We start from the raw sequence: 72,089 nt of genomic DNA, 5'->3' as shown, positions 1-72,089 counted from the left end.
TTTAACTGCAAATGTACAGGATTCGTAAAGGGCACTTTAAAGTGTTTTTTTTCTTTTCTTCTAAATTCACATGAGGAATATCTTAACATTATAGTTAATAACAAAGTTTTTGTGACATTTATAGGCAGTTAAGGCAATCGATTCAAACATATTGCACATCTAGAAATGAAAGCATACGTCCCCATCCTCCATGATGCTCAAAGTAATGGCTGCAGAGTGTGATGTCATAAAAAAATGGCGGAATATAGCAGTGTAACTGTGAAACAAAAAAAACTCAGTTCAGTGACTGCATTTCCTATTGTCAAATTAATAAAATATGAAACCTTCATAATTTAAACAATAGGGACTGAAAAAAAAAATATTATAAATAGATATATATCTCATACATAGTACAATTATGTAAAAGGCCGTGATGCATTGAATATCGTTGAACTGATGAAACAAAGAGCACCTTTGTAAGTGATCGGGTCTTGAATAGCATGACAAATTATCACATAATCGACAAAATATTTAAGAATGGGTAAACATTTTGCTGCTATGTATTTATATTGTTCGTTAAAGAAAATCTCATGGGAAAAGTTACAATTTTCTGTTTTCATTTGCTTTTATTTATTTGTCTTATTCCACATGCTGACAAATCCCGACACTCGCCCATTCTCACCTTGATATTCATCAGCTTGTTTAGTGCAGCAAATGTAAAGATTTGATTAATGCCACACAGAAACAATGTTATTTGAAGAACATGGAAAGCATAGATGTCTAATGAAAGAGCAAATGTTTCCACAAGACATTAAAGTGGCACTGTCCCTTGCAAGTTTATTAGACAAAGGCCTATGGAAGATTCTGCAGGAGAACAGGATCAAGTTAGATCTAACAACTGTTAGGAAATGGCTGCATATTGCAGTGAAAGCTTATTGCCACATTTTAGCAATATTCAATATTGTTTAAGTTGACCCCTGGGATTTCTAAAGAGACCATTTTTTTTTTTTTTAAAAGCCATTTTATTCAATGAAAATACTAAATATACCTGCTGTGTTTCTTATGTTTACAAATTCAAAATAATCGTGGAAAAAACAACCAATTCTATAACTAATCAACACCGTTTTAGTCTTTAATCATAAGATTTCTAGTGATTAAGAACTGAAATTTATGAAATGTGTTTGGTTTTTTTCTTTAGTGCGGCTTTACTTTGTGGTTTTCTTTTCAATTTTTTTTTTTATAGTTCTGTGCAGTGTTGATTTCGATTTCTCTTACTATCTTTGTGGAGATTACCATCATGTCATGCTTTCTTCATAGTCTGCTGTATTTTTTCTTTATGCCTCTTTTTTGATCTCGAACCCTAATTCTCTTTGCAATAACCTTTCTGTCACTAATTGTCTTATACCTTGACACTCTCACCTTAGTTCTCCTTAAAAAAAAAAAAAAAAAAAAAAAAAGAACCCATCTAATATTCTTTGTCCTAGCCCTGGACCCTAGACCATAAGAGCTTTAATAGAAAATGCCATTTAAAAATGTACAATTTTGTAGATAACCCCACCAAGAAAACATGAATGTATTGTTTTGCGTGTTTTCATTGGTAACACATGAAATCTGTCGCTTGAAGTAGCTGCAGATCTAGTAATCTCCCCTTGTTCCCTGGCACTGACTATGTCACTGTGCTAGTGAATAACCAATCAGAGAAGCCTTGCAGATCCGCTGAACGTGAGTGCACTTTCCCACAAAGCTGTATTAAATGGGATTACCATCATGGGTGTTTTCAGTTTGTGGTGTTCCCTAAAATGGTTAAAAAATTTTTTTTTATCAATTCTTGAACATTCCCAGTTTAGTAACCAACTACCATACTGTGCTAAAATGCATTAATATTCAAGCCTTTCTGTTCGCTGTCGGCAACTTAGAAGCAGTGTTGCAGAATGTATTGGGGTTCATTCTGAAATTCAGAAGTTCAGATGCATTTCGCAACTGTAAGCTTTCTCAAAGCTACTTTCATACAAAGCATTGTGCCCAGATTTATACATATTTACTTAAAGTGCCAGAGTCTCAGTGTTTCATTAAGGTGCCACGGCCCTAACTATTTTCCATCTGTCAATCAAATTATAGCTTTACTATATGCCCATACAAATGTGCAAATCAATCCAGTATTAAGTCCTAATGGACCTAATATACATAATTTGTATACCTACAACTTTCCTTTTTACATTATTCCCCCTCCTCTTTCCCTCCCCCCCCCCCACCCCCTCGCCCAAATATTTATTTACTCTGACAATTCCTTTCAAACGTAACCCTTTTTGTTTGCACTGTGGTACTGTGCAAAAATTGCAGAAACACTATGTTGCATGAACATATTAATGTTTCTTAAAAGCCCATCTATCGGCTAATAATTTAAATCTACTAGTGAATAAATTGCATTAGTTGTATCGCAAGCGACACTTTCAATGTCATACTTTTTATTTTTTTATTTTTTTTATTTTTTTTTTATACACTATAATGAAATTGCCTATTTTCCTTTCACTATAAATTGTGTTTTGGCAAGCTTGACATTGTCTACAAAAAAAATAACAACCTTCCCCTCCTCACTGTCCCAAAGAGACAAACTCACCATTCTTTCTCTTGCCCTGTGTTAATCTTTATTTTAAGTTGAGAGGGTTCTCTAGATTTAATTTTTGTTTTTCTAGATTTTTATCTTTTAGCAGAATATGACAATGTTTTTTGTTTTTTTTTCATAACCTTTTTTTTTGTTTGGCATTCATCATGAAAATCATATAGTAATATAGAAATATTTGATTCTTATTGCCAGCTGATTTATTTATCTGTTTGTTTTTTTTTTAAGTAGATAGTCATAAAAATATCGTAACTTTTTCCAGCACAAATACTCCCTCGGCTCTGCTCACGTCTCCAACGCCTCCAATGACATCCTCAAAGATGTGTAATTTCCTCCATCATTGGTCCAGTCCAACACTTCCTATGAGCAACAATGTCACGTGACAGTTTTACTTGGTCAGTGCCATAGAAGCACCTCCAGTTGCTGTATGGAAAACAGCCACTACAGGTGTGTTTAATTTACCCTACAGCTCTACAGAACTGCAATGTTTTCTTTTGAAGGGTTAAAATGACAGGACCACTGTAGCCAGACCATTTTACTGAGATAAAGCGCTCTGGGTGACTAGTGGTCCTTTAAAAAAAAAAAAAAAAAGTAGCACATTAAATAAAATGAGCTCAGCCATGTTTGGTAAATATATACAACTCCTCCCAGTGCGCAATGAATAAATTAGCAGAATTGGGCATCACTTGATTCCAAGTTTCCAGTTTTAAAGTGGTGGGATCAATGCTGCCAAAATATAACTATGTTCTTTAGATAAAATGATCTGTAGTTGTTTCAGGCTCATCATATTCTGCCCACTGATATTAAAAATATTGTAGTGCAATTGTCAGAGACACCTTAAAATGTGTCATGCTAAAGCATGTGTTTTCTCTGAAGCAGTGCTCCATACTACAAGTAATCTACTATCAACAGGCCAATGTTTAATACCAAAGCATGTATGCATCAATATTTTTTCAGTTTTAACATGTAAGCCACAGATCGTTTGAAAGAAAAGTAAAAAATATGTATATATTTTTTTTTATGTCGTAGCTATTCTGCATGTAAAACAGTCTCATTAAATTTGCACTTTACTGCTCATGTAAATAGAATGTGGCGTTAACTAGAATGATGTCTTACCTTGTGCCGTTCTATTGCTTTTGATGATGTTCCACTCTTTATTAGGCTAGGTTTTGTCACTTACTAGTTAGAATAAAGACATCGACAGTTGGGTGTACGGTTGGTTGAATTTTGGCAGTGGATCAAAAGTACTGTACTAGCTATTCCTTTTATTTCATAATACACTCCCTGTGATAATACACTCCCTTGGCATTGACAGATACTTATTAGTAAAGATAATTATGGAATTCACTGAACCTCCTCGGTCGTACCAAATACTGAGTTTACGACATGGCATTCTCTGCATTTTGCATCTTAACTGGTTAACTGTGACTTATACCACCATTCATTTTTCCACTACTGGACAATAAGAACATATACTTATGCCCACCCCACACAAAGTCAATGTAGTAAGAATAGAGATAGTATAGTAATTGATTAGAATCATATGTCCGCTCTTCTGCAATGTGAGTGTGTCATCAAGCTAAATATTTAACAGTGCAGCCATGGGCATTAATAGTTGGCAGTGTTTTGGAAAAACACCAAATTAATTTCCCCATCCCAATGTTAATTAAGAGCAGTCTAAATTACTAAGTTGTAAAATTTGGCCTAAATGTTAGATTGCAATATACAAAATCTTGTGATATCTGAATCTGCTATTATGCATATATCCATTCCCATGTTGCCAAAAATGTAAGATATTTAACTCTATACATGTTAATTTCAGTGGGCATGGGGAAGATGTTTACAATTCACGCTTCTTTTCTAATTTGGATTTTCAGATTCTTGTGTTGAGGTCACCAGGGAATGGTCCCTAATTAGGAATACAACAAACTTGTTCCTACTGAGCCGAGTAAACTTTCTGCTCATTGTCTGTTTTAGGTCCAGAGATGCTGTTGCTATGCCGGTGTGTATGCATGCCAGTCTGATAGTCCCCTTTTTAGGGAGGAAGCACCCATTTTTGAATTTATATTTTTGGACAAACCTCCAACATTGGGAGGTATGCACTACAGGAAAGCATCATTTTATGCAGTGATCATCACCCGAGAATATTTACAATAGCAATGTGGACATCCTGTTACATTTTAAGCTGTTTTTTTTAACTACCATATGTAGCCTATTGGAAATTCTTATTTATTATACTGATCGCAATGTCTAATTAACTTTTAAATCTAGACTGTGTGTTCTGCTTAAATATATGGGGAACAAGAAAAGCTCTGGAAAAATGTGATATTTCATGAATATTTAGCAATTAATTTTTTATCTTACTGACAGCTCCTAACAATTATCAGAAACATGTAGGCTACGGGGAAGGGGTAAAGCGCAGGTTATTAAAATACATATTTATTTTTATGTGTGCGCAGGTAACTTTATTCTTTGTTTTTTATATTTATTTTTATGTTGGGATAGAATAAAGTTATGCCAGTTCTTAATATAATGTGTATCTATTTGTGACTATAAGCATATTATCCTTTTGGGTGCTAGGCGCAATACATTGTATTATTCCCATGCACTTAAAGCGGTAAGTTAATGTGCCTTCATATGATACAAGTCTTATTTTAAAGTGCAGAAAAAAAATTATATCCATTTCTGATTATATTTTAATATTTGCCTCCAGAGTGATCTACATTGGCAAGGACTTTATTTCTCTATAAACAAGTGATTATTTTTTGTTAAAAAAAGAAAAATAATTATATAAATTAAATAATTACTTTTTGGTTTTTTTTAGAGCAGTGTACTTTTATATTACAGTACTTTTCTGTGATTTCCGCTTCATGAGCTAGTCCTCCGAGAACTCCGAATGTCCAGGTTTTATCAGGAACAGAATTCCCAATAGTATTATTCACTAAATTGGAATTGAGAATAACTTAAAGCAGCTGTGTTTATGAAATACCCACATTGACTGTGTTGGAATTTCTCTTTAATTCCAATGCCGTCAAAAGATATACTTCGACAAAATAGGAGCTCCTTATGTCTTATGTATATTACCTACTCTATATAAAACTTAACAAAAGGTGGAGCTACTGCCATCAAGTTTCGTCATTTCCCCAATCTGTCACTAGTGATGGCTGTAGGGAAAAAGACATTGTTTATGGATGGTGGTTGGATCCTCCATAGATCTTACTGATATACTCTAGTGTACATCAAGGAGCGGCTGGCAGAGGATGTGCCAGGTGCTGCTAAAGAGGACCAGCCTGTTGAGAATAGTGGGGACCATCAAGGACCGGTTCAGATGAGCAAAACTCCTCTTTCCCTGCACCACATGGCCAACTGCCAAAGCATGCAAAGACCCTAGGTGATGACAGAGCATCTTTAATAGTTTTAGGTCAAAGTAGCTCATTTGTAGACGTAGTTGTGCTGGAAAGCTCTTCCATGTCGAAAATCTTGGCCTAAATTTTGCTTTTATTTCTTACTCTCCCAAATCCCAGGCTTTGTGAATAACCATGTAAATCCTGTTTGCCAAGGTTATTCACGTGAGAAGTCCATAGATCACATTGAATTTAAACTTTTATTCCTAAATAGTAGAACTGACAACATAGGTAACTTTGAGGAACCTTTCAATTCTGTCTAAAATTGGAAATTCACTTTAAGTTCTCAACATTTGACAACTTAGTGAACACTTTCAGTGAGAACCCATGTTCTAAGTAAAGCAAATAAGGGGGTTGATTTGGATTGAAAGATCATATTTAGGTTGGCTATGAAACAATTAGAGAAATAATTAGCCAGGAAATGGAAACATAGTTCATTTGAATAACTTACTTTTGATAAAAATGTGCATTTCCCAGCTAAATTTCTGAGAATTCACAGTTGAATGAATAATTGACTTTTTTTTTAATTTTTTTATTAAATTGGGAATTGACTCCGGGGATTTTACTTTTTTACTTAAAATAACCAAAACTTAATAAATTCTCCAACTTCCGAAATGCCTTGTTTTCCATCAATACCTGGTTTAGTAGTAAATATTTAGATAGTAAAGATTTAGTTATGCTGTAGAACATTCTCCGAATGCTTTATACTTGGGAATGGCAGAGGTATGTTTGCTAAGGAGTTGTGCTATGTTGGCAATATACACTGCATATCTTTTTTTTTTTTACGTCTGTGGCCGTTGAGAAGCAATAATGGCTTTTTGCATTGCTACATTTTTTGTGCGCATCACATACTGACTGCTATAAATACACAAGCATTATATATATAAAGCAATTTTAAATATTTATAACTGCCACTTTTTAATCAATATTAAAAACAGATTTTTCATCATCTGACAGTGCAGCCATTGTGCCAAAGTTTCCGTCATTGATATATAAAAAATATTGTTGCCTTTGTGTCTTTACTTAATATTGTGTGCATTTAAACGTGCACCCTGGTTATGTTTACTTGTGGTTTAATCTTGAAAACAGGGTTTTGTTTGTGTTAACTTGTTGTCTAACTTGCAACCCACTGTGTTGGTAATACGTATGTTTTCTGATTGTTTTGAACTGTACATTTTTGTATTTAAAAGCAATTGTGCTGATAGTACACGAACAAACAAATCTATATATTTTGCAAGAATGCTGTGTATTTTATTTTTCAATGTTTAATTTGCACTGATTTTGGTTGTGTATTTGAGTGTACATGTGGACCTCAGAGTTATATATTCTCTTCCAAGTACAAATATAATAATTTCTCGTTTTTTAATGTGTCATTTAATAGTTTGTTCAGTCACTTCAGTGACTTTAAGACATTGCATGATGTGATAATTACCAGATTGTAAATATGCATGTTAAACAATGCTTTATTAAAATATAATAGGCAGGTTAATGTAATATGCAAATATAACGAACATCAAAAAGGTAAGGATCTCTGAAACAATATATTAAATGGAAGCATTGTCTAACTTACTAAATTACATTACTAAAATGATGCACGTTCCTTATGTTCAACATATTCTACTAGTCTTGCTAAGGAGAAACTGTACAATGGTTTGTACTATATGAAGAATGGGAGGATTGGAAAGGATATTAGTCCGTTGCATCAGTGTATACTTGATCCCCAGGGGCTAACAGTCTTTCAAAGCAAGCCAGTGCACAGGACCAGGGCTGAACTGGGCATACAAAGCAGCCCTGGAAAAAAAAAGTATGCCTATTTAATATATATATTTGGTTATTAATTTGTCTAATTCAAAATATTAATCCTTTCAGTGTAATTAAATTATACAGTAAAGCATACTCACATGCAGACACAGACAATCTCACAGACCTACATAAGCTTATTGACATAAAAACACAAGCTCACTGACGCAAACAAATAGGCTTACTGACAGACAATCTAAATTACACACACAGACAAGCTTACTGGTACGCATGTAAGAAATTATGACCCTCTTACAAGGATATTATTTTAGGGAATGTGTGACAAATAAGACACAAACACAAGTGTATAATAAAATGTATTGTTAATATTTAGGATACTGTTACAGATTTTAGGATTTACACATTATAACCATATCCAGTATATAATCAAAAGATGCATAATAAAAGGGCAATGCTTAGACATTTAAATGCAGATCTTCCCCTTGCGCCTTCATCTTGGGTAGTGCGGGACAGTCTCTCTCAGTTCACCATGGCTCCTGTGCTTGCTGCACTGTCCTCTCTAAAAGAGACAAAAAGACAAAAGAGAGGAGTGGCGCTCAACCTCCTTGGCTGTTGTTCTTTTAAAAGACTGATTCTTGCAGTCATTAACTAAAGTCCCAGAATCCCTTTCACCTCCCAAAAAGTGGTTCATCCTGCTATCTTTTCCCAGAGAGTTCCATCTTTACACAAGTCCTTCTCTTTGATCTTTTCCCCCCAGATATACTATAGCGTTCTGTAAGAAGTGACCAGTTAGCGTCGTTTTTTGGGGTAGGTTGGGAGTAGGCCTGGACTTCTTTTATAGACAGGTTGGCTTGGGAAAACACATACTTCCATGGTTACACCTAGATGTTAATTACTCCAGTCTCCTGATCTCTGTTCTCCTGATAACATGTATGGACAACTGGTTGGCAGGAGAACTGCAGGAGGGATGTAAGCTTTTGTTTTAGCTGGGTGTTGTAAAATGCAACTGAAAGCTTTGATCCTTATCACACTGTTATCAAGTAGATGACCCCAAGTTGTGAAACCAGTCACATACTGTCACAGTGCCACGGGTTTCTGTCGGCATGATCACACTGCAAGGCATTATTTAGCTGAATCATTCAGGCACTCAGTTATTATATTTCACCAATAATTTGAAATCCTTTAGCCATATCCGTAACCTTCCTTTACCCTCACAGACTCGGCATAGGCTCACTGCAACCATTTGATTTCACTCCTATCACGCTCAGTTACCTGTGCCACCAACACTGCTTCCACCACACTGTTCCTTTAATCCTGACCTTGCTTACTTTGAGCTATTAGGCCTCTGACCTCTGCCCACCATTACACCTGGTGTATTTTCACACCAACAGCAGTTCATTTGCTGTTCACTTACATAGTGTATTAAAGAGACCACACAAGGGAGAAACACAGTTTATTGTTTGTAGTGGGGATCTGAGTGGAGGTGTTTGTGTACGTTTATTGGAAGTTGTATAGCTGGAGTGGGGTATTTTTTTGAGCCCTTGAGGATTTTTAATAATTTGTAGTTATACCTTTGGCTTCCAGAAATTAAAATATACTTGGCACAGAAAGTGTGCAGTGTTACATTATGCAAATCACTAGTGGTTTGATTATCATCCTTGTCTCAGCACTACCATGTGGTCATCTAAAACATTGTAAGCACAAATGTGAGCAAAATGTAACCAGTATTAATGTATACTAAGGAATACATTATCATAACAGTATAAAATAATTTACTATAATCTTACTAAAACCATTAATATTCAACCCCTTGTGGATAACCAAATAGAACAAATAGCAAATGCAAAATCATATATTGTCATTCACCCCACCTTGACTCAAGACAATATAAAATTGTCTAATTTGCCTATATTCTATACCCCACCTTGAGACTATAAATTAAAAAAAAAAAACAAAGCATAATCATTATCATTCTATTGTTCACCCCACCTTGATTCAAGGCAATGTAAAATATACAAAATTATATTTTTCTCCTATATTCCCTTTAGACTGTTAAATACAATAAAAAGCATAATAAAACAACAAAGTCAAAGGAAATGGAGAGAGAAAAATATGTATATTAAATGCTATTTACTGTATACAAGGTTTGGCAGCGTGCAATGTAAAAGAAAACTGGCAATAGTTTGTTGCCTTTCAAAGACAAAAATCAAAAGCCAGCTTGAGGCTAATTTTGTTGGTAACCAAATGAAAAAAGGCAAAAAAAAAAAAAATATTTACTGCTGTGAACGAACAGACAGTTACACTATCACATCTCTCCAGTGTGATCAAAATATAAACCTCACATTCGCAACAATTCACCTAATCTATCAATTTATAATTGGTAATCCAGCATCAAAAATTTAAATAAATAAAAACATAGCTGGCAGTGCAGGTGTGCTAAACTAATAACTAACATAATTTGGAATTTGGACCACCTGATTGTAATGAAGGAGTTTAGAGGCTTATCATTAATATGAAAAAAAAATATATAAAAATACATTACAAATTTAAAATAAATAAACATGTTAAATGGTTGATCTTCTCACAATTGGCCTCATCTCCATATTTTTCTAAAAAACAAACTTAAACAGAAAGTTAAAGGGCCACTCTAGGCACCAAGACAACTTCATTTCAATGAAGTTGTCTTGGTGCCAGGTACCTCTAGTTTTTTTTTTTTTTTTTTTTTTGTTTTTTTTTTTCCCTATTCCCACCTACAGTGGCTGTCTCTGAGACAGCCACTAGATGGTGCTTCCGCAATCCTCACTGTTAAAATCACAGTGAGCTGACGTCAGACGTCCTCTTGGACGTCTGTCATTCCCTCTAATGCAGTCAGCTCAGATGTGAGCGCGTCTGCATTAGAGACTATGCTGAGATGTGAACGCGCCGAGCGCGTTCACATCTCAGTTTTATTCCTCGGAGGCCAGTGTGAAGACTGAGTATAGAAGAAGAAGCAGCATCTCCCCTAACGGAATCTGGCTGCACATTGACTGTAAGTAAACTTTTATCCTATTTGTATTTTATTATTAATTTAATGTCTTTGTATTGTTTTTAATTTTAGTTAGTCATTTGTTTAATCTTTACTTTATCTTGTTTTCCTTGACTGGCGCAGGGTGGTGAGAGTTGGTGTGAGAAGGTATCTGAATCTGATAGAAAACCGGGGCTACAGGAATGGGAGGTGGGCTAAGGGAGGGCAGTGGGCGGTGAACTGAGATGTCACTCAGTTCGCCGCTCGTGAACGCGCACACCGCGCACATGCGCGGAACGCATAGAAATTCTTCCCATTGAGATTCATTGTAGTCAATGAATCTCTATGAGAAGATTTTCATTGGCTGAGCGCTGCGCTGGACGCGCATGCGCTTTTCGGCTGCAATGATTTCCTATGAGAGGAAATTCATTGGCGGACAGCGGGGAAAACGGTCAGCAGACCCGACGACCGCGCGGGAGGTGTCGACGATCGGTAACGTAGCGCTACAAAGAAGGTAAGTAAAGGAGTATTTAGAATAGAATTTAAAAGTTAAAAGTGGGGTTCAGAGGGGCACTGAGTAGTCAGGTATAGAATAGGGCTGTTAAATCAGGTAGTTTAGTGGTGCCTAGAGTGGTCCTTTAATATCACACAACTAGAATAGGTCATTCAAAAGAGACTGTATCTGTTGTCAGATTATTCGTTAACCATCTCCTCTAATCGACTTAATTGTGTCTTGAGACAATCCAGTTTTTCAAGGAGCTCATTTCGTTCACATGTTAGAAAGATTTTCTGCATTTAGTTGTCTATTCTGTGTTTTAAGCACATGGTAAGGAACCCAAGGTTCTGTGGTGGGTTTACCGTTATTTTTTCTCTGTGATCCCCACCTAGTATTAATTTGATTATTTTTATCAAATCAGCTATTCCTACTCATAGTTTGAGATTGATGCATTCGCAAAGAGTTACAGTTTCTTGCCATGTGCCCAATCTTACCACAACTATAGCACTTTAATACCTCCTTACACAATAACCAATGTGTGAGCGCTAAAATCCCATGCAGATAATATGGCAGCGTTCAAAAATACAATGCACAAAAAATTGTGAAAAGCAAAACAATAATTACCAAAAAGAACGCGCTAAATTAATCTGTAAATACAAAGAAACAAATAATGGTGCAGACCATCTGATAATAATAATATGGGGAAAAGGAGTTATATGTATAAAAAACTCACATGTCCCAGAGCCCTATCACCCCTGGCTCTGGGTTTGAAATGCTCCTTGGGAGAGGGGATATTCCCACACTGCAGGGTAGTCAGGAGGATATGCTCACTGATGATTCTGTTGTGCTGTGTGTAAAAGGAAGAAGGGCAGGACCCCCAATTGAATAGTATCACAATTAGGTTTATTGTATAAAATAGGTTAAAAACCCTTACTTTGGATGTGGTGGGTATAAACTCGCAGAGTCACCCACGTAAAAGCATAAAACACGTATACTCGAAAACGCTTCCTGGTTGTAGTCCGGTCACGTGATCGCTTCCGGGTCCGCCCTCCAATGACGTCCGTGTGACGCGTTTCGCCCGCCTCCACAGGCTTCTTCCAACAACGTCATGGGGTTCCAGTCTTGTTTTTAAGTTCATAGTGCCGCCCTCCTCTCACCCCATTGGCTGGGGGGCGTGGTTTCGCACGATCTTTTTTTCTCTCAATCATTCAATTACACAATTGTAAACTTCATAGACTTAACCCCTTCCAGCAACTACACTAAATCGATTATATTCAGTGCCACATATTAAAGAGACAGAATCATCAAAGTGATATTAATCACAGTTATTTCAAATACATACATAGATCATATCTAAATTATTCCACATAGTAATTCTACAGGGCTTTATCAAAGAGACATCTGCGAGTTTATACCCACCACATCCAAAGTAAGGGTTTTTAACCTATTTTATACAATAAACCTAATTGTGATACTATTCAATTGGGGGTCCTGCCCTTCTTCCTTTTACACACAGCACAACAGAATCATCAGTGAGCATATCCTCCTGACTACCCTGCAGTGTGGGAATATCCCCTCTCCCAAGGAGCATTTCAAACCCAGAGCCAGGGGTGATAGGGCTCTGGGACATGTGAGTTTTTTATACATATAACTCCTTTTCCCTTTAATACCTCCTGTTTGTTGGTTAAACAATTTGTTTTGTTAATGAATATTTATTGCAGACACTCTCTCTGTATCAGTTTTGCGCTGATTTTTTGTAATCGCCTCAGTTTTCGTTAACATATTTAAAATGTTTGGAAATGGGTTCTGTGTAGACACACATAATCAAACAAGTTCCTGAATAGAAGGCAGTGCTTTGCTCAGTAGAGTCCTTTTATATGCAAAATCATCTCGACTTGTTTGTTGTCCAGTTGGGAGTGTTAACTTGTAAAGCATGAACAACCAATCACTATATTCCTGTACAGACTGTCCATGTCCATTTCTTTGAAAACAGTTTGCAAATGAAGCATGGACATTTGTCTCCTCCATACCTGGGGCTTTTAAGATTTCATTTGAGAGCAGATCTTTGTTTCTGGGCTCTATAAACACTTCAGGGGGTAAACACACGCACACACACAGAAGCTCCCTCACTAGCACACACATAGACACACAGAAGCTCACTCACTAGCAGGTACACACAAGCACACAATCTCACTAGCAGGTACACATACACACAAGCTCACTCACTAGCACGCACAAACATACACAAACTCCCTCACTAGCAGATGCACGCACAAACATACACAAACTCCCTCACTAGCAGATGCGCGCACACATACACAAACTCCCTCACTAGCAGATGTGCGCACACACACACAGAAGCTCACTTACCAGCAGATGCGGGCGCACACGCACGCACGCTCACTCATTAGCAGACACACGCGCGCTCACTCATTAGCAGACACACACACACAAAGCTTACCTGGCACTGAAAGGTGAAGGTGTCATTGGCTGGCCTCTTCATTCCAACGAGGTCAGCAGTTTCCATGTGGAGGCGGGGCTTAAGTGCAGGGATGGGGCATGCAGCCTGATTTGCTGTAAATTGTGCTGGGAGACTGACAGGCAGAGTAATTGCGGGCGCACCAGCCGCCAGCTCCTCCCTCATTACTCTCTCGGACTGACACAGGCTGGCACAGGTTATGGGTGCTGGGTTATAGACATATTTTAAAGAACACTATAACGTTAGGAAGACAAACGTGTTCCTAACACTGTAGTTTTTATTTTACTGTATTAAAGAGACACTATAGTCTCCTAAACAACTTTATCTTAATGAAGCATTTTTTTTGTGTATAGTTTGTGCCCCTCATTGCTATAATACTCTGCCATTTAGGAGGTAAATCACATTTGTTTCTGTTTATGCAGCCTTAGCCACACCTCCCCTTTCTGTGACTGACACAGCCTGCATGAACACAAAATGGTTTCTCTTTCAATCAGATGTAACTTTCTTTGAAGGGACACTATAGCCCTTAGAACAACTACAGCTTATTGTAATTGTTCTGGTGAGTATAATAATTCCCTTCAGACATTTTGTAGTAAACACTGACTTTTCAGAGAAAATGCAATGTTTACATTACAACCTAGAGATACCTCCACTGGCCACTCCTCCAATGGCTAATAGAGGTGCTTCCTGGGGCGTGCAGCACTGACATTTAGTGTCTCCACCCTCTGGATGGAGACACAGAACGTTCCTCCTATAAATGCATTCATTTATAATATAGATGCATTGATTCAATTAATCTCTATGAGGAGATGCTGATATACCAGGGCCGTGTTTGGCTTGTACTGCCTCTGCCCCTGATCTGCCACCTTGACAGTCTTAGCCAATCCCATGCTTTCCTATGTGAAAGTATTGTGATTTGATATTGAGCAACACTTCTGATGATGCCAGACAAACCGACAGAGGGGAGGGGTTTCCTGACTCAACAGTGTTACCTTAAAGTTTTTATCTCCTGCTCTGTAAATAATTACATACAGAAGGCTCCTGCAGGTCTAGCAAGCTATTAACAGAGGAGGAAGTTTATAAAAATGATATTTATGAATGAATGAATTTATTTAAAGTAATTTTGGTTTTCTCATCTAGCTCAAAGAGTTAAAACATCACCATTTTAATTGGGGTGGGTGTCTTACACCTCTCATCCTAAAATTTAGAAATTCAAATATGTTTAGTAATCTACTATAAAGGTATGAAGGTGTGTACTACTATGATAATGCATAGTTGGTTTGTCTTTAAGTATTTCTATAATGGTCTTTTTCGTATAGCACATGTTAGGGGCTACTTTGAAAATGAGAGACTAATTTGTAATAATGAAGAGGAAATACCACTATCCAGACATCTTCTATTGAAAGATATTCCCAGCATAGGTAGCAGAATGTTTAATTACAACTTGCAAAATTTTCAATACGCGATGTGACTGTTGTCTTGGTGCTTCGCTCCACTCACATGAGCTTAGTGGAATGCTGTACTCACTATAACAGCATCTAATTAAAGTTGTTATAGTGCCCTCAGTAGTTCCCCCTTTCTTAGTGGCCCCAAATCACATAATTTTAGTAGTTAGACGTTTGGAGGCATGGCTTCTCTGGATAGGAGAGCCGGGCCCGTTAGTTCCTCGGTTGTCACACCAAGGCTTACCATGATGTTATGCGCACATGCACATGACTGCTGACTCCTTCGATCACCAAATCCGGTTACCCTTCCATTCCCAATAAGTAACGCAACACCATGTTAAGTGGGTAAGGGCAACGGCCACAGCTTTATTTAAAGCAGCATAACCAAATACTGTCAGCTGCTGGTTTTACCCAGCAGACAGGCAGGGCCGGTGCAAGGATTTTTGCCGCCCTAGGCAAAAGTAAAGTTTGCCGCCCCCCCCCGTGACATCACAATGCCCCACCCATATGACCTGTCATGTTAACGCTAGTGCTGCAGTGCCGCCGTGTTTACATTAAAAGGCCTGCAGGGACAGGCTATAGACACCATAACCACTATATCAAGCAGTGGTTCTGGGGACTATAGTGTTTCTTTAATGTGAGGTAAATTCGAGATTAGTGCCACGAATAATATACTAGATTGCCTACTTACAACCAGATGAGGATGATGATGGGCTCTAGCTGCAGTCTGGCTCCACTGGTCTGGTGTAGAACAGGATCTCTGGAGGCTGTTTGTAACTGTGGTCACAAAAATCAATGTTCTGGGAGAACGGGAAGCAGCTCCATTTATTTGGGGCCCTTTACACAGCTCAAGGTCTGGGTCCCAGGGTCCACCTTCATATTCCACCAATGAGTTTGTTCACAGGGGGTGGAGTGTCTAGGGGATGTCCTGATATGTGTGTAAGGAATGCATTGTGTGAATCTGTGTTTGTATGTGTAAGGGCTGCAAGGTGTGTTTCTGTGTATGTAAGGGATGAAGTGTGTGAGTGTGTAAGGGGTGCATTGAGTGTGTGTAAGGAATGCATTGTGTGTTTCTCTGTGTGTAAGGGATGCATTGTGTGTAAGGGTTGCATTGTGTGTGTAATGCATTGTGTGTTTTTCTGTGTGCAAGGGTTCATAGTCTTTGTGTGTAAGGGGTGCATTGTGTGTGTGATGGATGTCACTCTCTTCCCCCCCCCCCTCCCTCCCCTGTCACTCCCCTTCCCTCCCTGTCAATTTCTCTCTCCCCGTCAATTCCCCTCCCTGTCAAAGTCTTCCCCCCTGTCAATTTATTTCTCCCCCCCTGTTAGTTTCTTCCCCCACCTCCCTGTTAGTTTCTTTCTCCCCCCCTCCCCCCTCCCCCTGTCAGTTTCTTTCTCCCCCCTCCCCCCTGTCAGTTTCTTTCTCCCCCCTCCCCCCTGTCAGTTTCTTTCTCCCCCCTCCCCCGTCAGTTTCTTTCTCCCCCCCTCCCCCCTCCCCCTGTCAGTTTCTTTCTCCCCCCTCCCCCCTGTCAGTTTCTTTCTCCCCCCCTCCCCCCTCCCCCCTGTCAGTTTCTTTCTCCCCCCCCTCCCCCGGTCAGTTTCTTTCTCCCCCCCCTCCCCCTGTCAGTTTCTTTCTCCCCCTCCCCCCCTGTCAGTTTCTTTCTCCCCCCTCCCCCCCCTGTCAGTTTCTTTCTCCCCCCTCCCCCTCCCCCCTCCCCCTGTCAGTTTCTTTCTCCCCCTCCCCCTCCCCCCTCCCCCTGTCAGTTTCTTTCTCCCCCCTCCCCCTCCCCCTGTCAGTTTTTCTCCCCCCCTCCCCCTCCCCCTCCTCCTGTCAGTTTCTTTCCCCCCCTCCCCCTGTCAGTTTCTTTCTCCCCCCATCCCCCCTGTCAGTTTCTTTCTCCCCCATCCCCCTGTCAGTTTCTTTCTCCCCCCCTCCCCCCTGTCAGTTTCTTTCTCCCCCTGTCAGTTTCTTTCTCCCCCCTCCCCCTGTCAGTTTCTTCCCCCCCTCTCCCCGTCAGTTTCTTTCTCCCCCCTCTCCCCCTGTCAGTTTCTTCCTCCCCCCTCTCCCCCTGTCAGTTTCTTTCTCCCCTCTCCTTGTCAGTTTCTTTCTCCCCCCCTCCCCCTGTCAGTTTCTTTCTCCCCCCTCTCCCCCTGTCAGTTTCTTTCTCCCCCCCTCTCCCCGTCAGTTTCTTTCTCCCCCCTCTCCCCTGTCAGTTTCTTTCTCCCCCCACTCCCCCTGTCAGTTTCTTTCTCCCCCCTCTCCCCCTGTCAGTTTCTTTCTCCCCCCTCCCCCTGTCAGTTTCTTTCTCCCCCCCCTGTTTTTCTTTACCCTCCCTCCCTGTTTCTTTCTTTCCCCTCCCTCCCTCCCTGTTTCTTTCTTCCCCCTCCCTCCCTCCCTGTTTCTTTCTTCCCCCTCCCTCCCTCCCTGTTTCTTTCTTTCCCCTCCCTCCCTCCCTGTTTCTTTCTTCTCCCTCCCTCCCTCCCTCCCTCCCTGTTTCTTTATTCCCCCTCCCTCCCTCCCTCCCTGTTTCTTTCTTCACCCTCCCTCCCTCCCTCCCTGTTTCTTTCTTCCCCCTCCCTCCCTCCCTGTTTCTTTCTTCCCCCTCCCTCCCTCCCTGTTTCTTTCTTCTCCCTCCCTCCCTCCCTGTTTCTTTCTTCTCCCTCCCTCCCTCCCTCCCTGTTTCTTTCTTCTCCCTCCCTCCCTCCCTCCCTGTTTCTTTCTTCCCCCTCCCTCCCTCCCTCCCTGTTTCTTTCTTCCCCCTCCCTCCCTCCCTGTTTCTTTCTTCTCCCTCCCTCCCTCCCTGTTTCTTTCTTCTCCCTCCCTCCCTCCCTGTTTCTTTCTTCTCCCTCCCTCCCTGTTTCTTTCTTCCCCCTCCCTCCCTCCCTCCCTGTTTCTTTCTTCTCCCTCCCTCCCTCCCTCCCTCCCTGTTTCTTTCTTCTCCCTCCCTCCCTCCCTGTTTCTTTCTTCTCCCTCCCTCCCTCCCTGTTTCTTTCTTCCCCCTCCCTCCCTCCCTGTTTCTTTCTTCCCCCTCCCTCCCTCCGTTTCTTTCTTCCCCCTCCCTCCCTCCTTCCCTCCCTGTTTCTTTCTTCCCCCTCCCTCCCTCCCCTCCTTCCCTCCCTGTTTCTTTCTTCCCCCTCCCTCCCTCCCTCCCTGTTTCTTTCCCAGGTAAGAAGCACCAGCATGGATCTGCAGAACCAGCAGTATAACTAGTTCCGTCACATATCGATGAAGCGATCTCTCCAGATAAAATTGCTGCCAGCGCAACCCCCTGATCCCACACCACCTAACATTGACCTGGTGATGAGTAATCCGAAGATCCTGGTCATACGACCTCTGCTCTACCTGACAAGCTGCCCAATAAATAAAAGAATGCCCAAGGATCCAAACATATAGAGAATATCTAGCAATAAAGAAATCAACCGAACATTAACCATACCCAGGAACCTATAAAAACACCTATTAAAGGCCGAACATACAATCGAAAACCTGCTCATTCCCACTGACCCAGCAGCCAAATGGAAGAGGCTGACAGACCTAACCTGCTTGCCAGCAGAGTCAGACCGATGCAGAATAAATGAGTTGAATAACCACTATCATTTTTTTGGGGGGGGGGGGGGGGGGGAGTCCACTCCTAGCAAGCGCAATACAGTATAATCCACTCCAAACGAGCGCAACACCAATATAGTGAATAGATAATAACCCATATGAATGCACTGGAACGTATCTCCAATTATGGACGCTGCCCTCAATGGCGTCCTCTCCCCAAGGAATGTAATCCTTGGATGCCGACATCGGGTGGGGATTTCACCTCTTAAAACAACGGACGGCTGGGTGAGCCCCACCACAGTGGGAACATTCATGCTTAAACCTACAACTGCTGTGCCCTCTGCAGTGGCTCTCGTTAAAGAGCCAACAGATGCCCTTCTTGTGACCCACCTATGCTCCTCCGGAAGTGCCAGCGGCCGACGGAAAGTAAGAACCTGCTGGACGACAGGGATTAATGAGAAGCAACCATAGGTTTCTGTCTTGCACACGCCTAACCACTGTATTTTTTTTTATTTTTTTTATTTTTTATTTTAACTGCTGGTCGTATTTAAACCAGCATTGCCCCCCTGTACACCTTATAAGCCCCCCAAATCAAGTCCAGATGCAAAAAAAACAGTGATGGGGCCTTTTCCGGAAACCTAGCTGATAGGATGCAACCAATTCCCTAAGGTATGGGGGATCTGCTTACCTTTTCGTCCTCAGCTGCCTCACACCGACGCAGTCTATCCGCCTACTCCTTGTCAAATGGTACCAAGGATAGTAGGTCCACATACACACCCTTAAGTATATTTTCTCTCACCTCCAAAAACACATGTAACCCCAGGGGTGCAATGTCACAGTACTCCCCTCACTTGTACCTGAAGGGGGAGCCCCAAAGGGAAGCGCTGAGCCCTGCGCATGTCCGCTGCCCCAACGTTCCCTGCAGGCACCAACCGGCTAAGCGCAGCAATTACACCAATTCTCCTTGACCCTCTCCCACTAGCCCTGAGTCTACCCCTAACTCCTGCAAGCGCGAGCGCACTCCAACTCATGGTTCAGGAGAAGGGGTCTCTCTATCCCAGGCTCCAATTCCGGTCCTTCTTGTGTGAGGGTTCTGCAGTCTGCCTACCTGCTGTTCCACCAGTGGAGCGGAGGCTCACACCCCAGGGAGTTCCAGTCCGTCCATGCCAGGCATGTGGAGGGGAATCCTGCGTCCCTCCCTGGTGCTCCTTGGCCTCCGGTCCAGAAGCTGGTGAGACCCTCCACCAGCACGTCACCACCTGCTGGCATGCCCCACTTTCCAGGAGCCAGCTGTGCTTCTCCTCCGATTCCCGAGTCCAAGGAGCTCTGGGAATTCCAGATTCCGCGGGGGGCTGTGACATTTGCAGACGTCGCGTATGCGCCCCCCGAGTTCCGGCGAGAGGCGCTCCGCCTCTTCCTGCATGCGGCCACACACGCCGACATCACTTCCACAGCCACCGGAAGAGGAGGGTGAGGACTGTGGGACCTCACCTCGCCTCCGGCGCCATCTTGGGGACCGCCATCTTGCCGCCCAGGCCCAGCCCGGCCACCTTGACTTCCGCAGCACCTGCTGCCATTCCTCCGCCTCGCGCTGCCCGCATCCTGCCGCCTGGAGCAAGCCTCACTCGGCCCCGGACCCTTTTGTGGTACTCCGACCCTGGACCTCCGCACTGGACTAGGGGACAGTCTGGAATGCAGTCTGGAACGGTGGGCCCGATGTCCACTCCTGGTGTACACTTCCTGCACCGGCCCCGCCTAAGCAGCCTGCTCGCCCTGGGCACTGTGGAGCAGCGAGTTGAAGGATTCAGCCCCATGGGTCCTCTGGAAGGCCTGCAATAGGGTAAGCAAGGCCTCTCTAGACACAGCAGGGGTGTGGGCCATCCTGTACTCCCAGTAGAAGGTAAAAGTAATTTCAGTAATTTCTGTCTTTTTTTTTAAGGAGAAACGGCACTGCCAGGTTTCCTCAGGGAGGGAAACTCAATTTAATAAAGTCATTTTTACAGAGACTGCCAGAGGAAAGACACTGCCAGGCTCCCTCAGCATTGTTCACCAGTAGTCTGGTAATTTTTCCCAGAATTCCATGCTTTCAACTGTAAAACCAACTGTATCCTTTTGGTTGCTATGCCAACCCCTCAGGGCAGCAGTCATGCTCCTCCCTCCCTATTCGCTCCGGGGGTTGGCCTGTACCGTCATGGTCTATTGTGGAGAATCATAGCATGCACTATGACAAGAGAATTATTGGCAGATTTTGGCAAGTGACGCGCATGCGCTTTTTGTTCCCAGTGTTCCTCTACGAATTGGATCAGATTGTCATCCTGGAGGCATGTGAGGCGGAATGGGCAGCAGTTCTGAGGGAGGCACTGGAAAAAAGGTAAGTACATTTTTTTAAATGCATTTTATTTTCCAGTGCATGAGGGGGGGCAATAATTACCTAGGAATATTGAGGCTTTAGGGTTCGGAATAAAGTCACGTATTCCTAATGCTACAGTGTCCCTTTACTCATCATCCAGAGTCAGTCTTATAGCCAATTCTGTATAGAGAATACATATAATAGATTGCAATGACTTTCCAGGTGTTGAAAACATGGGGATATAGGTGAGAGCATTTCATGTGTGTGTAGGACGGGCTAGATTAGAAGAGTTCTTCGAATTTTAAGGCTAATGTTCATGGATTAGTTTAGTAAAGAGAACGGAACAATTTTATGTCAGACTTCAGTTTAGAAAAGTTTCCTCATTTGTTGAAAGATTATTTAAAAAAAAAAAAAAAAAGAAATCCACACCTTACTTTAATTGTAAAGTTTATTAGAAAAACTTGGAAAATCACATATTATTGATTGCAATGTCCTGTTTATTTTTTTTTTGACACACATAAAATTAGAGTGCTAAAATTGTAAACCTTTGATTTATGTGTTTTTAACAAAATAAACCTTTTTAGTTGGAGATAAATCAAACCACGAATCTCACACAAACCCATAAAAGTTGATAACGTTTAGGTCCAAGCACTATTATAAAATAAACACCACATTTAACAGTTGTAAATTTTTACTCTTATTAAGACAGTCATTTGGCATGTGATGAAGTGAGGGTATATACGTTGTATACTACTGGTTTTAGGACAGTAAGACTTTTAAGTGAGGGAAAACTGAATCAGACATATGTTTAACTCTCATCTTATAGCAACATGAAAGTCCAAGACAACTGAACAAAAACTTTTTTTTTTTTCTTGGAAAAAAGTTTTTGTAACAAAACATACAAATTTTAAATTGAGAAAGAAGAAAATAAAAATATATTAAAAGACAAGGAAATAAAATAAACATTTTAGAATGTTTAAAGTATTTGTCAGCACAGAATCAAACAAAATAAGGGAGATGTTGTATTAAGTGACATAATCAACATGTCACCCTGAAGGCACTAGAATGTACACCATACAAAAATACAATCAACAACAAAGACATAAAGTAAACATTTAAGAATCTCACATTGAAAGTGTTTGTCAGTACAGAATCAAACAAAATGAGGTTGTATTAATTGACAATATCTTGCATATGAGATATTAGAATGTACATCAGAACATGAATTTGCATACAATAACAGAATCAAAAACTGGGGTTTAAAGGTCAGAGGGCAGACACTATAAACCGTATGGAGGTGGGTTACAGTGGAAGAGCACGTCTTTAGATAAAGAGAAAAGGTGCCAGGGCCATCACTGAACTCTCTGGGGATCACCTCCCTAAGTTGTGCGTTTTGTGCATATACTCCAAACAGGGCAGCCACATAAGGCGCATTACTCCACTGCCCGGGAAAGCCAGATACGCAATCTCTAGCATTAACTGCACCTATCTAGAGAGAGAATCAAAAGGAGCAGGGAGAGAAGAAATCCCTGCAGAGTACCATTCCCGATTATAACCAGTCTAGAGAGAACTCCATTGACTCGTACACAGGCCACTACTGAATACCTACCAACAAAGAAGTGAAACCCTTGACCCTGCCACAACAGAAAATGATACGTACATAAACAAAAGTATTAATATGCTGAGCAACTGCTGGTAGATGAGGAAATAGGGAAGATATGAAATAATCATTTAGGTGTAGAAACCTCAAATTTGGGGCTTCTCTTATTTAGTCCCTTTAGAGTTTAAGCCTCTATCTGAAATAATTAAATACATAACCAGGTAAATCATTTTTTTATACGTATTTAAAGCTGGTTTAGCTGCCTATTAATAATAATTATTACACAAGTGCAAATTTACTCAAGGTACAGCATTGTGTACAATTTTAAAAATATATATTATCTAAGATGATTTTTAGCTACTCACGTGATCTTTGTACTTCTCAAACAACATTACTGCATTGGGATGAGACGTACAACGATATAAATGCTCCCAGGAAACCAGGAGTCTATAAGGACTTTATTACAATCTTGTTTCTACAGGGTGGGCGAAAATTTAGGGTAAGGTTGAAGAGTCAATAATTGTTTTATTTATTTTTATTAATTAACCAAGTTCAATGATATTGCATACAATGAATGCTTAATGTATAGAGATTTGTTTGACTATGTACAGAAGATGACATCTTTTAAATGAGCTCCATTTTTGCTGCATAGCAAAGTCAGGCTCTTTCAATTGCATTGTTCATAACCTTAGTTAATGTTTGCTGCTCTAGTGCTCGAATTTCTGCTGGTAACTTCCTGCAAGGCCACTCACCTCCAGAAGGTGCATTTGAAAGGGTGCAATTGGTGCTGATGAAATATCCGTGCATTTTCTGTACCCGAGAAAAGACAGTTTTGCTTATTGACGAAGCCATTTAAATGAAAGCTTGAACTTCGCAACTGGTTTCCGACCATGTTACTTCCGATTACCAGCTACTGCTACCAGCCTCTTCACTAGTGCAAAAAAGGTAACAAAAGCTAACTCCTTATACATGTTATGGGGAACATACATGTATGGAATTACTCAAGGAGGCATGAAGAGTGTTTTTGGGTGTTAGAAAAATGCATATTTGCTGTGTAGCCAGAAATCCTTGCAGACTGGTTAGAAATAAAGGTCTAGATAATAATTGCACATATGCCTAATGTAAATGATTTAAAAAATATATTACACATCATCCCATAATATGACACTTTGTAACTGGCCTAGTAAAAAGCAGTATTGCATAAAAACATGACTCTATAAACAGACATTAAGAACTTGCTACACCAGGGATTTCTTCATTATCCGTAGACTTTCCTTCCAATTGTAATCGTTTGTAGTCCGTATGAAAGAAGATGACAAAGACACAAGATCCCAAGCTGCCCAAGCCAGCCATAACCAATGTGGAAACTGTTGGAAAATACACAAAAACAGCATTCTTTAGATTAACTGGTAACTTTCTCAGAATCCTATTCTATAAATATATTGTAACAAGCTCATAGCCTCTTTCTCACTAAATAAGGTAATTCTGGAATATGATTAGGCCCTGTTTGCATAGAACTTGTTAGACCCACCTTGTCTTGCTTTTTGTGGGGTTCATATTTAAAGTGGCACTGGCATGCTGCACTTACCTTTCCCCAATCGATTCCTCTTCTCTCCCTCTGTCAGGATCTGTTCTTCATTTCTATCTGCTCTAGTTTTCTTTAAAACATAAGACAACGTTCTTTGGAGGTTTCCTAAGCCTGACCAGCTATGACCAGCTGAAGAGCAAAGTGTGCTTCATTTCTGGTGGTCAGAGCAATTTTCCCCACAATTCTCATCTTTGATCCGTGATCTTGCGATGCTTCCTGTCAGTATTTCCGAACGTCCTGTCATTTAGACAGAACGCCGGCCAAACTACCGAATTTCGATCTAACAGAATGAGAACAGTTTGTTCATTCATGCTAGGATGCATTTCGGGACTTTGTTTGGATCGGAATTTCATTTGAATGTCCTCTCGCCGGCCCCCACCCCTAAGCGGTGAGTGGGGCCCTAAATGAAAATGGGGGGGACCTTTTGTCTCCCCCGGCCTCCACCCATGAGAGGCGGGGGGGGGGCCCTTAATGAAAATTTCCCCAAGCCCCTAGTAACCCCCGCACCCAAAAAAAAATTAATAAACCCCTACCTACCCCCCTCACCCTAAATATAGTTAGGAGGGGGAACAATAAAACTAAATCCCTATAAATAAAAAATAACTTGCCATTTGATGTCTTTTTTCTAAAATCTTATTTTTTCAATGCTAAAAAAGGCCAAATAAAAGTCCATAATGCCCGTCGGACTTTGAAAATAAAATTAAAAACACGAGCAAAAAAAAAAAAAAAAAATACAACTAAAAGAAAAAAAAGGTAACAGGTAAATGAAGAGACTGACAGGTAAGTCTCTAAATTTACCTGTCACAGCACTCTGATTGGTTGGCTTGAAATCCAACCAGAGTGCTCTGTGTCATTTTACACAGCGTGGGAAAGTACTTTGGAATTTCCCCATGCTGTGTAATTTGACTCATAACTCTCTGGTTGTTTGGGGAAAGGTAAGTTTGGCATGACAGTGCCTCTTTAAGGTTTTATGTATTAAAATCTTAGTAGTACCAAGCTTATGACCTAGTTGGGAAAAAAAAGGGAAAGATATATATGGGTATTTTCTTTTTCAGTGTTAGCAATTTTGTACCCTAATTTTTCAACTCCTTTGCCAACTCAACATAACTCATTATGCAGGAATTATATACCTAAATCATATAGTCTGCATACAGTAAAATACTAAATAAAAAACGTCTAATAACATTATTATAAAGCAGTACCACCATGTTTGGTTTGCCCTTGTTATAGTTACATAGGTTAGGCTGAAAAGAGACATGCATCCATCAAGATGTTGTGATTGTTAATATTTCCTATTATACAAATGTCTATCTTTCTGTATTTACATCGACAATAAAAAAGCAGGCCCTGCTACACCTTGCCTTATTTTATTACAGCAACTAAAACCTCCCATGGGGAATCACAAGTACTTGTATAAAAAATGCTCTGAGACATATGCCCACCTCTTTCAGGGCCCTGTTCGTTATATTCTGAGATGTGTTAATACGTATATGCTTTCATGTTTATAGCTCCAATCATAAAACATTAATGGAGCTATAGGTACCCTTGGCTAGGTCAGTTTGGTTTACTATCTGCTTGGGCAGCGGAGTGTCCATTTAAATTTCAATAGTCAATAGTTAAATAACCAGCACTGAAATGAGTACCACTTGCAATTCAATGAATAGACCCCAAAGTAGAATGAAATCTAAACTTGTATTAAACATGTATGTATAATCGTTCTGTAGAATAAACACATACATGTTCCGAAGTGGATGTTAATAACTTACCTGACCAGTCAGATATCTCAATCTGGCCCTCACCACATGAAGATAATGAAGAGGCAGCAACTGTTCTGGTGAGACTTTGTAAGAGCAGCATGTAGATCAAGCTCTGGATCTGACTAGTTTGGGAATAAAACACATTTCAGTCACTCCACATTGCCGCACTATGCTTGTTTAACCACTAGCTTTACATATATGAGACAACAGAATGTTTATGGACTAGTGATGTGGTTTATCTGCCTGATACAAGGTACCCAACATTCTGCATATGTTATGACTGTAACTGCAGATGAAACACATGGGTCTGATCACCAAACGCAACCTGTATTAATAAATGCTGTCTGGGTCTGTCCTTTGCCTTCCCCATCATTATGATTTGGGGAGTGCTTATGAAAAGTGCACAAATCACCAAAACATTTTTATTTTTAACTGGATCACAGTCTTTTTTTGTTGGTTGTCTTTTTTTTTGTTTGTTTATTTATTGTACAAGTGTTACGAGTGGTGGTGTTTTTTTTTTTTAAGTTTCTATGAAATATTGTTATTTATAATTGTGTTTGGATGATAGTGGTGATGTTTTGGTTTGTTAGAGTAAAGTAGAAAAAAAATCATACTGTTAAAAAGATTTAGTTTAGATAGTCCCTTCAATTCTGTAGTTTTCACTTGTGTGGATACTCAGGCAGTAAGTAAGTTTATTTATTGTGGCCGAGGAGACATATTATTACAGTTATTGCAACTATACAAAGAGTGCAAAAATTGAATTTAAACTTAAGAAAAAAACTACAGAAAGTGCATGGCTGTGGTGGTATTGCTGCATATATAACACAGATTGTGCAGTTAATTAAGTGTTCTTGCATAGCAAGACCACTTACTGTTATCTCACATATATATTATTAAGTGTTCTTGCATAGCAAGACCACTTAATGTTATCTCACATATATATTATTATTAAGTGTTCTTGCATAGCAAGACCACTTAATGTTATCTCAAATATATATTATTAAGTGTTCTTGCATAGCAAGACCACTTAATGTTATCTCACATATATATTATTATTAAGTGTTCTTGCAAAGCAAGACCACTTAATGTTATCTCACATATATATTATTATTCTTATTATTCTTATTATAGCCAAATTTGCCACCCTAACTCCTCCCACAGTTTTTACACTACATAGACAAAAATATACCAAAACATGCAGATTGTTCCCGATCGGATTGCTATTACTTTGTGGAACGTTTCGCCGAATGGTTCACGGAATATCGTCGTTCTTGTGGCGAAATTTGTCCCATAGGAATGAATGGCAAAGCTAGAGTGGGAGCTGGCAAAAGCTGAAAAATCAGGACATGATTTCTAAACTGCCACCACTCCCTCATTTTCAGGCCCACCTACACAAATCTTATATCAAAACGTTCAGCTATCCCTGCTGCCACTAGAAATGTCCACAGCTAAGCCATAATCCTGATAGTTTTCACAATATAACCATTTGTTTGCAACTCACGCCTTCCATTGACATTCATTGAAACTCCACTCTGCAAAGCTCACATTTGAAGGGCAATTTCTAAACTGCGACTGTGCCTTCATTGTTAATATCTCAGAGACATACTATACATCAAAATGTAGGTCTGGGTCTTGTGATTCTCACAATATAAAGCTCTTCACTGTAGGAATTATAGTTTTTAAAATACGACCGTTTGAAGATGGCAACCGCCAAAATACTCTGACCTGTGCAAGGCTGCAGCAGCAAGTGATGTCATAGACAAAGCCTTTTACACCTGCTAATTTTTTATAACTGTATGTTTTAATGTAACTGTGAAGCACTTTGGGCAACAACATTGCAATTAAATGTGCTATATAAATAAATACTAACAGTTACTCCGCCCACTCTAGTTGTAGACTACTGATGGAGGCAAGAACACTTCACACAATTTCCCCAGAAATTGTAGCTTTTCTAGTTATTATTATTCTTATTATAGCCAAATTTGCCACCCTAACTCCTCCCACAGTTTTTACACTACATAGACAAAAATATACCAAAACGTGCAGATTGTTCCCGATCGGATTGCTATTACTTTGTGGAACGTTTCGCCGAATGGTTCTCGGAATATCGTCGTTCTTGTGGCAACATTTTTCCCATAGGAATGAATGGCAAAGCTAGAGTGGGAGCTGGCAAAAGCTGAAAAATCAGGACATGATTTCTAAACTGCCACCACTCCCTCATTTTCAGGCCCACCTACACAAATCTTATATCAAAACGTTCAGCTATCCCTGCTGCCACTAGAAATGTCCACGGCTAAGCCATAGTCCTGATAGTTTTCACAATATGACCATTTGTTTGCAACTCACGCCTTCCATTGACATTCATTGAAACTCTACTCTGCAAAGCTCACATTTGAAGGGCATTTTCTAAACTGCGACTGTGCCTTCATTGTTAATATCTCAGAGACATACTATACACCAAAATGTAGGTCTGGGTCTTGTGATTCTCACAATATAAAGCTCTTCACTGTAGGATTTATAGTTTTTAAAATACGACCGTTTGAAGATGGCAACTGCCAAAATACTCTGACCTGTGCAAAGCTGCAGCAGCAAGTGATGTCATAGACAAAGCCTTTTTCACACCTGCTAATGTTTTTATAAATGTATGTTTTAATGTAACTGTGCAACAACGTTGCAATTAAAAGTGCTATATAAATGATAACAGTTACTCCGCCCACTCCAGTTGTAAACTACTGGTGGAGGCAAGAAAACTTCACACAATTTCCCCAGAAATTGTAGCTTTTCTAGTTATTATTATTCTTATTATAGCCAAATTTGCCACCCTAACTCCTCCCACAGTTTTTACACTACATAGACAAAAATATACCAAAACGTGCAGATTGTTCCCGATCGGATTGCTATTACTTTGTGGAACGTTTCGGCGAACGGTTCTCGGAATATCGTCATTCTTGTGGCGAAATTTGTCCCATAGGAATGAATGGCAAAGCTAGAGTGGGAGCTGGCAAAAGCTGAAAAATCAGGACATGATTTCTAAACTGCCACCACTCCCTCATTTTCAGGCCCACCTACACAAATCTTATATCAAAACGTTGAGCTATCCCTGCTGCCACTAGAAATGCCCACGGCTAAGCCATAGTCCTGATAGTTTTCACAATATGACCATTTGTTTGGAACTCACGCCTTCCATTGACATTCATTGAAACTCCACTCTGCAAAGCTCACATTTGAAGGGCAATTTCTAAACTGCGACTGTGCCTTCATTGTTAATATCTCAGAGACATACTATACATCAAAATGTAGGTCTGGGTCTTGTGATTCTCACAATATAAAGCTCTTCGCTGTAGGATTTATAGTTTAACAAATATGACCGTTTGAAGATGGCAACCGCAAAAATACTCTGACCTGTGCCAGGCTGCAGCAGCAAGTGATGTCATAGACAAAGCCTTTTACACCTGCTAATGTTTTTATAACTGTATGTTTTAATGTAACTGTGAAGCACTTTGGGCAACAACATTGCAATTAAATGTGCTATATAAATAAATAATAACAGTTACTCCGCCCACTCCAGTTGTAGACTACTGGTGGAGGCAAGAACACTTCACAATTTCCCCAGAAATTGTAGCTTTTCTAGTTATTAAGTGTTCTTGCATAGCAAGACCACTTAATGTTATCTCACATATATATTATTAAGTGTTCTTGCATAGCAAGACCACTTAATGTTATCTCACATATATATTATTATTATTATTCTTATTATTCTTATTATAGCCAAATTTGCCACCCTAACTCCTCCCACAGTTTTTACACTACATAGACCAAAATTTACCAAAACGTGCAGATTGTTCCCGATCGCGTTGCTATTACTTTGTGGAACGTTTTGCCGAATGGTTCACGGAATATCGTTGTTCTTGTGGCGAAATTTGTCCCATAGGAATGAATGGCAAAGCTAGAGTGGGAGCTGGCAAAAGCTGAAAAATCAGGACATGATTTCTAAACTGCCACCACTCCCTCATTTTCAGGCCCACCTATACAAATCTTATATCAAAACGTTCAGCTATCCCTGCTGCCACTAAAAATACCCACGACTAAGCCATAGTCCTTATAGTTTTCAAGATATGACCATTTGTTTGCAACTCACGCCGTCCATTGACATTTATTGAAACTCCACTCTGCAAAGCTCACATTTGAAGGGCAATTTCTAAACTGCGACTGTGCCTTCATTATTAATATCTCAGAGACATACTATGCATCAAAATGTAGGTCTGGGTCTTGTGATTCTCACAATATAAAGCTCTTCGCTGTAGAATTTATAGTTTTTAAAATACAACCGTTTGAAGATGGCAACCGCGGAAAAACTCTGGCCTGTGCAAGGCTGCAGCAGCAAGTGATGTCATAGACAGGGCCTGCTAATGTTTTTATAAATGTATGTTTTAATGTAACTGTGAAGCACTTTGGGCAACAACATTGCAATTAAATGTGCTATATAAATAAATAATAACAGTTACTCCGCCCACTCCAGTTGTAGACTACTGATGGAGGCAAGAACACTTCACACAATTTCCCCAGAAATTGTAGCTTTTCTAGTTATTATTATTATTCTTATTATAGCCAAATTTGCCACCCTAACTCCTCCCACAGTTTTTACACTACATAGACAAAAATATACCAAAACGTGCAGATTGTTCCCGATCGGATTGCTATTACTTTGTGGAACGTTTCGCCGAATGGTTCACGGAATATCGTTGTTCTTGTGGCGAAATTTGTCCCATAGGAATGAATGGCAAAGCTAGAGTGGGAGCTGGCAAAAGCTGAAAAATCAGGACATGATTTCTAAACTGCCACCACTCCCTCATTTTCAGGCCCACCTACACAAATCTTATATCAAAACGTTCAGCTATCCCTGCTGCCACTAAAAATGTCCACAGCTAAGCCATAGTCCTGATAGTTTTCACAATATGACCATTTGTTTGCAACTCACGCCTTCCATTGACATTCATTGAAACTCCACTCTGCAAAGCTCACATTTGAAGGGCAATCTCTAAACTGCGACTGTGCCTTCATTGTTAATATCTCAGAGACATACTATACATCAAAATGTAGGTCTGGGTCTTGTGATTCTCACAATATAAAGCTCTTCACTGTAGGATTTTTAGTTTTTAAAATACGACCGTTTGAAGATGGCAACCGCCAAAATACTCTGACCTGTGCAAGGCTGCAGCAGCAAGTGATGTCATAGACAAAGCCTTTTACACCTGCTAATTTTTTATAACTGTATGTTTTAATGTAACTGTGAAGCACTTTGGGCAACAACATTGCAATTAAATGTGCTATATAAATAAATACTAACAGTTACTCCGCCCACTCTAGTTGTAGACTACTGATGGAGGCAAGAACACTTCACACAATTTCCCCAGAAATTGTAGCTTTTCTAGTTCTTATTATTCTTATTATAGCCAAATTTGCCACCCTAACTCCTCCCACAGTTTTTACACTACATAGACAAAAATATACCAAAACGTGCAGATTGTTCCCGATCGGATTGCTATTACTTTGTGGAACGTTTCGCCGAATGGTTCACGGAATATCGTCGTTCTTGTGGCGAAATTTGTCCCATAGGAATGAATGGCAAAGCTAGAGTGGGAGCTGGCAAAAGCTGAAAAATCAGGACATGATTTCTAAACTGCCACCACTCCCTCATTTTCAGGCCCACCTACACAAATCTAATATCAAAACGTTCAGCTATCCCTGCTGCCACTAGAAATGTCCACGGCTAAGCCATAGTCCTGATAGTTTTCACAATATGACCATTTGTTTGCAACTCACGCCTTCCATTGACATTCATTGAAACTCCACTCTGCAAAGCTCACATTTGAAGGGCAATTTCTAAACTGCGACTGTGCCTTCATTGTTAATATCTCAGAGACATACTATACATCAAAATGTAGGTCTGGGTCTTGTGATTCTCACAATATAAAGCTCTTCACTGTAGGATTTATAGTTTTTAAAATACGACCGTTTGAAGATGGCAACCGCCAAAATACTCTGACCTGTGCAAGGCTGCAGCAGCAAGTGATGTCATAGACAAAGCCTTTTACACCTGCTAATTTTTTATAACTGTATGTTTTAATGTAACTGTGAAGCACTTTGGGCAACAACATTGCAATTAAATGTGCTATATAAATAAATACTAACAGTTACTCCGCCCACTCTAGTTGTAGACTACTGATGGAGGCAAGAACACTTCACACAATTTCCCCAGAAATTGTAGCTTTTCTAGTTATTATTATTCTTATTATAGCCAAATTTGCCACCCTAACTCCTCCCACAGTTTTTACACTACATAGCCGAAAATTTACCAAAACGTGCAGATTGTTCCCGATCGGATTGCTATTACTTTGTAGAACATTTCGCCGAATGGTTCACGGAATATCGTCGTTCTTGTGGCAAAATTTGTCCCATAGGAATGAATGGCAAAGCTAGAGTGGGAGCTGGCAAAAGCTGAAAAATCAGGACATGATTTCTAAACTGCCACCACTCCCTCATTTTCAGGCCCACCTACACAAATCTTATATCAAAACGTTCAGCTATCCCTGCTGCCACTAAAAATGTCCACAGCTAAGTCGTATTCCTTATAGTTTTCACAATATGACCATTTGTTTGCAACTCACGCAGTCCATTGACATTCATTGAAACTCCACTCTGCAAAGCTCACATTTGAAGGGCAATTTCTAAACTGCGACTGTGCCTTCATTGTTAATATCTCAGAGACATACTATACACCAAAATGTAGGTCTGGGTCTTGTGATTCTCACAATATAAAGCTCTTCACTGTAGGATTTATAGTTTTTAAAATACGACCGTTTGAAGATGGCAACTGCCAAAATACTCTGACCTGTGCAAAGCTGCAGCAGCAAGTGATGTCATAGACAAAGCCTTTTTTACACCTGTTAATGTTTTTATAAATGTATGTTTTAATGTAACTGTGCAACAACGTTGCAATTAAAAGTGCTATATAAATGATAACAGTTACTCCGCCCACTCCAGTTGTAAACTACTGGTGGAGGCAAGAACACTTCACACAATTTCCCCAGAAATTGTAGCTTTTCTAGTTATTATTATTCTTATTATAGCCAAATTTGCCACCCTAACTCCTCCCACAGTTTTTACACTACATAGACAAAAATTTACCAAAACGTGCAGATTGTTCCCGATCGCGTTGCTATTACTTTGTGGAACGTTTCGCTGAATGGTTCTCGGAATATCGTCATTCTTGTGGCGAAATTTGTCCCATAGGAATGAATGGCAAAGCTAGAGTGGGAGCTGGCAAAAGCTGAAAAATCAGGACATGATTTCTAAACTGCCACCACTCCCTCATTTTCAAGCCCACCTACACAAATCTTATATCAAAACGTTCAGCTATCCCTGCTGCCACTAAAAATGTCCACAGCTAAGCCATAGTCCTGATTGTTTTCGCAATATGACCATTTGTTTGCAACTCACGCAGTCCATTGACATTCATTGAAACTCCACTCTGCAAAGCTCACATTTGAAGGGCAATTTCTAAACTGCGACTGTGCCTTCCTTGTTAATATCTCAGAGACATACTATACATCAAAATGTAGGTCTGGGTCTTGTGATTCTCACAATATAAAGCTCTTCACTGTAGGATTTATAGTTTTTAAAATACGACCGTTTGAATATGGCAACCGCCAAAATACTCTGACCTGTGCAAGGCTGCAGCAGCAAGTGATGTCATAGACAAAGCCTTTTACACCTGCTAATTTTTTATAACTGTATGTTTTAATGTAACTGTGAAGCACTTTGGGCAACAACATTGCAATTAAATGTGCTATATAAATAAATACTAACAGTTACTCCGCCCACTCTAGTTGTAGACTACTGATGGAGGCAAGAACACTTCACACAATTTCCCCAGAAATTGTAGCTTTTCTAGTTATTATTATTATTCTTATTATAGCCAAATTTGCCACCCTAACTCCTCCCACAGTTTTTACACTACATAGACAAAAATATACCAAAACGTGCAGATTGTTCCCGATCGGATTGCTATTACTTTGTGGAACGTTTCGCCGAATGGTTCACGGAATATCGTCGTTCTTGTGGCGAAATTTGTCCCATAGGAATGAATGGCAAAGCTAGAGTGGGAGCTGGCAAAAGCTGAAAAATCAGGACATGATTTCTAAACTGCCACCACTCCCTCATTTTCAGGCCCACCTACACAAATCTTATATCAAAACGTTCAGCTATCCCTGCTGCCACTAAAAATGTCCACAGCTAAGCCATAGTCCTGATAGTTTTCACAATATGACCATTTGTTTGCAACTCACGCCTTCCATTGACATTCATTGAAACTCCACTCTGCAAAGCTCACATTTGAAGGGCAATTTCTAAACTGCGACTGTGCCTTCATTGTTAATATCTCAGAGACATACTATACATCAAAATGTAGGTCTGGGTCTTGTGATTCTCACAATATAAAGCTCTTCACTGTAGGATTTTTAGTTTTTAAAATACGACCGTTTGAAGATGGCAACCGCCAAAATACTCTGACCTGTGCAAGGCTGCAGCAGCAAGTGATGTCATAGACAAAGCCTTTTACACCTGCTAATTTTTTATAACTGTATGTTTTAATGTAACTGTGAAGCACTTTGGGCAACAACATTGCAATTAAATGTGCTATATAAATAAATACTAACAGTTACTCCGCCCACTCTAGTTGTAGACTACTGATGGAGGCAAGAACACTTCACACAATTTCCCCAGAAATTGTAGCTTTTCTAGTTCTTATTATTCTTATTATAGCCAAATTTGCCACCCTAACTCCTCCCACAGTTTTTACACTACATAGACAAAAATATACCAAAACGTGCAGATTGTTCCCGATCGGATTGCTATTACTTTGTGGAACGTTTCGGCGAATGGTTCTCGGAATATCGTCGTTCTTGTGGCAAAATTTGTCCCATAGGAATGAATGGCAAAGCTAGAGTGGGAGCTGGCAAAAGCTGAAAAATCAGGACATGATTTCTAAACTGCCACCACTCGCTCATTTTCAAGCCCATCTACACAAATCTTATATCAAAACGTTCAGCTATCCCTGCTGCCACTAAAAATGTCCACAGCTAAGCCATAGTCCTAATAGTTTTCACAATATGACCATTTGTTTGCAACTCACGCCATCCATTGACATTCATTGAAACTCCACTCTGCAAAGCTCACATTTGAAGGGCAATTTCTAAACTGCGATTGTGCCTTCATTGTTAATATTTCAGAGACATACTATACATCAAAATGTAGGTCTGGGTCTTGTGATTCTCACAATATAAAGCTCTTCACTGTAGGATTTATAGTTTTTAAAATACGACCGTTTGAAGATGGCAACCGCAAAAATACTCTGACCTGTGCAAGGCTGCAGCAGCAAGTGATGTCATAGACAGGGCCTTTTGCACCTGCTAATGGTTTGTATAACTGTATGTTTTAATGTAACTGTGAAGCACTTTGGGCAACAATGTTGCAATTAAATGTGCTATATAAATGATAACAGTTACTCCGCCCACTCCAGTTGTAGACTATGGTGGAGGCAAGAACACTTCACACAATTTCCCCAGAAATTGTAGCTTTTCTAGTTATTATTATTATAGCCAAATTTGCCACCCTAACTCCTCCCACAGTTTTTACACTACATAGACAAAAATATACCAAAACGTGCAGGTTGTTCCCGATCGGATTGCTATTACTTTGTGGAACGTTTCGCCGAATGGTTCTCGGAATATCGTCATTCTTGTGGTGAAATTTGTCCCATAGGAATGAATGGCAAAGCTAGAGTGGGAGCTGGCAAAAGCTGAAAAATCAGGACATGATTTCTAAACTGCCACCACTCGCTCATTTTCAAGCCCATCTACACAAATCTTATATCAAAACGTTCAGCTATCCCTGCTGCCACTAAAAATGTCCACAGCTAAGCCATAGTCCTAATAGTTTTCACAATATGACCATTTGTTTGCAACTCACGCCATCCATTGACATTCATTGAAACTCCACTCTGCAAAGCTCACATTTGAAGGGCAATTTCTAAACTGCGATTGTGCCTTCATTGTTAATATTTCAGAGACATACTATACATCAAAATGTAGGTCTGGGTCTTGTGATTCTCACAATATAAAGCTCTTCACTGTAGGATTTATAGTTTTTAAAATACGACCGTTTGAAGATGGCAACCGCAAAAATACTCTGACCTGTGCAAGGCTGCAGCAGCAAGTGATGTCATAGACAGGGCCTTTTGCACCTGCTAATGGTTTGTATAACTGTATGTTTTAATGTAACTGTGAAGCACTTTGGGCAACAATGTTGCAATTAAATGTGCTATATAAATGATAACAGTTACTCCGCCCACTCCAGTTGTAGACTATGGTGGAGGCAAGAACACTTCACACAATTTCCCCAGAAATTGTAGCTTTTCTAGTTATTATTATTATAGCCAAATTTGCCACCCTAACTCCTCCCACAGTTTTTACACTACATAGACAAAAATATACCAAAACGTGCAGGTTGTTCCCGATCGGATTGCTATTACTTTGTGGAACGTTTCGCCGAATGGTTCTCGGAATATCGTCATTCTTGTGGTGAAATTTGTCCCATAGGAATGAATGGCAAAGCTAGAGTGGGAGCTGGCAAAAGCAGAAAAATCAGGACATGATTTCTAAACTGCCACCACTCCCTCATTTTCAGGCCCACCTACACAAATCTTATATCAAAATGTTCAGCTATCCCTGCTGCCACTAAAAATGTCCACAGCTAAGCCATAGTCCTGATAGTTTTCAAAATATGACCATTTGTTTGCAACTCACGCCTTCCATTGACATTCATTGAAACTCCACTCTGCAAAGCTCACATTTGAAGGGCAATTTCTAAACTGCGACTGTGCCTTCATTGTTAATATCTCAGAGACATACTATACACCAAAATGTAGGTCTGGGTCTTGTGATTCTCACAATATAAAGCTCTTCACTGTAGGATTTATAGTTTTTAAAATACGACCGTTTGAAGATGGCAACTGCCAAAATACTCTGACCTGTGCAAAGCTGCAGCAGCAAGTGATGTCATAGACAAAGCCTTTTTTACACCTGTTAATGTTTTTATAAATGTATGTTTTAATGTAACTGTGCAACAACGTTGCAATTAAAAGTGCTATATAAATGATAACAGTTACTCCGCCCACTCCAGTTGTAAACTACTGGTGGAGGCAAGAACACTTCACACAATTTCCCCAGAAATTGTAGCTTTTCTAGTTATTATTATTCTTATTATAGCCAAATTTGCCACCCTAACTCCTCCCACAGTTTTTACACTACATAGACAAAAATTTACCAAAACGTGCAGATTGTTCCCGATCGCGTTGCTATTACTTTGTGGAACGTTTCGCTGAATGGTTCTCGGAATATCGTCATTCTTGTGGCGAAATTTGTCCCATAGGAATGAATGGCAAAGCTAGAGTGGGAGCTGGCAAAAGCTGAAAAATCAGGACATGATTTCTAAACTGCCACCACTCCCTCATTTTCAAGCCCACCTACACAAATCTTATATCAAAACGTTCAGCTATCCCTGCTGCCACTAAAAATGTCCACAGCTAAGCCATAGTCCTGATTGTTTTCGCAATATGACCATTTGTTTGCAACTCACGCAGTCCATTGACATTCATTGAAACTCCACTCTGCAAAGCTCACATTTGAAGGGCAATTTCTAAACTGCGACTGTGCCTTCCTTGTTAATATCTCAGAGACATACTATACATCAAAATGTAGGTCTGGGTCTTGTGATTCTCACAATATAAAGCTCTTCACTGTAGGATTTATAGTTTTTAAAATACGACCGTTTGAATATGGCAACCGCCAAAATACTCTGACCTGTGCAAGGCTGCAGCAGCAAGTGATGTCATAGACAAAGCCTTTTACACCTGCTAATTTTTTATAACTGTATGTTTTAATGTAACTGTGAAGCACTTTGGGCAACAACATTGCAATTAAATGTGCTATATAAATAAATACTAACAGTTACTCCGCCCACTCTAGTTGTAGACTACTGATGGAGGCAAGAACACTTCACACAATTTCCCCAGAAATTGTAGCTTTTCTAGTTATTATTATTCTTATTATAGCCAAATTTGCCACCCTAACTCCTCCCACAGTTTTTACACTACATAGACAAAAATATACCAAAACGTGCAGATTGTTCCCGATCGGATTGCTATTACTTTGTGGAACGTTTCGGCGAATGGTTCTCGGAATATCGTCGTTCTTGTGGCAAAATTTGTCCCATAGGAATGAATGGCAAAGCTAGAGTGGGAGCTGGCAAAAGCTGAAAAATCAGGACATGATTTCTAAACTGCCACCACTCGCTCATTTTCAAGCCCATCTACACAAATCTTATATCAAAACGTTCAGCTATCCCTGCTGCCACTAAAAATGTCCACAGCTAAGCCATAGTCCTAATAGTTTTCACAATATGACCATTTGTTTGCAACTCACGCCATCCATTGACATTCATTGAAACTCCACTCTGCAAAGCTCACATTTGAAGGGCAATTTCTAAACTGCGATTGTGCCTTCATTGTTAATATTTCAGAGACATACTATACATCAAAATGTAGGTCTGGGTCTTGTGATTCTCACAATATAAAGCTCTTCACTGTAGGATTTATAGTTTTTAAAATACGACCGTTTGAAGATGGCAACCGCAAAAATACTCTGACCTGTGCAAGGCTGCAGCAGCAAGTGATGTCATAGACAGGGCCTTTTGCACCTGCTAATGGTTTGTATAACTGTATGTTTTAATGTAACTGTGAAGCACTTTGGGCAACAATGTTGCAATTAAATGTGCTATATAAATGATAACAGTTACTCCGCCCACTCCAGTTGTAGACTATGGTGGAGGCAAGAACACTTCACACAATTTCCCCAGAAATTGTAGCTTTTCTAGTTATTATTATTATAGCCAAATTTGCCACCCTAACTCCTCCCACAGTTTTTACACTACATAGACAAAAATATACCAAAACGTGCAGGTTGTTCCCGATCGGATTGCTATTACTTTGTGGAACGTTTCGCCGAATGGTTCTCGGAATATCGTCATTCTTGTGGTGAAATTTGTCCCATAGGAATGAATGGCAAAGCTAGAGTGGGAGCTGGCAAAAGCAGAAAAATCAGGACATGATTTCTAAACTGCCACCACTCCCTCATTTTCAGGCCCACCTACACAAATCTTATATCAAAATGTTCAGCTATCCCTGCTGCCACTAAAAATGTCCACAGCTAAGCCATAGTCCTGATAGTTTTCAAAATATGACCATTTGTTTGCAACTCACGCCTTCCATTGACATTCATTGAAACTCCACTCTGCAAAGCTCACATTTGAAGGGCAATTTCTAAACTGCGACTGTGCCTTCATTGTTAATATCTCAGAGACATACTATACATCAAAATGTAGGTCTGGGTCTTGTGATTCTCACAATATAAAGCTCTTCACTGTAGGATTTAAAGTTTTTAAAATACGACCGTTTGAAGATGGCAACCGCAAAAATACTCTGACCTGTGCCAGGCTGCAGCAGCAAGTGATGTCATAGACAGGGCCTTTTGTACACCTGCTAATGTTTTTATAAATGTATGGTTTAATGTAACTGTGCAACAACGTTGCAATTAAATGTGCTATATAAATGATAACAGTTACTCCGCCCACTCCAGTTGTAGACTACTGGTGGAGGCAAGAACACTTCACACAATTTCCCCAGAAATTGTACCTTTTCTAGGTACCTTTTACACCTACTGCACGTCAATCAAGTTTTGTTAGAATTCTGCTTGTTTTGTTTACCTATTGTACAGCGCAGTGGACTATGTTGGCGCTATATCAATAATTGTAATTGATTGCTTTACGTTATTGGCTTCATGACTGCTGGCTCGGTATAATACAGAGTAGATAAAGAGCACTCAATATGTAGTATTTTTTTAGTCAGAAATGATGACTAATTTAATAAATTGAATAAATTAAAAGCAGTGAAATAGCAGTTAAGCAGTCAGATCAATGATTTATTACTGGCAGGGACACAGTTGAATGAAGTATTCATCTGGCTTACTGCAAAAAGGCTGAAGGTAATGATTCTACTCACCAGAACAAATTCAATAAGCTGTAGTTGTTCTGGTGACTATAGTGTCCCTTTAATGGTCTAATCTTGGTTGGTAAAGGAACATTCCAAAGTAAAAAATTGGTAACACTTAGAATGCTCCTTTAACCCTCTAAAAACCAGGTCAGCTATTAACCTTTACACTTTACTAAGGGATCAGACCCCTTCATCTTCCCTTCCCTTCACTACAAATTCAGATAAGCTGCATCAGTTCAAGAAGGGAGACTATTTACATTATTTATTTTCGTATGTGTATGTTAGTGTGCTGAAGTGTGTAAAGTATCCTGAGTGTATATGTGAGTGTCAGTTATTTCGAGTGTAAATGTTTGTAGGTTGGCATAAGATTATGTGTGTAAGGAATCCCCATGTAGGATGTGATAAATTGTATGGAGGGGTGGATAGACTTGGCTTAGTTTAGGGCAACTAAAAACACAAATGCATCTATGTAAAATGCTTTATGAAAAAAAACATGACAGAGGTGGCATATCTACTACCTAAACACAGTATGTGCATTGTGAATACTTTCTAGTGTGTGTGTGTCAAAGTACTGAGTCAGATTGCACCCAAGGCTCCTGTTAATCTTTTATTTTACATATACTTCATTTTATATGTCTACTTACCCTGAGATGAAAGATAATCCAGTGGAAGTTCCTTCTCCAACTGGATGGGAACATTCAACAGCTAATTCCATAGCTATCGGGTATGCTGCAAACCCAAAAAATCCAAATAACAAAGATATAATTCCCAGCCAAACAGCCTGATCCCGCAAGCTTGATACCTATAAAGTGTATAAGAAGATATATTACACATTGGAAAAAGTTTAGTTATTTAAATAGGACCTCATTTCGTCCTAATTCACACCATTGTCCATATAATTAAAACTATTTATAGACTGCTGGATGCAGCTTTTGATTTTATTGGTGCTAAATATCTTACAATGTGTACATTATTGGACACCAAACAACGGATGATATCAGTGGCGTACATACCAGGGTCGCAGGGGTCGCGGCTGCGACCGGGCCCGGCCCACGACCCTGTATGTACCCACTGGGCCAGCCTCTTATCCTGGGGGCCCCAGGAGCCGGCCACCTCAGGGCCCCCCGAGGCTGGCCCTGCTTACACCCGGCGGACAGTCAGTCTGGCCGATGCGCGAGGGAGCACTCTCCCCTGAGTGCTTCCTCTTCAGCTCCCTCGCGCACCGCACTGATACCGGAGCCGGAAGATGACGTCATCTTCCAGCGCCGGCATCCCTACGTGGCGCGCGAGGGAGCTGAAGAGGAAGCACTCAGGGGAGAGTGCTCCCTGGACCCCAGGGAATCCCAGCAGCACCACTGGACCCCAGGGAATCCCCTCAGCACTCCAAAAGGTAGTGAGGCTGGGGGGATTAAATTAAAAAAAAAGTGTGTGTGTGAGTGTTAGTGTGTGTGTTAGTGTGTGTGTGAGTGTAAGTGTGTGAGTGTGTGTTTGTGTTTGTGTGTGTGAGTGAATGTGTGTGTGAGTGAATGTGTGTGTGTGTGTGTGTGTGAGTGTGTGTGTGAGTGAGTGTGAGTGTGAGTGTGTGTGTGTGTGTGTGTGTGTGTGAGTGTTAGAGTGTGTGTGTCTGCTAGTGAGTGTCAGTGAGTGTGTTACTGTGTGTGTCTGTTACTGTGTGTGTGTGTGTGTGTGTGTTAGTGAGTCTGTTTGATGTCTGTTGGTGAGTGTGTGTTTGTCAGTGAGAGTGTATGTTTTGTAAGTGAGTGTGTATGTATGTCTGCCGCTGAGTGTGTCTCTGTCAGTAAATGTGTGGGTCTGTTAGCTAGTGTGTATGCATTTGTTTGTGAGAGTGTGTGTGTCTTCAGCACTTACCTTTCTCCAGCGCCGGACTCCCATGGCGCTGGGGATCCCTCCGCCTCTCAGCTCCGAATGCGCATGCACGGCAAGAGCTGTGCATGCATTCAAACCGCCCATAGGAAAGCATTACTCAATGCTTTCCTATGGACGTTCAGTGTCTTAAAATGGCGGAAGCGCCTCTAGCGGCTGTCAGTGAGACAGCCACTAGAGGCTGGATTAACCCTCAGTGAAACATAACAGTTTCTCTGAAACTGCTATGCTTTCAGCTGCAGGGTTAAAACTAGAGGGACCTGACACCCAGACCACTTCATTGAGCTGATGTGATCTGGGTGTCTGTAGTGGTCCTTTAAGTGTGTGTGCATCTGCATGCACTGGCGTACATACCGTGGTCGTAGCCCTGCAACCCCTGCGACCAGGTGCCCGCCGCCATGTGTTGCTGCCCCGGCCCGCGCAAAGTAAGCGCGAGGGGGGGGGGGGCCCATGGATCAATTTTCGCACCGGGGCCCCATGGGTCATGTGTACGCCACTGGATGATATGTATAGAAACTGTTAATTATTACTATTATTACTGGAATTTATATAGTGCCAACCTCTTCCTTGTAGCTTTACAATATAATAACAGGTGGATTTAACAACAAACGAGACACATTTTAACAGGAAGAATAGGTTGATGAGGACCCTGCTCAAACACGATTACACTCTCAAGGGTAATGGAAAAATGTTAGGAAAAAGGCATACATACAAGGCAAAAAACGTGTGTAGGTTCCTGGAGAGTCATGGTAAACATAAAATGATCATCCTCACAGGACAAATTACTACCATGCCTATAATAAAAATCAATACAAGGTAATTTACTCACCACTGCAAAAGCAATACTCGCTAGTGAACTAAGACAGAAACATATCTTGACAACTTCTGTGAACTTCTTTGTTCGGTCAACATATAATCCACATAGCAAAGCCCCAACAAAACCAAAGAAGATAAAGAGGGCCCCACACAAACCTGCAAAAAACTAAGTAAAGCAAAACAAGAACATTAATTGGAAGTCAGTCCCACATTCAGTATGTTGAATGTTTTTTTTCCCCAAAATGTCTTAGACATACATAAATAGTCACTACATACAAGTCAGATAAAAAAAAAGATTAACAATACATCTAACAAATAGTTCTACTTTTAAGAACTATTTTTTTTACTTTGCCAGTTAAAGATTAAAAATCTTAAATACTAAAAATATTTAAAAAAAATTTTTAAAAGAACTAAATGGCATATGAAAAAAATAGCAGTATTTATATTTCAACAGGAGACTTAATATTATGTGCCAGGGCACCATTGTTTAACATTGTTGAGGCAGAAGAAGCTGTCTAAAAAAGTATACAGTCCCTTTACCTAGAAAGCAATCTGATCCTCCCAGGCTATTGCCCTTTCTTTAGTCTACTCAGATCTCTGCACTTAAATATTTTTTGACATCTGAATGGAAAATGACTATATTACAATTAAGGAATTAAGAACACGCTAATAACCCAATGTCTAATGAAACATACTAAAACATTAAGGTTTACTCCAAGCGTCTGTACGTGTAGTGTTTCAGTGTGATAATTTATATTGCTGTCAGAGGTATAACTCCACCTACACCAGTGTCATTAGTATATCATTCGCCAGCCTGGACAAGAGCTCATGATTAAATTCCTGGTGATTCTTTTGCACAGACGGTCATTCATTGGCTGAGAACGATCAGCCAATGAATGATGGGGAGATCAGAATCTGGACTCTGCAGCAGCCGGATGCGCGTGTCATCCAGGTCAGAGGAGGCTCAGCACCCAATGGGGACCAAGGTAAGAGGGCAAACTGTTGCAAAATGGTTTGCTCCAAAGCAGGGAATGGTCCCAAGATACAACTGGCATCATGGTCACTACTGTAAATGTCTAGAGAAACTAAAAGTTGAAAGATAGAATATTGAATAGACTTACATTTGAATATCCCTTGTAACACAAAATCTGCTCCAGAAATGAAGAAAATGCTGTGAAAAGACCAACACCTGATCCAAAGCTCAACATAAGGATGATGTAAGCCTTATTTGTCATTAGCTGTAAAAAAGAATATTCAGACATTTTGTGAGTAAATTGGTTTAAACAGTGCACATTAGTAAATAATCTGTTCTTAGGAACATTATACTGGTTGTCAGCGCTATCTCTAGACATTCTTTTCAAGCCTTGGGTCCTGACAAAACACAAAACCGCATGGTATGCATATGCCCCTGCATGGTGTTTAGTTTTAGGCATTATGACTAATCCATGGGTTTTCCTAAATTTTGCAGTTATATTTTTGTAATTGAATGCAGTTTTGGAAATATAGTTCTAGAGTAAATAATTGTATTTTGGGGTACAGTCTTGCATCCTAAAATGTGAGAAATGCCTACTTTCATATAAACTGGGTCAACGAGAGGCTGACATTTGTATAGGGTTATTCAGTAAAGTGAGAATTGCCTGGAAATCAAAGTGAATTTAAATTAAATGCCAAAATGACCAAACTAAAAAAATAATTACCTTTGATACTTTTTCTATGTCAGCTTTTGACAGAAATTTTGACTTTAAATTCCTTCAAAATTTTCTAACAATACAAAACTATTTAATACCAAGGGTCATTAACATGGTGTTAATGTTAAGTCTAAGAGTGTGATCTATTAGTAGTATTGATTGAGATTAGTGATTTCCAATTCAGTCCTTAAGACAAAAGTCTAGATTGGACTGATTTTCCAATTCTGTTCAACAGGGGTATTGATAATTATTTAAAAAAATATTTTTAAAAGTGGATAATTAGAACCAGATTAACAGGACATATAACATACTGAACTAAAGGGACACTGTAGTCACCGAAACAAATTTAGCTTAATGAAGCAGATTTGGGGTAGAGATCGTGCCTCTGCAGTCTCACTGCTTAATTCTCTTCCATTTAGGAGTTAAATTACATGTTTCTGTCCATGCAACCCTAGACACATTTTCCCTGGCATGACTCAAACAGCCTGCAAAAGATGGTTTCATTTGCAATCAGATATTAACTTATGTTATAAGTTTTTATCTCCTCCTCTGTAAATTGAAGTTTGAGCACACAAAGACTAGACGGAGACTAGTATTTTAGCAAGAATTTATCCATGCAGGAGAAAATACATTCTTAATTAAACAGACTGCACAATAAAGGAAGTATAAACTTTAGATGACTCTTTACAGGAAGTCTTTATGAAGGCTCTATAAGTCACATGCAGGGAGGTGTGACAAGAGTTGCATAAACAAAGGGATTTAACTTTTAAATGACAGAGAATTGAGCAGTGACACTGCAGGTCATGATCTATACACCAAAATTGCTTCATTAAGCTAAAGTTGTTTTGGTGACTCTAGTGGATGTTAAAATACATTTTTCAATTATCAGTTCTTGAAGATTCCTTCTCTTTCCATTAAGCTCACCTGTTTTAAACCAGAAAAAAAAGGCTCAGGCACCAAATTGACTGCACTTGCAGAGGGTGGGGTTGGAGGCTCTTTCTCTGAAATTCCAGCAGTTGCCATGACACACGCTAATACTGCAGGGATGCCATATATTCCAAACTTTAAAAAGAACAAATTACAACAACCAGTAAATCAATATATAATGTTCTATGTAGATTTTAAAAAGAAACTACTGATTTCCTCCAGTATGATCACAAGTACAATGTTAAAGCTATAATTAAAACACTATATGTGTATATGTATGTATATAATTAAATGAGTGTATGTTAAGCTGTTTACATTACTGCCGTTTCCCATTAGAAATTAATTCAACTCACCTTTATTCCAGCTACAGAAGAGTATCTAAGGCGCAGCTAGTCTCCCCCCATGTGAAGTCATCATTTAAACCATTGCTTCTCTAAAGGGATCACTCACTCCGGGTTTGACCTATAGGCATGGCACCCATTTAGTTGTCTGCTTGGCAGCCAGGAAGTGTCACTAATGACATTTTTTAAAAGTGCCTATTTTTCTTAAAACACGCACTTTTATAAAATATGACTGTAGTTTAAGCATAATTGTCTTATTCATACAGTGCCAGTTTGCAACATTCTTTGTTTTAGATCTGATAAAGTGTTGGAATTAAATTCTCGTTTTTCAGTCCCCTCTTTAAGATATACAATGTATGATGCTTTGCTGTATTCTTTCTTTTTGTTTATCTTTAAATGGAATCGGTCATCTAGGGTATGTGTTAATGTAATCCCAACACCCATACTGCTGTTGACACTCCTGTCAAAATTTCCAATAAAAATGTTTAGATAATAAATTCTCATTTTTCAAATCTTCCTCAATACATTTTACTCGAACAACTAAAGGACTAGTGTTACTCACTAATGTTGTGAATTCAAAATTAATTTCAAAATGTAACCCCCAAAAAGCTGATTAGGACATATTTTGCTATGTGTTTAATGTTGGCCTAGAATCTAAAGTTTACTTTGAATTAACTAGTGAATAACTAGCCGAAACGTTGTGTGTTTTGCTCTGTCCACTTGTTAGGTAAATATTTGGTGCAGCAAATACATTTTTTTTTTTGGTCTTTATTTATATGCATTTGATTATAATTTATGTAAATCGCTTTGTATTACATACATTTGTAAGACACATTTATATTGTGTTTATTGATTGAGGATCAAATGTTGATTTGATAGGTGTGTATAGATATGGGATACGGGAGTGCGGGTATTTCTTTAACTATATGATGATTGATTTAGATGGGGTGGGCCTTAATATCATTTGCACCCTAGACTTTGTGTGCATGCTGTACATTTATTGGTTACCCCTACTTACTTTATTTTTAACTAGTGAATAACCCTGAAGGTATTCAAGAGCTGCATCCCCTATAAACTATGACAATGCTTTGTTTAGAGACATATTATTGGATTGCAGACAACCGCAAGTTGCTGAATTCATATTAATTCGACAGTTTTAATAATTCAGCATGATTCTACAAGTTGGTGAGGTCTTGAAAATATGACTTCTGACTCCTATTTTTTTTTTTTTACAATTTTATACAGAACTTTAGAAGTAACAAACATCATTTGAGAAAGGTAATCACAGTCAGAAATGCTTCTTCAAATGTGATTAATTTTATGTGTCACTATTTTTCTATATTTATCTATTTGACAGTTATTTGACAGTCCGTTGTAATGGTTATGGTGCCATATGCATTGCATTGGTAATTTACAACACTGTTTTCTAGCAGTTTTACACAAACCTATGCACAATTGCTAAACCCTTACCTAGTGTATGCAGTTTAGAAAGTTACACTTCTGCATTAAAAATATCAATTTTACCAAATTCCAATGACATTATTTGGCTGAGCATGTCAACCAACACACTCAGCAAATTAATGGAATTTAAATATGGATGGAATTAATATTGCTAATGTGGTAGTTCAAAGAATGCAATATGCTGAACAAGGGCTCCCTCGGACGGTTTGTTTCAAATACAGTTTGAACCACTCAAACACAATGTGACGTAGAACTGGGGAAATGTGCAATGAACCTGTTGGATATCCTAAGGATTACAGTAGATTGCAGAAGTTATGGTGTTTAGAGAGCTTGTTTTAAAGAGAACCTATGTTCCAAAAAAAGATTTGTTAAGAAAAGATTTAAAGGGACACTATAGGCATCAGACCACTTCAGCTCATTGAAGTGGTCTGGGTACAGTGTTCCTATTGCACTTAGTGCTGCAATGTGAAACATTGCAGTTCCAAAGAAACTGCAATGTTTACATTGCAGCACTAAGTCTGACTTCAGTGGAGGCGTTTCCGAGATCCAAACAGATCTTTGTTCCGGTAACTGGTGCTGGACGTCCTTACACTCTGCATGAGAACATCCAGCGTCAGATATTTCCCCACAGGAAAGCATTGGGAGGCACCTATGTGAGGTTTAAAGCGCGTGCAGCATTTGCCATGCATACGCATTAGCACCCGCACATCGATGGACGTCGGATAAGGAGCAGCCTTGACCCATCACTGAGGGACGGCGTTGGGATAAGATGAGTGAATAAAGGTTTTTTTTACCCTTTATTCACCCCGGGGGGGGGGGGGGGGGAGGAGAAGGGGGGGGCTACTAGAGGGAGAGGGGAGGCAGAGGGAGCTATAGTGCCAGGAATATAACTTTGTATTTCAGGCACTTATAGTATCCCTTTAATATATTTTACTCATATTGTTTTAAAGCACTGGGAAACATCTGCTGCACCGGCCGGCTCCGCCTTCGTCAGCAAACCTGCTAATGTCTTCCATGTTCTCATCCAGTCCAAGGATTCTCATAGAGACTAATTAGGGATGACATACGGATGCACGGCAAAATGCTGTGCTTGTCAAATAAAATGCTCTCTATGAGCATCATTTGACTGATGAACCAAGTCACTATCACTATGCTCTTACTAGTATTTAACACTGTTTTATTTATAACACTATTACTATTTATTTGTCTCCCACATTGTAGTGTAGGACCCACCAATAATGGGGTACTTTGAAAGTAGTGGTGGGCTTAACAACATATGGCCATATGGTGGAACCAAATCCCCATATTTATACTCAGTTAGGCATTTTAGTAGCCTTCTTTGTTTTTTGTATTTTGTAGTCTGAGTGCACCGCACTATTTATTTTCTCATTGATGAACCAAGTCTGACTCGGTACTCACAAGAGAAGTGCTCTGGAAGATGGCCACTAGAGTTGTGTTTAACCCTGCAGCGAAGACAAATAGAAGAGTTAGATAATCTACTAGTTGAGGAAATAGCTAAAATGACAATGAAGGGGGACGTTATCATCATGGGTGACTTTAATCTTCCTGATGTGAACTGGAAAACCAAAATAGCTGCTTGTGCCAGGAGCACACATTCTAAATTCCCTACTAGGATTGTCTCTAAAACAAGTCATTGAAGAGCCAACTCGTAAGGAGGCCATACTAAATTTAGTGTTAACAAAGGGAGATTTGGTATCAGATATTACTGTAGGTGGAAGTTTAGGATCCCGTGATCATCAGTCAGTGTGGTTTAATATAAGAACAGTGACTGAGTCACAGCACACAAAACCAAAAGTTTTAGACATCAGAAAAACACGTTTTCTAAAATTAGAATATTTGTAAAGGAGTCATTAATCAGACTGGAGCAGTTTAAATTGAGTCCAAGAAAAATGGGATTATTTCAAAGTTGCACTACTGAAGGCAACAGACAATTGCGTTAGGCTTGTCAGTAAAAGCAAATAAATTAAGAAACCTCTGTGGTACGCCGCAGAAGTGGCCAAAATAGTATAAAAAAAAGTTAGCATTTAGTAATTATAAAAAAAACAAAAAACAGCGTGAGGAAGATAGACAAATCTATAAGATTAGGCAGAAAAGGCTAAGCAAGTTATAAGAGCTTCCAAATCACACACAGAAGAAAAAATAGCACAGTCAGTAAAAAATGTAAAGGGGGGACAACACATTTTTAAATACATAAATGAGAAAAGGAAAGTAAAACAAGGATTAGTTAGATTAAAAACAAAATAAGATATGTAGAAGAGGGTAAAGGTCTAGCTGGCTGTCTCAATTAATATTTTTGTTCAGTATTTACAGATGGAAATTAGGAAATTGATTTCAGTTAGGAAAAAGAACAAATGAGTAATTTGTTACATGTGAGTTTACAGAGGAAGAGGTTCTATTTCAGCTGCAAAAGTAAAGACAAATAAGTCATTGGGGCCTGATGGAACACACCAAAAGTTATTAAAAAAGCTTAGTGGTGTACAAGCAAAACCATTAATGGATTTATTTAACTAATCGTTTTTAATTGCCCCCCATACACAGAAACACACATTGCAACCCTACACACACACACAGAGACACACAATGCATCCCTACATACACAGAAACACAACATGCTTCCCTTACACACAGAGAAACACACAATGCATCCATTACACACACACATTGTAATCCTTACACACAAAGACAATGCATCCTTTGCACACATACACAGAAACACACAATGCAAACCCTTACACACACATGCAAACACACACACTGCTTTTCTTACATACACACAGAAACACAATGCATCTCTTACACACACTCAATGCACACACATACAGACACACACCTTGCATCTATTATGCATACAAACACAGATTCACGCAATGCATCCCTTACACACAACCAGAAACACACAATACATACCTTATACAAAAAAACAGACCGCATCACCTGCACAAACTGGTATCCCTATACACTACATACCATAAGCACACATATTAGATCCTCTACAATAACACATAACACATCCCCTACACACTCCACTCCCTGTGAGCGAACTCATGGGTGGGTGGAACATATAAGTGGACTTATGAGTGGGCCTTGTGGGCATACTCACCGTCAGGCCCTAGGGCCCAGACCTTGAGCTGTGTAAGGGGCCCCCTAAAAGTGGAGCTGCTTCCAATTCTCCCAGAACATTCCATTTTGTGACCACAGTTGCAAACAGCCTCCAGAGATCCTGTTCTACACCAGACCAGTGGAGCCAAACTGCAGCCCATCATCATCCTCAGCTGGTTGTAAGTAGGCAATCTAGTATATTATAAGTGACACTAATCTATAATTTACCTCACATTAAAGGGACACTATAGTCCCCAGAACCACTTCAGCTTAATTAAGTGGTTCTGGTGTCTATAGCCGGTCCCTGCAGGCTTTTTAATGTAAACATACACTGTGTGCAGCATTGGCGTTAGTTCGTATGGCAGATCATATGGGTGGGGCATTGTGATGTCACATGGGGGGCGGCAAATTCAGCTGTTCCCCATGCAGCCACAGGTGCCACTGTGCTGGGAGATTGTGATTACTCTTCACTTCCTCCCAGCCTACAGAGCAGCGCATGGGAGAGAGAGAGGAGGAGGCATGATTTAATCTTACAACAAATACAGTAAGCAAATCTTTAGAAATTTGGGGGGATCAGCTCTGTTTCCACAGTTTATTGGTGTTTACTCTGATGTCTGTATTAATATTGAGGGATTTCTAAGTAGTAAGATCAGTGTGTGTCAGCAGGGCCAGCCGTTGGGGTGGGCAAGCTGTGCGGTCACGCAGGTGCCATGACAACAGAGGCGCCCAGCAGACAACACAGCTCACAAGTTGGGGACACCAGCATATTCAATTTAAACGATTCGCTGGTGGTCCACTGGTGCGCACCAGCAGTAGGTGCAGTCCGATTATATCCTCTCCCTCATGGTTCCGGTGCTCAGTTAGTGAGTCAGAGCACAGGCTCAGAGATTCTCAGCCTGCGCTCTGACAACATTGAAAGTCAGAGCTGTGAAGGAGCGGGTATGGCAAAGAGCTACTGATTAGCATAACATCAATATCCGTTATAAAACCAGGAAAAGGTGGGCATGGATGGTGAACTGATTTGGTGGTGCAATGGGCCACTTGACTGGTTTTGCCCCCCCAGGCCTAAGGCTGCCAGCCCTCCCCTGTTGATGTTCCAGGAGGGATAAGCCAAATGGCAAATGATTTAGGTAAACTAGAAAAATGGTCAGAGCTGTGGCAGCAGAATGTGGATAAGTGAAATATAATGCATCTTGGACGTAAAAACCCAAGCGCGGAATATAGAATATTTGATAGAGTCCTAACCTCAACATCTGAGGAAAAAGATTTAGAGGTTATAATTTCAGCTGATTTAAAGGTCAATGACAATGTAATAGAGCAGCAGGAAATGCTAGCAGAATGCATGGTTGTATAGAGAGAGGTATTAGCAGTAAAAGGGGTAAGTGCTCATGCCATTGTACAGAACACTGGTGAGACCTCACTAGGACTATTGCACAAAGTACTGGAGACTGTATCTTCAGAAGGATATTGATACCTTAGAGAGAGTTCAGAGAAGGGTTACTAAACTGGTTCATGGATTGCAGGATAAAACTTACCAGGAAAGGCTAAAGGATCTTAACATGTATAGCTTGAAAGGAAAGATGAGACAGGGGGGATATGATAGAAACATTTAAATACATAGAGGGAATCAAGACAGTAAAGGAGGAGACTATATTAAAAAGAAGAAAAACTACCACAAGAGGACATAGTCTTAAATTAGAGGGACAAAGGTTTAAAAATAATATCAGGAAGTAGGGATCGACCGATATTGATTTTTTAGAGCCGATACCGATAATCTGTGAACTTTCAGGCCTATAGTCAATAACTTGCTGATATTCTGTACATTTACCATTTCGAAAAAATAAACTATTTCTAAAGGTAATTGCACAAAATATACATGCCACATGTAGTGGATGCAGTGTGTTTAGACAGGGGAGCTATGTGTGTTTGTGTAGTGGATGCAGTATGTATTTGTGTAGTGTGTATATAATGAATGCAGTGGATGCATGGAATAGCCTTCCAGCTGAAGTGGCACAGGTTAACACAGTCAAGCAGGCCCGGACTGGCCATCGGGCAAACCGGGCAAATGCCCGGTGGGCCGCGATGGCCATGGGCCGAGGCCGGCAGGAAAGACCAAGAGATCTCCCCTGCCGGCCCATGCGCAGCAGCACCGGCCCCAAGATGGAGGTCTAACCCATCACGGGCCGGAGGGGAGATCGGGCAGTGAGCCGGTCTCCCTCGGCGCACGGCGAGCAGCTTCCTTTATCTTCTTCTCGCGAGCTGCGAGATTATCAGAGCGTTGCCATGGTAACCGGCGGCAACGCTCTGAAAAAACGGCGCTCGCGAGAGGGAGAGAGAGAAATGGTCTGTACCCTGCGGGGTACAGACTGAATTACCTGCCGCTGGACCACCTGGGATGTGTGTGTGGCGTAGCCCCCCCTCACTGGACCACCAGGTATGTGAATGCTCCCTCCCCCCCTGCAAAGTTAAAAGGGGGAATAAATTGATTTTTTTTTTTTTACTTTTTAATAATAATAATTTAAGGCCATATACACACAAACACATCACACACATACAAACACACTACACACACTGCACCCTTGCACTAACACTCACTGCACCACTAACACACAAACATTCTGCTCCCCTGCACTAACACACACTGCAGTAACACTAACACACACTGCAGTAACACTAACACACACTGCACTAACACACACTGCAGTAACACAAACACACACTGCACTAACACACACTGCAGTAACACAAACACACACTGCACTAACACACACTGCAGTAACACAAACACACACTGCACTAACACACACTGCAGTAACACAAACACACACTGCACTAACACACACTGCAGTAACACAAACACACACTGCAGTAACACAAACACACACTGCAGTAACACAAACACACACTGCACTAACACACACTGCACTAACACACTGCAGTAACACAAACACACACTGCACTAACACAAACACACACTGCAGTAACACAAACACACACTGCAGTAACACAAACACACACTGCACAAACACACACACACACTGCACAAACACACACTGCACTAACACAAACACACACTGCAGTAACACAAACACACACTGCAGTAACACAAACACACACTGCACTAACACACTGCAGTTACACTAACACACACTGCACTAACACACACTGCACTAACACAAACACACACTGCACTAACACACACTGCAGTAACACAAGCACACACTGCACTAACACACACTGCAGTAACAAACACACACTGCAGTAACAAACACACACTGCACTAACACACACTGCACTAACACACTGCAGTAACACAAACACACACTGCACTAACACACACTGCACTAACACACTGCAGTAACACAAACACACACTGCACTAACACACTGCAGTAACACAAACACACACTGCACAAACACACACTGCACTAACACACAAACACACACTGCAGTAACACAAACACACACTGCAGTAACACAAACACACACACTGCAGTAACACAAACACACACTGCAGTAACACAAACACACACTGCACAAACACACACTGCACTAACACACAAACACACACTGCAGTAACACAAACACACACTGCAGTAACACAAACACACACACTGCAGTAACACAAACACACACTGCAGTAACACAAACACACACTGCACAAACACACACTGCACTAACACACACACACACTGCACAAACACACTGCAGTAACGCAAACACACACTGCACTAACACACACACACACTGCACAAACACACTGCAGTAACGCAAACACACACTGCACTAACACACAAACACACACTGCACTAACACAAACACACACTGCACTAACACAAACACACACTGCACTAACACAAACACACACTGCACAAACACACACTGCACAAACACACACTGCACTAACACACAAACACACTGCACTAACACACAAACACACACTGCACTAACACACAAACACACACTGCACTAACACAAACACACACTGCACTAACACAAACACACACTGCACTAACACAAACACACACTGCACTAACACACACTGCACTAACACACACTGCACTAACACACACTGCAGTAACACTAACACACACTGCACTAACACACACTGCACTAAAACACCGCAGTAACACAAACACACACTGCACAAACACACACTGCACAAACACACACTGCACTAACACACAAACACACACTGCACTAACACACAAACATACTGCTCCCCTGCACTAACACACAAACATACTGCTCCCCTGCACTAACACACTACACACACAGCACCCCCTGCACTAACACAAACACACTGCATACACTCTATACCCCTACATACACACTACAGTCCCTGCATTAACACATAATACACACTCTATACCCCTATATCCACACTGCACCTCCTGCACTTACACACAAACACACTACACACACTCTATACCCCTTATATACACACTATTCCCCTGGCACTCACATACACACACTAAACACACTCTATACCCCATAAACCTACACTACATTCCCTGCACTCTCATACGTTATACCCCTATAAACACACACATTACACCCCCTGCATGCACCCACACTAATTTATATCCCCTATAAATACATATTCTGCACCCCCTGGACACACACTACACCACCTATGCATACATTATCCCCCCTATACACATGTGCTCTACAGTTCCTATATGCATACACACACTAGAGCCCCTAGATACACTCACAAACACACAGTACAGCTCCTTACATGCACACACTCCACAGGCCCTATATAAATACACACACACACAAACACACATACTTTACAACCCAGAGACACACACACACTACAGCCCCTAGCCACATGCAGTACGCCACAAACAGACCCCTTCACATACACAATTGCTCTACACACATGCAACGTCCAAACATATACAACAACACAAGGAACATCCCCACACATGCACAACACTCTTTAACAGTCCGGTTCCTGTTTTGATCTCTGGTATCCCACTATTGAGGACACCAGAGACAAATCGCCAGCAAACGCAGCACAAACTCAACCCCCCCTCTCCCCCCCCCCACAAAAACAACTCATGGCATTTATTTTAGCTCTGGAGGAGCGTCACATTAACATACTCATTTGGTGGGGGGGAAGGGGGTGTGCGTGTCAATGGTGGTGACATGACATGCCCCCTTTCTGGCCCCGCCCCTAATAGTGGGCTGCTCTGCCTTTAATTGCCCGGGCTGAATTTTTGTCCCAGTCCGGCCCTGCAGTCAAGGAGTTTAAGCATGCATGGGATAGGCATAAGGCTATCCTAACTATAAGATAAAGCCAGGGACTAAGGAAAGTATTTAGAACATTGGGCAGACTAGATGGGCCGAATGGTTCTTATCTGTCCTCACATTCTATGTTTCTAAGACATTGCAGTGTCTACAAAAAAGCAATGTTTTACATTGCACTAATGCCTGCAGCACTTCCTGCAAATTGCTCTGCAAGACATTTTGTGGGCTTACAATCTAGAGGGCATTGAAACCAAAAATAGCCAGAGGAAATTACACCAGTTAGAATAATACCTACTGCACCCCTAATAGTAACCATATAAAGAGGAGTGATTTACAATGAGTACACCGTAAATCAAGTTAAAATCAAAACAAGGAAGTTTCTTAAGTTATTCTATATTAAAAAGGTATGGTGATTAGAACTTTGATATGTGACTTTTAAAAACATGATACAACTAACAGATCCAAGGAATTGGTGTTCGCTTTTCTTTTTGAGTAACACAAACATCAGCCCATAATGTTTTACTTACCAAAACTGGAATGTACGTTTCCTCAGTTACAATAGCCGGTGATATTAAGTTAGCTAAAAGTATGCCAATTGGATTTGCTAGAGAGAGAAACAAACAGATTTTATAATGTATTTATATTGACTGTTTAATAAAGAAATACAGGGTGTTTTCTATTAGCATGTGTACAGCTTCATCCATGGTCTTTTTTTTTTTTTTTTAAAGCTGATATTGATTACACAGTGTATTCATGCTGTGGCTGTATGAGCTCTATCATAGAGATTTGTAAGAATGTTCCTACAGCCTCTTACAACTACACACAATGTAATGTACACATGACCTTTCACACCAACAAAGGGAACAAAACTGATGGGGAGGGGAAGGGAGAGAGGACGATAATGGAAGTGGGGATGCAAAAAATATTAATGAATTGTTTTTAAGAATAAATAAATTGGACTAAAAAAAAAATACTTAAAAGAAACATTACAGCATTACTTTTAAAAATATAGAAATTAAGCTAGACCTTCCTCCCACCCCAAAAACATATTAGAGCAAGCATGTCAAACTCAAAGGCTAACACGGGCCAAATAATAATAAGGTTTACGCTTATGTGGGCCGCAAAAAAACAAAAACTTTAGTCTTTATAGAAACGTACATAGAAAAGTACAGTGTAAAAAAAATTTGCCTGACACTGGATGTCCTTACACTCGAAGGGCTTAAAGTAAACAAAAGAGCTAATTTATTTTACGGAGACTGAATGTGCTTATAATGAATGTTTCAGTCCAACTACCTTGACATATTAAGAAAATGTTGGTAATGGGACTGAAATGGTGAATCTATGCAATTGCACAGCTGTAAAAAACAAACAAACATCGTAACCCTGTTGATTTTGAAGTCTAAGGAGTGTGTTCTTCACTTTGGCTGAAATCATCAAAATTTATGATGTCAGACAATCCAATGCAAATCCAATTCCCATATGAAAGCATTGGGAGGCATGTGCATGTGTGGTAAAAAGCTTTGCTCCATGGGGAGCGTTCAGCGCCTCCATTCAGACCCAATCTAATACACTGCCCCTCCCCCAATTCTAATATACTGCCCACCAATCCAATACACTGCCCCCTCCCCTCATTCTAATACACTGCCCCCTCCACCCATTCTATTATTATGTAATTATGTGGCTAGGGAACTTGGGAACCCTATAGCCTACTATTTATGCATTACTCCCCAGGGGATGAGTAATTTATTGGGCTCCTATTATGTAATTACCCTGAATGGCACAGAACAAGGGTTAGAAGAAGTGGGTGCTAGCCACCTAGCGCCCCCTGTAGTTAAAAAAGAGGCTAGGTTACGGGAATGTGGATTTCACCCTCACATGGTTTTTTTTATGAGTGTGAAACTTAAAATCTGACGGTTGTTTTTAACCCCTTGTTAGCATGCAATTATGGTAATCACAGGAAAGAAAGACCACAATTAAGCTGTTAAAATCTTGTGCTGGGATTCGCCAGTCCCCACAAGTGAATGACAAATTGTGTCACAAGTTTTATTGTTTTCTACAGTACCAGTTCAGCCCAGACAAAGTTTTATTACAATATATTCTGAATATATATATTCAAGAATATATTCTGTTCATATCAGCAATGGTCCTAAACCGTTTTATTCACACAGTTACTAGGTTATATGCAGTGAGTCCTACTCATACATATTGTACTACATCAGCAGTACGGGTTCAAGCACATTCTTAATAAATGTTGCTAAAATTCTAGAATACTTACACATTGCAGCAAGCATATTGGCTGTTGCTCTTTGATGCTCGGGGAACCATACAGCTGCTAGCTTAGCTGGAACACATATAACTAGTGGCTGAGCTACAGCACACAGACACTGTCCTATGAATAAGTAAATGAGATTACTAGAACGCGTATTGAGGAAGTAGATAACACTGGCAGATCGTATTAAACTTCCAACCATATTGAGCCAAGAACTCAGGATAACCTGCAAGGAAAAAAAATGTAAAATAGTAAATGAGCAATAACATACTTTGTGTACCAGTGACATAAAATATTGCTGTTTCTTTTTGTATCAGATTAGGTCAATGGTAAAAGAAAACTCAGAAAGATAAGTCCTGCGCTCACTCCCATCACTGGGCAGCTGCAATGACTACAGTACACATCAGCCCCAATATATAGTACAAACCAAAGAAAAAGAAGTTACCTGTGCTCTCTCCTTAATCCCTATGTATTTTTAAACAAATTGAGGTTTTTTTTTTTTAGTTACCTCCATTTGTTTAAAAATACATAGCACACAAGGCAGATACACCACCCACACGCACAGACACCAACACGTCGCAACCCGCACAAACACCCGCAAACCCAACACCACCCACCTCCTTCAGCCCCCACCCCCAGCCATATCCACAGGTCCCCCTGGGCCGCCCGCGGGATGCCAGCCCCGGGGCCAAACGGATTCGCGCGGGAGGACCTGACTATCGTCTCGTACAACGTGCACGGACTGAACATCAGGGAAAAACGAACGAGACTATTACGAGATCTAAAACACTACAAGGCGTCAATAGCCTTCCTGCAAGAAACCCACTTTCAGGAGAGTAGAGCACCAGCCCTGAAAGACCGCAATTTCCATGTGGGATACTTCAGTAACAACCCGGACAAGCGCACGCGGGGAGTCGGCATTCTCTTCTCCAGACATATCCCATACGCAGAAAAAGCTACCATCAGATGCAGCCAAGGTAGGTATGTTTTCACTAAAGGCACAATCCTGGACCAAACATACACATTTGCCAATATATATGCCCCGAACACTAAGCAACACCAATTCCTCGGACGCGCACTGAATACGCTGATGAAATTCACGGAAGGTACACTAATAATTGGCGGAGACCTAAATCTGGCATTACACCCGGACCAAGATTCCTCGTCCCCACAAAGTGCTACCCCAAACAACAGATATGCGAACACCCTGCGCCTCCTCCATCACCACCAATTGGCAGACTGCTGGCGGGCGATGCACCCAACAGACCGCGATTATACTTTCTACTCCAGGACCCACGCAACATACACGAGGCTAGACTACTTCCTCACACCGCACCCGAACCTGACTCTGCTCACCGCTGCAGAGATCCTACCGATGACATGGTCAGACCACTGCCCAATCCGCATACGGCTGAAATCACCGCTGTTCAGGCCCAAACAAATGTCGTGGCGGTTGAACGAATCGCTGCTTTCCGACACAACAGTGGTAGATAAAATCAGCGACTCCATACGAACATACTTTGTGGAAAACGAAACCGACGACGTAACGCCACTGACGTGTTGGGAGGCACACAACACTGTGATCCGAGGCCAGATCATAGCACTCAGCGCATCACGCAAAAAGAAGGCGATACAAGAGATAACCGACCTCGGCCGAGACATAGCAACCCTAGAGGCGCGACATAAACGCACCCTGGACGCGACAACATACAGAGACCTGATAACCAAACGTGATCAACTCACCACACATCTCAACCGCTCAATACAACGCTCATATCAACACTTCAAACACATGATACATGAACACAGGGACAAATGCGGGAGACTACTTGCAAACCTCCTCAAACAGCGTAGGACCCAACTCTACATCCCGAAAATCAAGGACGCCAGACAACAACTCAGACACAGGCCGGACCACATATCCGCAACATTCCGAGCATACTACCAGAACCTGTATAACCTCCGCCAGACAGCCCCAGGAGCCCCACGGCCAAACATCACTGAAAATATCAGGGACTACCTGGTCTCCGCGAACGTGCCCGACATAGGCGACATAGCACGGGAAGCGTTAGAAGCACCCATAACACCAGAGGACATAGCATATGCCATCAAGAGGGCGAAAACCGGCAGAGCCCCAGGACCGGACGGCCTCCCCCTCCAATATTACAAAACATTTACGCAGGTAACGACACCGAAACTCCTGGTGGCACTTAATTCCATCCAAGAAGGAGCCACACCGACGGCCCAATTCACCTCGGCCAACATCACCTTACTCCCGAAGGAAGGGAAGGACCCAACACTGTGCCCCAGCTACCGCCCGATATCTGTGTTAAACACAGACCTCAAGCTTCTCGCAAGCATCCTCGCGACCAGACTGGCGCCACTGCTCCCCGCGTCAATCCACCCAGACCAAACGGGATTCATCCCAGGCAGGGAAGTGAGGGACAACACCATCAGAGCCCTAAATATCATAGCCCACGCCAAGACGCTAAAGACGCCGGTACTACTCCTGTCTACAGACGCAGAAAAAGCGTTTGACAGAGTGGACTGGGACATGATGTTCGCAACACTGCGACAGTTCGGCGTCGGGGCGAAGTTCCTCACCTGGGTGATGGCGCTATACACTGACCCGTCAGCAAGGCTCAGGATCAACGGCGCACTATCGGACCCATTCAACATCCTCAACGGAACCAGGCAAGGATGCCCGCTCTCACCCTTACTGTTTGCTATGACGCTGGAGCCATTTCTTAATAAGATCAGACAGAATGCGGACATACAAGGAATGGAGATCGGAAAAACGCATCACAAAATCATGGCGTACGCGGACGACCTGTTGTTTGTAGTCACGAACCCAGAGACCTCCCTCAGGGCAATACAGACAGAATTTGAACTATATGGCCGACTCTCGAATCTCCAAATCAATCACTCGAAGTCAGAGATCCTAAACCTCACGGTCAATCACGCACTGAAAACAACGATCCAGAGACACCCATACCGCTGGTGCGACCACAGAATGAGGTACCTGGGGGTCTGGCTCACACCCAATCCAGCAGACCTGTACGCCCAAAACTACCTTCCACTGTTGAGAAAAGCAACGGAGGAACTGCACAAATGGAGCTCATTCTACATATCATGGCTAGGACGGGTGAACGCGGTCAAGATGACGCTGCTTCCCAAGCTACTGTTCATATTCCAAACAGTCCCGATAACAGCTCCACCATCATTTTTTACGGCACTGAAAACGGAAGTCCGCAAATTTATATGGAAAGGCAGGTCCCCCCGGATAGCACATGCCCAACTAATCCTACCCAAACTACGTGGGGGATTGGCACTGCCGGACTTCGAGAAATACCACCACGCGGCACACCTCACGAGGATCATCAGTTGGACGGTAGCAAGCGGCTCGAAACAGTGGACCCAACTAGAATCAGACACGACCAACTGCGATCTCAGGACACTACCGTGGATCCCAAAAGCCACATACAAACACAAGCACATCACCAACCCATTTGTGGCAGCCACCATGCAAGTCTGGCACAAACAGGGCACGAAACAGTACCTGACGACAGACCCCGGCCCACTCCTCCCCTTGAGAGGCAACCCAGACTTCCCGGCAGGAGACATGGGCACAACTCCGCACCCACTAGGACACAAGCCAATCATCCGCATAAAAGACATCCTCCGAAACCCCTTCGACATCCGACCACTACATGAACTATTCCCGGACAAACCACATACCTTCGCACACACACTCCAGAGAGCGCAAATGACACAATACGCCCGATCCATCCCCCAGAAACCATACCTCCTGAGGGAACCAACCACATTCGAACACCTCTGTTTGCAAGACCAAAAACCACCCCGAGCCATATCACAGATATACCAGACCCTAATCACGAGCAGATACCTACTGGCACCCCCATGCATCAGACAATGGGAGGAGGACCTAGACGAGCCCATGACAGAGGCAGACTGGGACACGGCCATCACCTTGATACAAAAGACACCGGGCTCAGCACGTCTACAGGAAAATTCCTACAAGATCCTCACTCGGTGGTACCTGACACCATCAATGCTCCACGCGAGGAACCCAGAGGTGCCAGACACCTGCTGGAGATGCGAGGAGGCAGTAGGCACATTCAAGCACATTTGGTGGTCGTGCCCCAAGATCCGTCCATACTGGGAGACGATTGGGAAGACTATACACGAAGTAACAGAAGAATTAATACCAGAGACCCCAGCTGCCTTCCTCCTACACAAAACCACCATGCCAACACCGGCATACGTCAGATCCATCATCCCCAGACTGCTCAACGCGGCCAAGGCAACCATCCCCATCTACTGGAAACAAACAGCTACGCCCCCACTGAAACGATGGGTAGCAGAAGTGGAAGCGACGCGAACATTCGAAGACGTGAAAGCCGTCACCCCGCGACAAAGAGACCAATACACACAACGCTGGTTCTACTGGCTACGCCACACCACGTCCGACCCCTTCCAAAGCCGCCTTGCGGCAGACACCCCCGAGAGGAACGAGCAAGAAAGCGGCAGGCCAGAGCGGGGAGCCGAGAGACCTGGGGGCTGAGCAGAACGGGGCGGCAACGGGGGACTGGATAACAGGCCACCAACCCGCAACCCCCTCACATACCCTCTCGGGACACCGCCACACACACATACACTCGAAAAACAACCTCAGACACAAAAGATAGCCACATAACCAGGCGATGAGAAAGGAGACACATAATACGACAATGACCAACCACATGCTGAGGAGACACAAGCAAGACATACCAGCCACACACAACACAGATACCTGAGAATACACCGAGGGGCTACAGCGGCCAATAAAAGACAGAACAAGACGAAACAACGCAACACACATAACCCACATTACCGCCTAGAACACAGGAGGCACGGGCCACATAACCGAACCCACCAGAAAGTTGGGATGCACACGAGATAACAAACCAGACGCCCGAAACACGCCAAGCAAATATACCACACATCTGAACAACACTGAACCACACACAGCCCTAAGAACATGATAAACACGCGCGGCACTGACAGACTCTACTAAAGATACCAGGAATACACACCTCACTCACCGACCAACACCCACACACAACTCAAACCAAACACAGCACACAAATTAAGATCACTATTAAGGATGCAATAGACATACCCAAACAACCTCTGCGCAGGCACCAAAAGTCATCACTGCAGCTAGGTGAAAGGAACCTCGGCGCAGGCAAAAAAAACGCTATGATAGATGTATTGAGAAACACGCATCTGCGCAGGCAACTAAACGCGATGTTAGCTGCAGGGTATGAAACGCCCCCGCGCAGACGACTGACTGCTTCGAGTAATACAATGAGGAACACACTTTCACACAGGCGACCGACTGCAATGTGCACATGCAGCCGTAAACCACATCCACGACATGACACGGATGATAATACTTGCAACACAATTACATGAGTCACAAATAACCATCCACGGGATAGCCATGCGAAATGTTAAAAGCATAGCACTTACACTATCCACCTAGGTAACGCACATACATGACACAAGCCTTTACATACTCCTTAAGGTACCACTACATCTTCACAAGGGCCAATTTAGAACCACCCTATACAGTTGTATGCAATACACAACTAATGTTTTTCTTCTAGACAAGTATGTTGAAACGTTAATTCAGAATACTGTGGTTAAATGTTAGATTAAAGCCTAGACATAGTTTATGTACGATAAAAATGACCTGATTGATTCGCCTCTGCGCAGGCGATAATTTACAACTGTAATTTTATACTGATGCTTAAGCCTCTGCGCAGGCGACTGTTCGCTTTCATGAAACTCTGTTTGAAGTAAGAAAACTTGACATGATACCAATAAATATATTTAAAACAAAAATACATAGGGATTAAGGAGAGAGTGCAGGTGACTTGTTTTTCTTTGGTAAAAAATAAACTTTAGATCATTATTTTTACAATCTTTTAGCATAAAATAAAGTTTGAAGTTGATTACTTTCACCAGGAGAATTAATATATATATGCAGAATGGAGTATGTTTAAAGGAACACTCCAAGCATGATACTTTCTATGAAAAGCTAAAAGTTCTATATCTAAGCAAAACCCAGAAGTTATGGCAAGATATGGTAGCTGAAGTGTTCCTTTAACAGGCTACAGTAGCTCTCAACATGCTTCACTTACAAAGTCTTTTCTAATTAACAGCACTAGAGACATGTCTGGAACTCCAAAGATTGCTATCAGGGTACTTAATATATAAGTACCCTTGTTAAATGTGTCAGTTAAGGAGACAGCACACATGAGACGTGAACATAAAGGTCTATTGCAACTTATGACCCTCGTGTTTGTTTGTTGCAACACGAAAGTATAAACCTTAAGTAAATCAGGATATGGATGTAAACAAACATATATCGAGAAACATTTACTGCTACACTGTTAGGTAAAGGATATGATAATTAAAATCCTCCATTCGTAACTGTTTTATGAATATTTATTTTATTAAAATTTGCACACAAAATAATACCAATAATACTGAGAATTGAAATAACACATGGACTTGAATAACAATATTGTACATTTTATTGCAACATGCAGTGGGAGAAACCTGCACACCAGCACAAGCAATGATTTTCCTGTAGATTTCAATGGGAGTCAGTCATGGGTGAACTGGGTGAATATAATGTGCTTTTTGCCGGCACGTACCAGATAATGATCAAAATATGCATATGCCACACACTAGAGGCATGTACTTTAAATTCTGATTTCAAATGTAGAAGAAAACTATTGTCTTTTCTCGTAATTTTGCTATAGCTACCAAAAGATATCTTCCATATAATTGTGTACATTTATTATGAGGCTTATTAAAAAAGTACCAATTTGCAGTTTATTGAAAACCAAATTGCAAACTTTAGGCAGTTCGCTTGGTTAGGCCTTTATGTTGCAAATTGGATTTCAATCAACTACAATTCTGTGTTGAGTGAATACCTTCTTGAATAAATACAAAAAGAAGGTAATTAGACACAAACATTATAAAGGGTTAACTGTTAAGCAAAATGGGGATAACCCTAATCATGTAACTGCAAACAATTGAGAAAAGAACCCTACATGGGTTCAAAGGTCAATAGAATGTCAACAGAAGGTATAAAACACTTCTTAGAGGTTGTTATTACCTGATAAGGTTTAAACATGTTATGTATGCAATCAGTGCCTACATCTATTGTAATCAAGTCCTATGTTACTAATCAGGTCTAAAAAATATTCACCACTACAAGTCTGGAGAATGCATGGCACACTCACCAGAGGTGAATTTCTATTTGCCAATGGCTAGTGGGCGAGTGTAAATATTGAGCCCTGTTATGATCATGTCAAGTAGGTATTTACTTTGCACAGGAGAAACAGATGCAAATCAAGGTGAAAGAGAAGCATAATAAAGGATACAAAAATGCATACTTACAGCAGATTTTAACCCCAACGTGTCCAGAAGCCATGATGCTCCAAAGCCAAATGGTATTGCTATAATAACATATACAATAGCAAGCCAGTTAATGGTGTCCAGGGTGGTTTTGAAGAAGCTTGCTGTAAAATTGGCCACCGGTGCAAAGCTGATCCATAACTACAATGTGAAACAACCGCAAGAATGTCATTGATTACTAATTATATTGCCATGTCTTGAAATGATGTTAGTCCAGAGTCTCAAATGTAACGGCACATAAAGTATCAGTATAATATAAAAGCCTTTATCATTGGTCATGACTTCTAGAACACTGGTTAATATATATATATATATATATATATATATATATATATATATATATATATAGTATTACAGAATTAGTGAAGGTATAACAGGCATATAGTTTAACAAAGAACCAGGGAACTCAGTTGTCGATGGTCCTTCCCTGCGACTTCTGCTTGTGCTAGACCTCCTTTGTCAACCCAACTGGACATTAAGGGATGTAATTGGCTGAGAGAGGCATTTGAGCAGTTTGGTATGGGCCAAACTAGGTAGGTAACATTTATCACTACAGATGCTGAGAACAGTAACCTAAAAGGAATTTAAACATGTATATGTGTCATATTGACTGACAAATGCTCAGACTCATTCAGTATTGGCTCCACGTGCTATTTTTATATTGTTAACAGTGTGAGTTTCTTTTTCCCCAATACCAAACGTCTCAACCACCAGTTTGAAAACGGAAATGTTACTTTCATTTGTGAAAATTAAATGCAGTGGACAAAGAGGGACATTTTGATTGTGGGAGTGTGACAGAGGATGTGACCAGTGGTGGGCTTTTCTGAGACATTGTAGGTGACTTATAAAAAAGATTTATGCAACTAAATGTAAGTAGAAAAGGAACAATGTATCTGATTTACAATGTATCCGATTCATGAACACATTTATTGTAGTTTCATTACTGTGAATATTATTGATATGGAGCAGGCTTCTCCAAACGTCAGCCCTCCAGATGTTGCTGAACTCCAACTCCCATGATTCTCAGCCTATTTCATTCATATAATTATGGGAGTTGTAGTTCAGCAACATCTGGAGGGCCGCAGTTTGGGGAAGCCTGATTTGGAGCAATGGTATACACTCAATCAAACCAACAATGTGGAGCTCTTACAAAAGAGGGATATTAGCACATAAAAGAATGGCAAAAGGGACTGATCCTCTCTAAATAGGAGCCCTTGAGAGGTATTATTTCCTGGTGGTACATTGATGAAATCTGGAGATTAGTAGTGAGTGAAAATGCCCTTGGTTACAAAAGCATTGCGTTGCACCCCAGTGTTTGCAATAGGGATCCACAAACGTGAAATGCTTTACATTGCAGGGACAGGGACACTGCACCCAGACCACTTCACTGAGACTTGGTGACTTTAAATCTATGGAACATTGTGGCTACAGAGATAGAAATTAACTGATACTTTTGTTTTAAGCATATATTTACATAACCACCTGTCTATATTAAAAGCAATATTAAACAGCATCGAGTATTGTATTATAACATGAGTAGGTTCCACATACACTCTTTGCTATTATAATGTGACTCAATACTACTACATTTAAAAATACATATATATCGCCAATACATTGATTTCTCCTAAAAAAATATTATATATTTTTTTTGTTTCACAGATCACTTTGCCAAAAAGAGGGATAGTAAAAAAAACATATTCTCATCTAAAAGGCAGATGACAGAAAATAAAACCATAGTGCAATGAAGTAGGATTGTTAATCCGGTGCTGGACAGTCACTCACGCCAACCCAGGCTGGCATTAAGGACAGTCTCTGCTGTAAAGAATGCTGCAGAACCACTCTGGAATGTTGGCTGTGAAGATCCATATCAGTGGGTGGCAGTGATTGACGTTGACGTTCCAAAGCGGTTCTGCGGCAGCTGAATACATAGCTTTCAGTCCAAAACCTCTTCGATCAGCAGATTGAGGAAAAACACTGATTCCCAGATGACACTGCAGCAGCTGAGGCTCTAGGTAAAGCCTAAAAGTAGATTCACTAAATACTCCCAACATTTAGATATTTACAATAGGTCCCCAGGGTGTCACCTACCATGGCATTTGAGCAGTTTAGAAGGCACACCACCCCAAGGAAAAACCATCTTCTCTTGTAAACTTTAAACTCCACCAACTTCCTTAGCTGCAGACATCTTTCCGAATCAGGGTCCAAGAGATGCCTGGTTTCATCCCCCATATCTGATGTGGCTCCACTCATATTAGGCTGGGGTATGGGACACTCACAGTCTGTCCTGGTGTCAACACTTCATTAAATCCCAGCGTCTCATACTTGGTGCCAGCCAGCCAGCCAGTCAGTCAGGTTTATAGATAAACCCACAGATTCTATCAACGCTTTGCTATAAAGCTAATCGCTCCGTGCTGACAGAAGAGTTTCAGGCTACAGCCTGGATCCGCCGCTGGCTTTACTTGACTCGGTGAGACATTGTTATTCAGCATTAGGTCACTTGTTACACGGAATGATACACACAGACACAGCGCCGGGTATAGAGCTGCTCCTCCCATTGGTGAGCTTTCAGGAGGAAGAGGAAGCCTCACTGAACTAGAGAAACAAGTCGTGTGACCAGGGAAGCCAGCCCTCATATACAGCTGTTCGCCTGCTAGTGGCTCTAAAGGAGTAATTAACTAAAGTGTGAATTGTTCATATTTTTACACCGGTTTTGATACGGATGGACATGATGACCGTATTCCGACTGCAATGTCAATTCTCATATTCAGTCTCTCTGAGCGAATCTGCAGCAATTTCCTGCGTTTGTTCAGATTAAAAGCGGTGCTTTCTCATTGAATCCTATACAAAAAATAGGATTGTGAAAATGAACAATGATGCACATTTGCAAATCATCGTTCACTTGCTTTTATGCAAATACTAGCATCCAACGGCCACATTGTTAAATAACCCTCTGCAGTGTAAGGGTTAACCATAGGATGGGCTAACTAGTGGCCATTGCGTGGAGTGAGTTTAAGGTATGTCATGTATTACATTTGAGGCTATTATAATACAAACTGTTGGGTCCCCCATTAATGGGCTATAAATAATAAAACAGGGGGGAGCTGGCCAGGAGGTGGGGGAAGAATGGGATTGTGCTGGTCCAGGAAAGCATCCAGGTGGCTGCTAGTAAGAGCACTGTGTTAATGTTAAAGTGAGTATGTGTGTGTCAATGAGGTTTTGTATGTCTGTGCGTGTCAGTGACTGTGTGTGTCAGTTAGCATGTGGCAGTGATTGTGTGTATAAGTCAGTGTATGCGTGTGAGTGAGTTGGCTTGTGTGTCAGTGTGATTCCAGGACTAACAAAATTGGGACAGTTAAAATGTATCCTGTCCACATTCCGGGATTGTTCCTCAGGGTCCCTCTTTTGGGAACACTAGGGAACTGTCCATAAAAAGCACATCATGAGTGCTAAGGGCACTAGGCCCTGCAGATAGCACTGAAACAGTGTTCTCTGCATTGTTCACGTGAGCTGGTCTGGATGGTTGTCAGGCAGCTTGGCTGCAGTCACTGCCACATGCTTACTGACACAAACAGGGCTGGCCTTTGGGTGTGCGAGCTGTGTGTCCACACAAGGCGCTATGGCAACAGGGACGCCAGGCAGCTCGCAACAGCAGTGGCCATCTAAGGGTACCTTGGCAAGATGATAATTCTGCACTCCATGAAAAGTACAATTCAATTTTAATTGAATATATTGCAGGGTAGGCAATATATTAAAGAAAAAATATTCCCTGTTGGTCCAGTGTGAATCACACACTCTGTACCTCCTTCGCTACACTCCATAATAGCCTCTCATTCGGGTCTCTGGCTCTCTGTGAGTCAGAGCGCAGCCAAGGGGATTCCCAGCATGTGTTCTGACTCAACAATGAGCATCAAAAATGCAAGAAGGCAGTAGGCAGGCTCCCTTGGAACCAAAAACACCAGAGTCTAGGGGGAAGCAGTTGAAGGGCACACTACTGCATGAACACAGGGGAGTGAGCTGGACTGAGAGAGAGTAAAAGTGTTTCAGTGTATGTATCTGTGCATGCGTGTCAGTGTTCGTGTGTGTCAGAATATGTGCAAGTGTGTCAGTGTTTGTGTGTGTCAGTATATGTATCCGTGCATGTGTTTCAGTGTTTGTGTGTGTGTCTGTATGTATCTGTTTGTCAGTGCTTGTGTGAGTACGTGTGTGCATTTGTATCTGTGTAGATTTGTCCGTGTTTGTGTACGTGTATGTTTGTGCACGTGTGTCAGTGTTTGTGTGTCTGCCCCTACTTTATCTTATGATATCTTTTGACTGCATTGGAATTTGAGCATTTCATAGCGATTTTATCTTTGTGAAATGCTCAAAGTCTTTTTTTTCTGGTGACAGAGCCTTTAACTCCTAGTTATGTGCCTTGTGAAGTTAACTTTTTCTGCCTTGAATTGTTACTCCAAGCACCATGACCTGGTGAAAGCTGCAAATACATAGAGGTGCATTAGCCAGCCCAGAATAGGCTGCAGGAAGAACATGATCTTGGTGCTGGTTTGAGTGAATTTTTAAAAATTTCAATTAAAAAACAAAAAAAAGGGTGGGGGATTGGAACAGATATTTTATTTTCCCACCAAAAACTGTGTTTTAAACAAACATTGTTTTTGTTTGTTTGTTTATTTTTTGATTGGAGCACCCTTTAAAAACACAATTAACTCCTACAAACGTGTATTTTACTGCTAACCCTTCCCTGTCCTCCATTATACTAAAATACCAAATTACCTCTTGTACCTCTGTCTCTCTGCTCTAACTCTGTCTCTCTGCTGTTAGTTATATCCCCAGCATTTACTCACTTACATTTTCCAACCGTACTGTCTGCATTAAAACACTCAAAAGCACAAAATAATTGCAATCAAATTATATACTGTAAACTGGCTTCCCAACTGTCCCACTTGCAACAAGACAGTCCAAATTTGTTCCCTGGTGTCCCGCTTTTGGAAACAACACACCAGGGACTGCGTAATGCAAGCGTATCATTAGACACGCTCGTGTTATCCAAAGAGTACTAGCCCCATGTAGAGATAGTGGAACTGTTCTCTATGTATAGCCTACCCTCAATGGGCTGACCTGTGTGATTGACAAGTTGACACGTCAGCTTTTCAGGTGGACTTGCCCCCATTTTGGGTGGGTCTGTCACCTTTATGTGGCACTACTGACGTTATCTGCATTACTGGTTCATTCCCTTTAACCCTGCACATGGGATGTTGATGTTAGGGGGTATACTCCAGATAAACTATTGAAATGGCCCTCATGAAGTATCACGATGTATCCACAAGCTGTATTTTACTTTGTTAAAATAGCTTAATGTGCACAGAGTGGAATGCGAGGAGACTGGATATTGACCTAAAAAGTGAACTGACTGTTGATTTCACTGATGGAGGCACTTGCTGTAAAAATGGGGAAACTGAGTTTGCCACAAATACATTATCAAGTAATTTGGCATATAATTAGTTATTGTAGGTCTGTGGATACAGAGGCACTTTGCATGATCTCAGACACTATACAGAAGGACACTGGAGGAAGATGTGATTGTTCCTAACAGGAGCTTCCATTAGCTCTCCTGAACTTAGTCTTGTAATGTAGAGCTAGCTTATTGCCTGAGGATGTCCGCTGATTGCTCTCAGGCAATGAGCTAAGCACCCTGCATTGATGGACTTAGCTCAGATAGAGAGACAATAATCATTAAAGGAAAACTGTGATTCCATTTTATGCTGTTTTTTTTTTTTTAAATTGTTTTACATTTAATGAAATATAGTTTTTAAAATTATTTACATTTTTTTTTTAATTCTTTATTTTTCATGAGGTGAAAAGACTACGTGTATAACCACAAGGGCAAATATACGCCATTCGAAAACAATTCACAGTAAATACACGGCATGGTAGTGGTACAGTTATTTTTGTAATTATAGTGGACTGATATGTTGTAACGAGGAAAGTCATAAGTAAAATTGAGGGGGTATAAGACACCCGTCTATGTGAATCAGTGCAAATATCATGGAGCCTTAGGGTGGGTGAGGCGTGTGGTATTGGCTGTGACTTCTGACTATGGTAGTCAAGCCCGGGTCTTTTCTTGTAAGGCTATTGGTTTATGGAACGCCCTGTGGCGCCCGATTTATGGACTGTGTTTGGCTTGTGGTGCGTTATGGCTTTCCTCTGAGGGGCCCCTTTCTTAAACTTGGCCTGCACCCATGTTGGCTCCCAACTGTGGCTACATGGCTTTCGCCCATGGGTGTAGTGCACTGTGGGCCTCGGGTTATTATAGATTAGTGGTGATGGCTATGCATAGTAGCGACATGGTTTTGTAACCATGTCAAGTGTGAGTCTAGGTAGGTTGGAGCTGTGGGAGTGTGAGAGGATCGAGCTGCGTCAATAGGGCATAGTTCAATAGGCCCCTTTCTCGTCTTCAGGACTGTTGCTTAGTTGTTGCAACAAAAAGTTTAAAGGGACACTATAGTCACCTGAACAACTACAGCTTAATGTAGTTGTCCAGGTATGATCTATAGCTCCCTGCAGGCAATCTAATGTAAACACTGTATTTTCAGAGAAAATACAGTGTTTACATTGATTGATAGGAATACCTCCAG

The 72,089-nt window shown here is 40.9% G+C and overlaps 1 protein-coding gene across 1 annotated transcript; it reads right to left on the bottom strand.

Annotated features, from left to right (window-relative positions):
• Positions 1 to 22,337: 22,337 nt before the first annotated feature.
• SLC49A3 (solute carrier family 49 member 3) lies at positions 22,338 to 68,014 on the bottom strand. Its single transcript, XM_063455342.1, has 10 exons — positions 67,549 to 68,014; positions 65,440 to 65,598; positions 57,967 to 58,186; positions 56,219 to 56,295; positions 45,509 to 45,646; positions 44,018 to 44,134; positions 42,910 to 43,062; positions 40,841 to 40,998; positions 26,039 to 26,151; positions 22,338 to 24,051 (listed from the first exon to the last, which is right to left on the bottom strand). Exons 1-10 carry the CDS (start codon positions 67,708 to 67,710, stop codon positions 23,912 to 23,914), a joined length of 1,437 nt encoding a protein of 478 aa, XP_063311412.1. The 5' UTR covers positions 67,711 to 68,014; the 3' UTR covers positions 22,338 to 23,911.
• Positions 68,015 to 72,089: the final 4,075 nt, after the last annotated feature.

Source organism: Pelobates fuscus, chromosome 5 (assembly GCF_036172605.1).
Source record: "Pelobates fuscus isolate aPelFus1 chromosome 5, aPelFus1.pri, whole genome shotgun sequence".
NCBI classification, from domain to species: Eukaryota; Metazoa; Chordata; class Amphibia; order Anura; family Pelobatidae; genus Pelobates; species Pelobates fuscus.
This window is presented reverse-complemented; position numbering and strand designations above follow the sequence as displayed.

What these genes read in the sequence shown, in the direction of transcription:
- SLC49A3 (XM_063455342.1), bottom strand. Translation starts at nt 67,710, where the DNA reads ATGAGTGGAGCCACATCAGATATGGGGGATGAAACCAGGCATCTCTTG. An exon ending in TTTTTTCTGGTTTAAAACAG is followed by an intron (nt 44,135 to 45,508) that starts GTGAGCTTAATG and finishes TCTTTTTTACAG; the next exon opens with CTAATGACAAATAAGGCTTA. An exon ending in TGAGATATCTGACTGGTCAG is followed by an intron (nt 24,052 to 26,038) that starts GTAAGTTATTAA and finishes ATTTTCCAACAG; the next exon opens with TTTCCACATTGGTTATGGCT.